General features: G+C 38.5%; 4 protein-coding genes, 1 long non-coding RNA gene and 1 pseudogene across 9 annotated transcripts; 3 read left to right on the top strand and 3 right to left on the bottom strand.

The window, feature by feature from the left end:
* Positions 1 to 3: 3 nt before the first annotated feature.
* On the top strand, positions 4 to 13473 carry LOC121601841 (annotated as a pseudogene).
* A 2228-nt stretch (positions 13474 to 15701) lies between these two features.
* On the bottom strand, positions 15702 to 17474 carry LOC121601840 (telomere-associated protein RIF1-like). Its single transcript, XM_041930642.1, has one exon. The coding sequence runs from the start codon at positions 17443 to 17445 to the stop codon at positions 15757 to 15759; it is 1689 nt and encodes a 562-aa protein (XP_041786576.1). The 5' UTR covers positions 17446 to 17474; the 3' UTR covers positions 15702 to 15756.
* Positions 17475 to 20026: 2552 nt separating this feature from the next.
* Positions 20027 to 21034, bottom strand: LOC121601835. The gene is made up of 3 exons (XM_041930634.1): positions 20839 to 21034; positions 20569 to 20747; positions 20027 to 20405 (listed from the first exon to the last, which is right to left on the bottom strand). Exons 1-3 carry the CDS (start codon positions 20974 to 20976, stop codon positions 20027 to 20029), a joined length of 696 nt encoding a protein of 231 aa, XP_041786568.1. The 5' UTR covers positions 20977 to 21034.
* Positions 21035 to 30886: 9852 nt separating this feature from the next.
* Positions 30887 to 34252, top strand: LOC121601838 (calumenin-like). Of its 4 annotated transcripts, XM_041930640.1 has the most exons (6): positions 30900 to 30992; positions 31149 to 31158; positions 31237 to 31341; positions 32525 to 32819; positions 32961 to 33482; positions 33545 to 34252. In XM_041930640.1, the coding sequence occupies exons 4-6, from the start codon at positions 32590 to 32592 to the stop codon at positions 33768 to 33770; spliced, it is 978 nt and encodes a 325-aa protein (XP_041786574.1). In that variant the 5' UTR covers positions 30900 to 30992; positions 31149 to 31158; positions 31237 to 31341; positions 32525 to 32589; the 3' UTR covers positions 33771 to 34252. The 4 variants fall into 4 exon arrangements, with proteins under 4 accessions (XP_041786571.1, XP_041786574.1, XP_041786575.1 ...); XM_041930637.1 differs by lacking the exon at positions 31237 to 31341 and having other exon boundaries at positions 30887 to 30992; positions 31149 to 31182; XM_041930641.1 differs by lacking the exons at positions 31149 to 31158; positions 31237 to 31341 and having other exon boundaries at positions 30938 to 30992.
* A 1628-nt stretch (positions 34253 to 35880) lies between these two features.
* LOC121601837 (LIM domain transcription factor LMO4-A-like) lies at positions 35881 to 45447 on the bottom strand. 2 transcript variants are annotated; one of them, XM_041930635.1, is made up of 3 exons: positions 44978 to 45447; positions 44742 to 44883; positions 35881 to 36908 (listed from the first exon to the last, which is right to left on the bottom strand). In XM_041930635.1, the coding sequence occupies exons 1-3, from the start codon at positions 45373 to 45375 to the stop codon at positions 36465 to 36467; spliced, it is 984 nt and encodes a 327-aa protein (XP_041786569.1). In that variant the 5' UTR covers positions 45376 to 45447; the 3' UTR covers positions 35881 to 36464. The 2 variants fall into 2 exon arrangements, with proteins under 2 accessions (XP_041786569.1, XP_041786570.1); XM_041930636.1 differs by having other exon boundaries at positions 44757 to 44883.
* On the top strand, positions 45322 to 46235 carry LOC121601839. Its single transcript, XR_006006206.1, has 3 exons — positions 45322 to 45402; positions 45778 to 45924; positions 46007 to 46235. It is a non-coding gene; the product is annotated as an uncharacterized LOC121601839 (long non-coding RNA).
* The last annotated feature ends 18680 nt before the right edge of the window (positions 46236 to 64915 follow it).

Below are 64915 nucleotides of genomic sequence, written 5' to 3'. Positions count from 1 at the left end.
TATGTGGCCGCCTGGCGACGTACGTCCGTAAAGTTATCTGTCCAGAACGCATGGGTCACATGATGTCGGAAGCAGCCGTCTCTATCACTATCACATCGTTGACCGACATGATCTCCTTCTGGATTGGCATCCTCAGCCCCTTTCCATCGGTTCAAATTTTCTGTGCGTATAGCGGATTTGCCGTGTGCTTTACCTACCTTTGGCATGTTACGTTCTTCGCCGGCTGTATGGCCGTATCGGGACACTGCGAGTTCAAAAATCTGCATGCCATCTTCGGATACAAGGTTCTGCCGGAATCGGTTGCTATAAAAGGTAGGTAGACCCTTTGCCGTAAACGTATCGTAAACGTTTCATCATAGCCGTTATCTACTGCATACCGTACTACTCATTTACCGGTAAACGTTGAATGAGGTGTAAATAATGCCAACATACGTGTTGAATCAAACTCAATGAAAGTTGTTGTAGCATAAATCAATGTGTAATATCCCTCCTTTCCTCTTAAATAATGATCTTTACGTGGTTTTTCGTCGAGCAGTTCGGACGATAACACTCACGTCGGAGGATCATGGTATACGATAGTCTGACTTACATTTTTCTCTACCATCTACGCACTTACGCTTATCTTTTTACTACACTATCACTGTTAACACCAATACTAATAACAATACCAATACTGTTACCTGTAAACAATTATGTAGCAAATAGTTTGCTATCTATACACTTTGTTGGAAATGATACGTAACACTTAATATGGCAGAATTCATTCTCTAGCGCTATTAGCCAATGCTTTGCGAGAATCGTTAACCAATTGACGCCTGATGCATTATCAGAGAGAAATAACCCTCTCCGAAACCATTTCCTTAGGTCAACTCTATACGACCTGGCTGGTAAAATTCAGCGGTGTGTACATCCCACGTTCCTCGTTGAGAAATTACTTGCCATTATTCCAAGTTTTATCGTTGGCACACAAATATACACGCGACCGCGGAGATCGACAGATTAGCCTGCAATACGCTGTGCCGATTAAAACCTCGAGAACGTGCCTTCTGATCTGATTGTGAAGTTACTCTTTTGCAGTACTTTTTTCAATCTCGTATTACAGCAATGCTTACAGTGTTCATATTTCATTTCAATAATTTCAGAACATTCAGCATTGAATTTCTTATACATAGCATGTACCCTGCTGTACGTATATGTACGTATTTCAATAATATATTTGGCTGCCTTTTACGATTTAAATCCTTCCAATATATTAGCCTGACCTGACGATCACGAACCTTCCTAAGAATTAGAGCACAATTTCTTGAAGCCCTGCATCACTTCCGTATGTGTGTACGTGCACCAGCCAAGAAATGAAATGTGTGCATTCGATATCGATTGAACCATGAGACGACCATGTTAGTTTTCTCACACGTGCTGTTCACTTTACTGCTAGAAAGTTTATCCAGCTTCGCGTTGCTGTATTGACCGCACCGTGCACATGCACTGGCCGCCAGTGCACCAGATTTCTAACGGTAAATAACCGGCACGGGACCGGTCGAGTCTTTCATCGAATAGAACCGACACAGCGAGTGCCTGCTACCTTCAACGGTACAGCGAACGGTGGACAAGAACAGTTTTTCGAAAAATCTGCTAAGCCCACGCAAAATTTCTTTTTATCAATCTATTCCATAACAATTTATGGTCTACCGGGGCCGACTTGTTTTTTTTTTCTCTTTTATTTCTATCGACCTTCACTGTTTGGACCAAATGCATTCCAAAACAATGAATCAATCCTCAATGGCCATTTATGCTCTTCGGTCGTGCCTACCGGTGCCGGAGGCAGTTTTAAACGATCGCCTTGAAAGACAGCCAGCACCTACGAGCTGCTACCCGGGTTCTGGATATTAAGTGGGGAGTTATTGAGGAGTACCAGCAAAGCATTAGAATTAACGAGAGGCATAACGAAGCGTCGACGTCGTACGGGAGGCGGTAACGATCGCGCGACGAGTTCTATTAGACAACCGTGTCTAGATCAAAGATGACTGGTTAATGATCCGATCTGGGTACGGACTGGATAACGAGCGCCGGGAAGTGACGGTTGAAAGCGTGATAAGCATCTCGTGGAAGAAAGCGTCCCACATATTTTCTAAACACCACCTAAGGAGCTGCTCGGTTTCTTTTGAAGCCAAGATTTGACTGCAACTGCCACTGTACCTCGGTTGGTTGATGCTTTCGGTGGATGCAAACCGCTTTTATTTAGGTATGCTGAAGCTGGATTAATCTAGAAACTATCATGGTGGTTCCATGCATTGCCTAACCTTCTTCAGAAAGCCTAGTAGCGTTGTATGTGGTTGACGCAATGCACTACTTTGAAGTGAAGCGTCTGATAACATGCAACCATTTACCGTTTGACCATCGATGGGCGTGGTTTTTATTATGTATGTACAATCGTCGGATTCGATAAAAGGTATTGCTTGTTGATGAGAGCATTTAGTATTAAGTGTGTTACTGTTTCGTTTTTCTATGTTACAAAGATGGTATGCAGTTTTTCTCTTTTCCTGCTGCTTAGTAATAGACGGGATAACAGTTACATAGTGAATAACTATATCAGCGCAATCTAAAATTTCAACTGATTTATGTCCACAAAATTAGATTAGGTGTTCAAAGAAAAATTTTGATGTACATTCTTCATAAACTTTTCATGTTCAACTTTTCAATCATATCTATAGGCTGTGGTAGACACTCAACATATCCTCAAGCACTGACCAGCAGATTATCGACATTACCAATCGCAGTATACCCCGTTTTCCCAAGGAAAAAACCCGAATGTAATTGTAAAAGTGAAGAAAGTTGAATAGTACGTCATAGTTTTGCTCTCCCTGCTTCAAGTTAAGGTCCGAAAAACAATTTGATCTTTTGACTGTAGTGCGCAGTTTTTGAGGTCGCGGTTATGCAACAGCTTTCAGCTCAATTCATTTTTGACAGCAAAGGAGAGGCAGGCTGGTCGATTCCTTTCGTACGATGCATATCGAACTGATTGCCCAATAGGAAATTCCCAAGAAACGACCGCCAAATCATCACCGGCCTCGGAACAAACTTCATCAAGTGAGTCTGTATGTGAGGAGCATTCAATTAAGTCCTACCATACTCTGACCGAATCAAGGTTCGCCTAAGAATTGCTTTACTTCAAGAAAGACCTTGTACGTGAGAAGGGAAAAATAAAATTGAAAATTGTCTGTAACTAATTTGCTGATCTATTAACAAAAAACGTCATCAATTCACAGCAAAGGTATCTTAATGCTAACGAGAGCATCATAATTTACATGTAAGTTTTATTGCATTTTGCATCTTTTTAAAATGTTGATTAATAAACCAAAAAAGCCTTTGCAAAACATTTTCTTTATACGAGATTTTTATACGATATATATACTTCAAAAATGAAATATCGATTGATTGATTTTATCAGTACTGATACGAGCAAGTGTATGCAACAAATAGAACGTGAAAATCCATACTCATACATGCGCAATGAAAGATCAACATCCTTGTTTACAAGTTTTCCTCGAACGTCGATCAAAAGTAAGCTATAAGAGAAATCCAATAAATTGAATTGTTTATAACACCACACGATAGGGATCCTTCACCTTCATAAGCCCACGTTCCGTTAGGTGGACAGGAGGAAGGGATGTTCGTGTAGGTTACGAGCTTGAAAAATGTGAAAATATTGTGGCGATGCTCGTGCACTCCACTGCCCTCGTTTTCACGCCACAGTTCGCATCCGCTCGCCACGGATCGATGATCGAATCGTAGTTGAAGAGCCCAGCAGCTGACTACCTCGAACCTACATGGTGTGAGTGTACCAATTTGGGGTCAGTAAACTGTCTGGCTCCTTCGATTCATCTTTAGTTGCGTGGTGCAACATGCAATCTGTCGCAAGCGTATGCCGTCCTTGTGTTTGAAACGAAAATAGCAGGTGCGGTGTGGAAACACACGATATGTCCAGCGTGAAACTGGTGGCTAACATTCAGTTCCGTTCATCGATGCATACTAACATCGATTTGTTGCTAAAAGGTCGCGATCAAGGAAGCGGCCCTATGAAGGAAATCAGCTTGGAGAAAAGCTTCAGTGAAGGCACCGTGTATTGTCTACGCATGTATGTTTCGCGAGCTTTATATTGCTACTGACTGCCGGTTGCTTTGTACGATCCGGAAGCGAATTTAAGCAAGCCATACGACACTTTGAACACCTGAGTCCATATATAAAAGTTGCTGGTAGTACGTTCACTAGTTTAATCGAACAAGGTTCCATACGCTGTGGGATTGAGCGGAGCCGAGCGATAGCAAAGTGTTACCCGTACAGCCAATCACCCAGCCCAGCGCGACCCCAACGTTAATCCCATATCACAAACCGTTGATATCAAGCTTACGGGATGAAATGTACACATTCGAGAAGAAGATTACTTTACTTGATCGCACGACCGCGAGATCAACCACGCCTTGCGAGAACAACCATCACTTGCCGGTGATCAGTGGCCGGTCAGTAAAGCAGCATACTCGAGCTAACGGAAGCGAATCATTTAGCTGAATAAATCAGATTATTTACGATACGTCGCGGCGACATTGCGGCTAACTCAGTCTAGCACTTTTCCATTGCTTCATTCGTCCAGAAACCGCTCCAAACAAACAAGATCTGGTATCACGTAGCGAGACAACAATTTATGTAAATGTGTATATGTACCTACAAATGCAGGCTTTAGATACGGTTGATTCATCGGCGTCCGAATCGGAGTCAGTACCGTTACAAGGGCACGCGGCATAAAACAGTGTCTTCAAACTAAACAATCCGCTTCGTCGCTTCGATGTGCAACATGTAATAATCCAATAAAAGATGATAATTAATTTAAACGAGTAATTGCCGACACATGATCTGCATTGTGATAACCACACCCGCTGTCGTGGCATAAATGATAGGACACTCATCTGCCTTCCGTTGGCCATCATCACGAGATATACTGTCACAGAGCTTTAAGATACGATTCTTTAATTTCGTTGAGAGACGAGAAAGTAGCAAGCAATCTACTTCCTAGTCATTACGGAGTCGTTTTTATAATTCAAGAACAAACCTTTAAACCCTTAGCATCGCAATTAAAAAAATGCTTAAATGAACATGAAACGTACATGAATGTTTTTGAAAGTAAGTGCTACGTAGGGTTTTTCTTAAATACATGAGACTTTACTGTATGAGACTCACATTGCTATTGCACTTACCTATGTACTCGATTTATCATGGTTTTATGTCATCTTCCTGGCAACGTAGGTTTTTGTAGGCCATCAACGGGAATCCCCATATATTATCGAGGAAAATCTCAAACAAAGTATTGATTGCACACCTGAACACTCCTTTGAGAGCTTTCACGTTGCATACAAAAATAATAACAGCAAGAAACTGAAATTTCAATAAAGACGGGTGATGAAGTTTGGCATTGCTTTGCGTCTGACCTGAACTTTTCAGACCTGCTCAACGAGACGAGGGGTTTTTGCCTTTCCCATTCGCCTCTAACCAAACGATCCAGCTGTGTTTGTGCGTGAATCGCTACGGGACTGCTCGATGCCGCTGATGAAACAACGTGCTGTTATGTCACACTATTTGACACTACGTGAAGATGTAACCACGATGGTCGGATCCCAGTTTCAACAATGGGACGGCTTCATCAGGATCTTACTTGATTTCGTTACTCGACCAGTGGGTCAAGTATAATCATTTGGGTGTATACCTACCTACAGCGGTGGATGAGGATGAGGATATGCGAAGAGATAACTCTTGGGTTTTGTCCAGGCAGCAATATGGTTCGGTAGTATGTATGCTTCAAACCGCAGTACCTGGATCACAGCCCATTATTCCTTTTCTACGTCTGCATGTGTTCATTTGCTCTGAATCTTTGTGCGATGCACGTTATTCAACATGGCGATTCAGTGCACTTGTATAAACAGAAATTGTAAATTAATCGAATCGTTCACTAAATTCACTGGAACAAACTTACTCAATGCAATTACCACACCGAGGCGGCATGATTACGCGTCTCATGGCCACGCGCGTTCAGGGGCTGGTCTGAAAAAAAACAGTGCACCTCAGATCATCAACTGCCGCAGGGCGGTGCGAAATGCAATCGGTTTAACGCTAGATTTAGCGGTTATTCATTATTGTCGCAAACGAAAACTCACTGTATGCAGAATTGGTATGTTCGATTGCTACTTATTCAGTATTTCTAATCAATTGGCATGGTATGGTAGATAGTTCACAAACAAAGCTTACCAATCAGGTTTGGACGAATCAAACGCCAAAATATTGTAAATTTTATATTAAAATATCAAAATTTGCTATGTTGTCCAAATTAGACAAAATAATAAATATCTTACCACCTTTCTAATATACATACATACATATATGGCGTTAAAAAATGACGCTTTGAATTCGAGAAAACTAAAGCTAATTTGAGCATAATCTCCTCTCGGAGGACGGTGACAAGCCGCTAGCAGTACATAATGCCTCAAGAATTCAGTAGCTCATTACATCATTATGTGATCATTCTGCTCACGCTAGATTCACCTTGTTTCGATCAGCAAACAACCAGTCATTTAATGTACGGTCATTTCCACCCGTTAGCGAACCAGTCTTCAGCAACTTTGACCGTAAGCGTAGTAAAAGGATCCAAATGGCTGAAATTGACGCAGAGACACTGGAAACGCCTAGGCCATAAACAGAACAGGTGCGCAATGTACAACTGCACGTTGTCATAAGCAACGAGCGCAGGCGCTGTGTCCCTCAGATATCGTGGTCGACCGTTTACGGTTTATGACATAGCGCGGTGGCCAACCGTAAGCCACGCGTTGCATGATACCAAGAGGCCCCGAGCACTAGAACACGCTTGTTTTGCGAACGGATGAACATTATTCGGATGGTCGATAACCTTTGCAGCATAAGAGAACCTCCGGTGTGGAAGTCAGTGGCCAACACGTGCTATTTCAACATCGGATCATGCTCGCAGTGCAACGTTGTGCAGCTTGGTGAATTCATGCTTTCGCAAATAAACTGTCACCGCTGGCAACATCAGCCGAGGCCAAATGGTCAGGTTTTTTATTGCAGCACTCCCTCACGGTCAGTACACGTTGTGAAGCGACATATGTTCTACCATCCTTACGGTGATGTACTATTATGAATAGATCTGCCGCATGTGTGACTGTTTCGAATTTGGCTCTCCTTTCCGATCTGAAAATTGTTTCCCTTTTCGTAAATTGATTGACTATGTTATTATTAATTTGGCGATTCTCGGGTATTTTACTTATACCATATCGTAAGCTTTATCAAGTTCGTACCACGTTATCAGATCAATATTTGCTGGGGTAATTTATCATCAAATAGGGCATTGTTGCCAATTGTTACTAAATAACGCCCGTATTAAAGAAAACGCAAACATTTCACGATGCGCACTGCTCTTCCATTTCTTCTACTTTTCATGCAAGTCAGGCCAGCCTCTAAAACTCTAAACTTTGCGTTTATTTGAGGTCAATAAAAGAGATAACCTGATAGTGTCGGTCCTATCAGCACGGTAGCGTGAAAGTTTTGTGCACAACTGTGACCAGACGCATAAAATATTAATGAACGACTTTCTACGGCAGAGGATGTGGGTGACCTTTCACGGCTGAAAGCAGCCGACGCCGACACTTATCAGCCTAAGCAAGATAGTGCCTAAACTAATAAGCCGGTCAATAACCGCACGAAAGCGTAGATTGAGTGAGCCCGTGATCAATTGCAAAGTGTACACGCTTAGCTGCATATACCACCGGTCTTCTGCAAAAGTGGTCCGACGAGCCAAACCGGAATCGGTACTCCCCGGATGCCATAGTATTGCCATTTTTCCTATATCCGGTCCAGTAAATGGTCAGCCATACAACAAACCAGACCAGTTTCATTGTGCTCACGCCTTGCTTTCGTGACGACAGAACATAAAACTGAAGATTGACCATATTTCATTGACGAAACAACCAACACGCTCATTCATTCATGCGCAATCACAGCCACAGTTTTGCTCACTTTTTCCCTTCCTGATCCGGCCAGAGCTGGTGGTCCGTGCGATCCAATACGCGCTAAATACCGTTTCATTACAGATGGCTGCACTGCAGTTCATGATGCAGCAAACCATGCAGGAAATTGTCATATGCTTTCAAAATGGTACCGGTAGTCCGAGTGCAATTGTAGACTATCGCCGCATGCGCTTTTGCGAACTAAACAGTCCAGCAACATCGTTGATGAGTTATGGATCGTTGCTATTGGTATTAATGATGGCGACAACGATGGCGGTGATGATGATAGGATGTGGATAGGATTTCATATTTGGTACGACATCGATGTGACTTCTTCAAGCGTGCTAGGTAGGCTTTGGTTGCCATGATTCGTTAAGTTGTACACGGTTTGATTTTCGAAAACGTGAGAAGCACCAAAGCAACATATTTTCCACGATGTTCCACTTCCGGGGTGTTGCAGCAGATGGCGAACACCATAGGTGCATTGACCTGATCATTTTAAGTATATTATTACCGCAAAAGAAATGCCACCGGCTCATCAAAAGCAAGTTCCAATTCAGTTCACAACAAGTCACAACAAATGGCATGCACTTTTGTTGCAACCATTATTTCGTGAATATGCTACTCTTATTTTTTGGAATCAATGAAGCTTAAAATAGTAAAATATTGAAATGAAAACATCAGCCATACTTTCGTTTTTGTTGTTGTTAGGTTTCCATCTAAAGTGACCGGAAAAACTATAAGTTGCTTCGAGCAGTCTCTAAATTCATATATGTGAATCAGCACGCGATCATTGACGCTGACGCTTACAATTCGTCAAAAGCATTAAGCTAGCATTTTATATGGTAGAGGCATTTCTGGAACATCTTCATGGCCGAGGCCATCGGCACCAAAGAAAGAAAAGAGTTACTGAAACCCTTTAGTACAGTAAAACCCCAAAAACTCACTGGAGAGAGATTCGTGAAATGCCCCAGGCGATGGTATCGTTGGATTTTCAGCCAAATTTCAACCATTTGACTTTACTGTCCAGAAACCACTTTTACCTCACGTTACACGCACAGACACTGTTTACGACACACATACAGCGCCCAATACACCATTGCACTGGTCAACGAAAGTGTGTCATTTGCCATCGGAGGCCCACGGCGCGTCGGAGACACGTTACGTGCACCGGACGAGACGAGCTGCCCAACGGGCGATGGTGTGTGGTGGATGCGGAATGATTTTCGCTTTTCAAAACACGCGCCAACTCGTCTCTATCCACTCTCTCCTTCCAGCTCTATACTTTTCAGCAGGTTCCAACGTGCATGTTTCTTTTGAACATATTCGCAATGAAGGGGTACGAAAGCAAGATAGTGAGGGGAAAAAATGGAAACCATCGGGGATGTATTGGCCCACTGTGGAATGGCATACGCGACATTCCGATGGTAGGGTAAAAAGGGAACACTTCTAAGTCGATTTAATTTCGTAAAAATTTTATTTTCTCAATATCTTACAACTAAGACAGTTTATCTGAGAAAGAAGTTTATTTAAAGGCTACTTATTATCCTTCCCAAACTGGCAGCCTACAAGACATCAGACTCGAACAGACGTATATAGTTATATGGAGGACAACCAAAAGACATCTCGAACGAACAAGTTCCGCCAAATTCTATATACTTTTTTCTTACTCTTATACTTTATCTTTTACTCTTATTCGATGTCTTGTTTGATTGGTGCTAGAGCGAGACAACGACTTAAACGGGTGACAATAAATAGGCATTTTCGAGTAACTTTCCAATGTTAACAGCATTACTGATTGCATACGAGACGTTGTTGAACAAATGTCACATATTTGAACGCAGTTACGATAAATGTTTAAAATTTACGGTCTCGTGATGTTCCACATGTGAACAGCACAATCCGGATTCAATGTAACAATGCTTTGTAGCGGGTTGCAAATCATGCGGAAGAACTCTCAAGGGTGATTAAAAATGCTGTTTCCATTTTTAATGCTGTTCCTCAAGGGTGTTCCGAGGGGGGTATCTCGGAATATTCTTGTAATGTCGACATGGCCTTTGGTATATTACGCCTAGAAGTAGAAAACAGTGGCAGAGCATCATTTTAGAATCATTAAAATAATTCGTCTCAATGTTTATATTCTTTCAGAAAACGATCGTGGCTGTATCGAAAATGAACACAGGTGGAATCAACCGCGACGATCCGGATAATCCTATCGATAATCGGGAACATGTACTGATGGCATTTTTCCGCGAAACGATGGCACGGATACTGAACAAAGGCTGGACAAAAACCATAATTTTGGTTATATTTGCCGCATATTTAGGAGGCGCCTGCTTTGGATTGACCAAGATCAAGGAAGGACTGGAACGTAGAAAACTGTCCAAGGCGGACTCGTACTCGGTCAAGTTTTTCGACCTGGAGGATGAATACTATCGAGAGTTTCCCTACCGCATACAGGTAATCGTGACAGGCGATCTCAACTATTCCGATCCACATACGCAGATGCAGATTGAAGATTTGATGCAATCGCTCGAAAACACCTCTTATGTCACCTCACCGCTCTACAGTGAATCCTGGCTGCGATCGTTCATCTCGTATGTCGATCGCAATAATGACTATCTTAATCTTACTTTGGACAGTGAGCAAGCTTTTATCGATGCTTTGCGAGAGGTAAGCTATGCCAAGGGTAGCAATCAATTGCATGTTTCAAACGGTAATAATGTTTTATCTTTTCCTAGATTTGGCTGTTCCCGGCGAATCCCTTCTCGCTAGATGTCAAGTTCAACGAGGCTGGTACAAAAATACTTGCCTCCCGGTTTATGATACAGGCAGTGAACATAACTGATACAAATCACGAAAAGGTTATGGTAAAAGATTTACGGCAAATATGCAAAAATTCCCCCCTGAACGCCACTGTATTCCATCCGTACTTCGTGTTCTTCGATCAGTTTGAGCTAGTGCGACCCACGTCAATACAGTCAATGATTGTCGGTGCACTGATAATGATGCTGATCTCATTTATCTTCATCCCGAATTTCCTCTGCTCATTGTGGGTGGCCTTCTCTATTATATCGATCGAGCTGGGAGTTGCTGGTTATATGGCGCTGTGGGACGTGAATCTCGATTCGATCTCGATGATAAATCTGATCATGTGCATCGGGTTTTCGGTGGACTTCACAGCACACATCTGCTACACCTACATGTCCTCGAAGGCACGCACACCCCGATAGCGCGTGCGCGAAGCACTGTACAGCTTGGGCATGCCTATCGTACAGGGCAGCTTGAGTACGATTCTGGGTGTGGTGGCTTTACTATTAGCCGATAGTTACATCTTTCTGGTGTTCTTCAAAATGGTATTTTTGGTGATATTTTTCGGCGCAATGCATGGTCTGTTTTGCTACCTGTTCTGTTATCCCTGTTTGGACCGGGATCGTGTACATCGGGCTACCAACCGGACGACGACCACAAACTATCACCGGTAGAAAAGACCTACCCGCACCCATATTGCATCTCTCATCCCCAGCTAGCATTGACGGGTGCGTTCGGTAGTAAAAACTTCCTCGGTGCACCCTATAAAGCGTACGGCGAAGATAAGGACCTAGGCATTGGAACGTCTGGTGAAGATTCGAGCGAGAGCTCTAGCAGCAAATCTCAGCGTCGGCAGGCAATCGAGGATGAGAACACACGACGTCGTTACGAAGAAGGGTGGAGACGCTCGACGCACAATTTGACTGGCCAGAGCCAGTTTCAACCTATGCTCGATCTTTACGGACAGGAGGCCCTGTGGACAAAGACTACCGGCAAGGCACCGCTGAAAATTGCCAACGGGCGTTACGGGTACGAAGACATGCTGCTAAACGTTGCACAAGGGCAAACTACAGTCAAACAGCCACGGTCTGCTGACTTTGAGCTGGACCGAACGGAGGACCGCCGCGATCGCAGAAAGTCGGATGACGAACGGTACAAGTCGCGGTACGAAGATAATCGAACGTTTGTCGATGATGAAATGCTGGACGACACCGACTATCAGCATACCAATCGCTACTATGTTTACGACACCAGCCACGTCAAGCGCCTCTCTAATGACAGTGGAGCAGCCGGTAGCAGCACCAACAATAATCCTGCCGGCACGAGCCTTCAGCATATGAGCCAAGCGTGCAGCAGTAGCAGCACGGCAGTAGACCTCCAACAGGGTGCAAACACTAATCGTAGAAAATTTTCCGACGAAAGCGATAAACGTCGGCGACACAGTGACGAAAGACGCCCAAGGAAGTTCTCCCCGCCCGAAGGCATCTACAAGCAGAACCCCACCGCTCTTCGTCCCAGCATAATCTCTACTACCCGCGGCAACCGCCCCAGCGAACGGCCTCCCAAAGCAGCCTGCATCAGCTGCGCCATATGGGTGACATGAGATTTCCTTAACTCATCCTTACACACCCCACAACTGCGAGGGGATAAAGGATGAACTACTGATTCATTGTAAACTGTGTACGTAAGAGTCAATCGAATTGTCCATGTTTGAGTGTTTGCGTATGTGTGTGCGAATGCGTGTAAGTGTGACTCAATGATAGAAAGCATTAAATAGAAAAACAAATACCATGGAATGAATGTTCTTAACCGCAGCCTAATTGTAAGTAAAGGAAATTCCAAGCACTTCATGATTAGTTTTACATGGCTCACACCTCACCGTTTAAACGGATGCCACCATAGTTAGATAAGCCACGAAACTACGAAGCTCATGACGCTCACCATTTCATTAACGTGTACTGTTAAATTAACATTAATACTATCTACGGTCGCTTTCTGTACAAGGCAGATGCTTTGCAGGTTTAGCTAAAAAGGGTGCGTTGGCGAATAGAATCGGTCAGTCTTATTCATTTTTTAATGAAGCAGACTTGTGGATAGGGCTTATTTGCGGTACTGGTTGGGGTTTGATACAGAACTAGTTGTTTCGTGTTAGTAGATTATAAAATGTCTTCATCCATACAAAACAAACAAAAAAACACCTAAGCAAGAAAGATTAAATTTGGAATCCTCATCAAACAACAATGCATCCCAATCTTAGTATGTAGCGCGATAGAATTATATGCATATGCTTATGACAGAGCGGATACGAGTTGTCCTGTATAGAGGAGTTCAGACGAAATGACGTGGCTATTATTATGGCTGCTGAAGGACTATTTAGCTCAGACTGGTACTGTTTAGTGATGGCTTTCTACTCTGTGCATGGCTCCGATGATTGACTTGATGCTAACAGATGATTGTGTATAGTTTGCTAGTAATAATATCTTCCTATTCCTGAATGAGCATATGTACGCTTCATTATTCAAATTATGTTACTCGTGATTTTTTTTTACCATTCTCATACTTTGTTTTTTCCCCCACGGGTGTGATTCTTCCACTAGGCTTAAAGACGCTGTTGACTACTAAAAGTCATAGGAAAAGAAATAAATAAAATGATAAACAAAGCAACGAGCAATTACATTGGGCAAAGGATATTAAGATAAGCTATACGAACGATAGCCTGACTTCGATGATGGCTATATTTAAGAAACGATTTGGTAAATAAAATCCAACACTGAAAAACATTAATCGTCCGTTGCATCGTTTGAAATGAATTAAAAATTTGAGAAAGTGAATCGCTCTCTGGTTGGCCTGTTCACTAAATAGCACATCGTCGTGATATGGCCCAGTCAACAATAATTTCCCTGGATGCTCGGTCCTTGGCTGCAGCTTCTCATCCATGTAGAGATCCAATCTCCGACAGGTTTTGCATCCAGCTATCTTGCTGTGTTCTTGTGCCCCTCTTCAGGAACTGGCGATCGCTGTCGTACACCTTCTTGGTGGGGCATGAGTCCGACATCCTATAACATACCCCAGCCATCGTATTCTGCCAGTCTTCGCTTCCATCACCTCTCCTAAAAGCTTCCCTCTGCTGTAAATTAAACCCTCTCCTCCACGCTCCATGCTCGAACACACCGCCAAAGATGGTCACGTTGGACAAGTAACACAATTGCACATTCTAACACCAAAGTACTTCAAATTTACAATAAAAAATATCATGTATTGGCACATTTAACATATCCCCATCATTGTACCAATTACCAATCTATGCTGAAACTGAGCCTGAACCTACACCGGTTAGGAACTGATAGCTATACGATATGGACGGCGATCTGACTGTCGTACGGACACTAATGCAGCAACTGCCGAAAAGCGGTTGTAGCGTCGGATGAGTAGGTAACTTCTTATATGATTTAACGTCATTCAGTTCTATGCGCACAATAAGATGACAATAAGAGATGCGGAAATAAATTCTTAATATTAAACATTCAATATTACTAGGCATGAGGAATTAGGTACTACTAGGAAGAGAGATTGTACTCTGGCTATGGGACGGTTGACTAACGATTGTTGAATGTCGTGAATATTTCATCAATTTTTTTTGTTGGAAAATTATACTACTGTTCAATTTACTTAGCTACTGATCTGACGCTACAAACGCTTCGGAGTCTTGACCTGTTGCTGAACTAACCAAAATCGCTCACATTCTTCACCTAATACCTTGGGTTACCATGCTCTCCTCATGCTCATGATCTTGTGAGTGGGGAATGAAATCCTACATGGGAGGAAAAGCTACAAAAAGGTTGTAAACCACTGGGATAGAGGAATTTTGTTTTGAAGATGGAACAGTTTTTATCCTCTTAACTCAGCTGTTCCACCTATGTTACAATTATTCAATGATGAAAGAATTACAGTTTGATAGTAATGAAACAATCTCATTACCCATGTCACACATTGATACATATGTCTTCAAATAGCCCAGCGTACTGTTATAAAGATAGCTTTTTTGAAATAAAATTGAAGGTAAACAAATCATTTAATTTCGGGGTCTTCATTCATAACAGTGAATATATGTGAGCCGCAGCAAATGTATTTCCAAAGCCAAGTGAGTGGTTCGTGTTCCAAAAAAGTTTGGAGAGCACTGTCTTACAAAACACGTTTGTGTAAAGCAAATATGTTTCGGAATGGGCACGAGCTTTAAGGCGATTAAAGAAGCTTCTAGAAAATTACTGTTGTTAGTTTTTATATAACTTAATTTTATTTACTATTATAAATGTGCAAATTATCAGGATAAGGTTTGATTTGTTGTTCCCTCGTTAGTGTTTTGTCCTTTCTTTCCTTCGTTCTAGTCTGTTTTTTTTTACTTTTTTTCGTTCTTAAGCTTGCTATAACACTTACATAATTCTTATGGACAAAAGAATGAAGAATATAAGTTAAAGTGCGTACGCGTCAAATTACCTATGAAAGAGAGCCTAAGTTACTAGCTAGAAGCTATATGTTACAGGGTATCAATGCAAAATGTTATTCGTATTTGTTGTACTGATTACATAAACAGAATTCAGATTTCGTTACATTTAATTACTACCATAGAATCAAGAAGGTTTTTTGTACAGTATTCTTATGGAGTTGCATATTTTATCGTTTAGAGAAATTCAGTGAAATACCAGAAAAAAACAACAGTACAATAAAAAGTTAATTATATTACAATAAATACTTAGTGTCATCTGAAAGGACATAGTAAAATAATATTTTCTTCTAGCAGATATTGAAGGACTTTTCGCAAATTAATTCTTCAACACGCACAGCAGCGATTGTTGTCAAAATACTTAAATGAAGGCTGCAACGATCACTCTAAAGAGGAAGATTTGAAGTAATTTTCTAACAATGCCATGATCTCCAAACGACTTTTACGCGCAAGTCCTTGTTTCAACAACTGCTCCCGAAGATCAATTAACTTTGGGCTATCTGTTTCAATGATGGGCAAGCTTAATAGATTTTCGTAAATGTTCTCTATTAACCGAATTGTTTCTTCTTTTTCGTTCTGTGGACCAGCGGGAGTTTTATCACCCGACGGTGCGTTGAACGCAGTATGCAACTGCTTGAATACATGATCCATCATCGCCAAGGTTGATAAACGTTCACAAACTTTCGCGTTGGAATTTTCCTGTATGGCATGGTCCAGGAATTCTACCGAATGTCGCTCGGATAGCTCATCCAGCACTATGTCACGGGTTTTTGAATCATCCGACATTTTTGACGAAAGTTCCTTCGTTAAGCTTCGAATTGTCTTTGTTTTTTCCAACGTTTTTCCAGCCGCAATGTAGCGCTCAAACATATCATCCAGTGAGTAACGGTTCATCACATGCTCCAAAACGGCATCCTCAGAAAGGAAAATGTGTTTACTCTGTGTTTCATTAGATTTTTCTAAAATTTCCGAGAATCCTTGCTGCTTGTTTAATGGATCTAATGTTTTCTGTTCTTTTCCATCGTCTATTTTTGATTTCGAATTAGATTTGTTTTCATTTCCATCCACATCCATACAGTCAGAGGAGACCTGCAGCGCGGTCATATTATTCGTACCATCGTGCATCATGAACTCGTGCTCATCCAACGATTCCGGTGAAGATGTTAGCTCCTCTTCCTCACCTTCCATATTCTCGTCATTCGGTGCATTCTCTGAGATCGCGGCATCCATTTTCTTTGCTGCATTTGTCTGCTCGTTGGTAAAGTTTTGCAGTTCTGAAATGCTATCTGATTTGCTTTTACGTCTCATCAGAAACTTTGCCCTATCAGCTGACGACATAATGTTGCTGTTTAGTTGCAGACTGCGACTCACTGATGCTGGACGACACTCTTCCACTTGTCGAATGTATTCCTTGGTAAGAGATACAGGAGGATCGTGAAAGCTTACGCGTTTTCGCTTGTTAATCGGTGAATCAATATCATCACCACTCTCATCTTGGTTGTGCCTACGTTTCAGTATGCTACCTGCTGGCGATGCTTGTGGTGAAGGAAGTACTTTCGAGAAAACCAAGTACTGAGATGGATTATTATGACTCATTTCCTCTCTTTCTTTCAACGTTTCTAAGGCTGGGCTGTCATCAACAGGTGCTGAAGAAGCGGCACTCCCTACAATGGCTCTCTTGCGCATCATGAGACGGTTTGCAGTTGCTGATGATTGGCCTCCCTTCGGTGTCGATGCATTTTGGGGAGGAGTGTTCGGTTTTGGAGATTGATCGGTTTGTTGGTTGCGGATCAAATTGATCAGCTGTGCACCACGCCCACCCATACCGATCATACTTGTCCTTGGACTTCGTGGAATAGAGGGCTGCTGCTGACGGCGAGCTTTAAGTCCACTACTCGACCCTGAAGGAGTCTGCGGTGTTGGGTCGGGCTTAGTGCGACGGGACATAAGAGGTGTTTGAACGGATGTGTTGCTGGTTGGAATTATTTCCCGTTCTCTGCCAACAATACGTCCAGATGAACGTCTATCAGCGCTACCGGCCAACTCTCCACTATCCACGCATTTAGTCATGGTACCTTTCTCTTCCGATATTGGAGAAATATTCATGTACTATTCAACAAATCGGCATTCCTATCTTCCACACCGGCAAGATCTGGCGATGATACTATGCTACGATTGAGTGACTTATTCAGCGGCTCCATCTCCTCGTCCAAATTCTTAATAGGAGAAAGTTGTTCCATGCCAAGTTCTGATTGTTCACGGGTGGATTGCTCTACAGATATCATCGGTTGTTCTGGGCACACCTTAGGGGTGCAATCTGCATTCGTATCTACATGCGTGGCAGGATTAAGGTGTGATGCACGATGTTCTTCGGATGGCTGTGATTGCTGTGCATTGCAGCTAGAAAGTTTCTCGTCGTTTTGCGTTACCATCGCTGAGCTGATGGGATGAGAGATGTCTTTTGGTTCACTTCCATCGACGTCCTGCAATGGCTTTCCGAGGTTTACAATCGGTTCCAACACAACTAATGGACTGAACCGTGCAACCTTGGGGCTAGACAAACCGCTCCGATTCTCAACTAGTTTACATTCATCTTTGTCATTAGTGTTGCTGTTCGACGTGCTACCGATCTGTAGCGCTTCTCTCATTGCGTTATTGCAGGCATCATTAGTGTTTTTCGACGGCGTACCTTTGCACATTATTTCTTGCTTATGCATTGATCTGGAGGGACTGTATAATAATGTTGCCACATTCTTGTTTTCCAACATTTTCTTTGGCGAAAAAGCAACCAACTTGCCAATGTTCTGCTTGTTATCTTCCAGAGACAGCCGAGAGGAGCGTCTGTTTGGAGACAGCATAACAGTTTGACTTGTTACTACAGCATTTTGTTGTTCACAAGCAGAACTCGTTGAAGAACTTTGGTGGTGTGTTTCAGGTTTCCTAGTGCTTTCATCGCAGCTAATCCCTTTTTTAGGTGATTCTTTTGTTTCTGCCGGTACAGTTACCCCAGTTTCTTTCTTTTGATTCGTAAGTACAGAATTGTCTGAATCATTATTTTGTACGTCTTTAGTGCCTGAGCTAGTGTCAGAAGCATTCAATTCTTTGATGGGCGATAGAAGAGGGGTTTCGTCTTGCAGCGTGATCTCTTCAGTTTGCTTCATTTCTGTGCTTGGCGCCGATGGGGCGATTGTTTTTTCTTTCGGTTCTTGAGCATTAGGCTTAGCAAAGGAAGTTCTTCTGTTAGTCGTTTCTGATGAGTCGGATTGAGAAGATTCGATTACATCATCCGATACATCAGCTTTGGATTGATGTTGACTCGACGAAGACGGCGTTGAGTTGGTAGCTTGTTCGTCGTTTTCAAACTTTAACAGTTTTCTAGACATTCGCCTTTGTCGTTGTTGTGATCCTTTCGATTTAACTGCCTTTGACGCAGAAGCACTCTTAGTGTCTCGGTTTATAATTTCACCATTATTTCTTTTTTTCTCGTTCCCCATTTTTTGACTCGACATACTTTTCCGTCTTGTGGTTCTCGTTTCCAATGATTCCGAATGCCGCGTGCGCGACAAATTCATCACATTAAGATTTTTACCTTCCACTGTGTCGATGCGCAGTTGATCTAAAATGGATTTTCTTCTGTTTTGTTGCTTTTCGGCCGCCTTATCTTCTTCTGATTCGGTTTGCCCCTCCTTTTCTAAGGATGTTACTGATTGGTCACGCAGAACATTCCCATTGTTGTTTTCTTTATCTAAACGGTGCGTGTTGGAATCACATGCACTGTCCGTTGTCGTCGATATAAGTGGATCGCTTTCTACTATCGATACAGTTTCTATGATTTCTGTTGCTGGAATACTGCTTTCTACCGGGTTTGGAGGCGCGTTGTCAACAGTGGTGACAGCAACGGTAGCTTTAGTACGTTCCTGTTTTAACGAAGCAACACCCTTACTTGGTGTCCACGGTTTTATAACGAAACTGTCTTGCGATTGGCTCATATCGTTGTACAATGCAGGAATATCTGTTCGCTTCTCCATCATTTTTTCCCGTTGATGTTCGGTTAGCATTTCCGGTTGGAACTTCCATACCTTTTCTATCACCACGAATTCATCGTCAGGTGTTTTACGTGTTGGAGTTTTGGTGTTGCTAATGTTACCTTCACAGGCCATCATACGCTTTTTCATTTCCGCAGTTTTCCAACCCTTTTTTAAATCCTCTGGTAAATCTAATAAGGTCTTGAGTAACATTTTATAATTCCATTTCACATCATTGGACTGAGAGATCAAATCGGTAGCCATTTCCTTCAAAAGCATTTTGTTGGTTACAACTTTAAGTGTTTTTTTCACTTCGTTCATAGCCAACCCATTTTCATTCGAAACCAGCTCGTTAATTGCATTCCTTATCGGTAAAACCAAGATCAATATGTCTCTGGCGTCAAATTTCTCCAAAAGTTCCCGGAAGCAACGTACCATTACCTCCACGCGATCCAGATTCGATTTGTAGGCGAGCCCTTTTCTAGAAACATCTTTAAAAAGCTCCAACACTTTTACGGGTGGACTTGTAGATTCAAAGTGCGCTGGCAGTGACTGTATTATGTAACAGAAGAAATCTGCCAGAACTGCGAGATTGTAACCATGCTTTGCGACCGTCATGGCTTTTATCATTTCGCAGAATGTATTTTTAATTCACAACATGTTGAGTCATGCTTTACCACTTCATCATACAGCTTAGTCCAGAGTTCCTTCACGTTCTCAACTAAAAGTAGCTGGTCATATTCCAATGGGTACAGTAAAAAGGACATCACTGTGGTTTGATGAGCTAAAAATCCTTCCGAATCGTCACTCATTTGATCAACAAGATGATTTCCCAACAGTATGTAAATGCGAGTTCGTATCGTGCGAAACTGAATGCTGTTATTGGTACTGTTTTTGTCTTGATGGGAAATGTATTGGATAGTTTTCTGAAGCATGTCCCAATATGCGTTTTTAACGGAGTATCCTTTCAGATCAAATAAGCAGTTTGTTATTTCTTCACTTTTCCTGTAAGACAATAAGTGGATTTGTTTGGTGAGTTAGATAAAAAAAATAAAAATATGTAGAACAAATTTAACTTTTTACATTAAAAAAATTAATACGGAGAACAGCATCACAGAACTAATCAAGACGATTTTTTCAAACTTTTTTAAAATAAAAATATACTCACGAATCAGGAATCGGAAGCTGAGAGTTCAACACAAATGGCATAATCATTTGATAATTAAACATCAACTGCTCTGGTGAATCGTATCCAATTTTGACGTGAAGTAAATCACTCTCCGCAATAGTTAGCAATGTATCATACAGTAGATCACGAAGGGCAGTGTCGTGCTTGGAGTTAAGACACTGTAATAACAACAACAAAAACAGTCCCATGTGAAATTAAAATCTCCATTCGGGTATATAACACCGCAACGGGATGGGTGGATTTTCATACCAGTTTTAAAAGCGCGTTCATGTCCTCTTTGATCCACTGCAACATATCATTTTTGGGAATCGTTTTTTCATTTTGAATGCGTCTTATCAAATTATTCCAAACACATCTGTTAACTGCCCTATAATCAAGATGCTGCATTTCTGAGAGCAGCACAGTACACTCAATACAGGAATCAATTATTAACTTTGCTTTTGTCGAAAAAGCATATCAGAAATGGCCATTTCAGTTTGAGGGAATTCAAAAGAAAGTGTTGAACCACTATTGTCCGGACAGGTAAGTAGCGTTTTACAAATGTCCGTGGCTGGTCCTAGAAGATGAATTAACGCAATGCCTGATAGCTGTTTGATAGACTGATACCTGCAATAAATTAATTTAAAAAAAAAAGTTAAACTCGAGTGCAATTTTGCAAACATCTTGATTTACTTACATTTTACCCGGAGCACCGAGCTCTTTATATGATTCATCAAATAGTAGCATAAGGGCGTCTTAAATGAAGGTCCAAAACAGAAGTAAATAAAAGGTTCAAAAATCGTTTCGGCCATAGTATCCAATTGCGAACGTAGTTGGCATAGCAGGTACCACCAGATGTCAAATTTTTTCAATGCAATTGTTTCCGTTTTGGATTTGGAGCTTTTCAGCGGAATGCATATCAACTTCACCCGTTTAGGTATGTTGATCTGTTTGTTATTGGCAAAGATTTCAACCAGTAACCTCCAGCAATCAAATGATTGTTCCCGGATTGATAACTCTGGAGAACGAAATCCAGCTTCAACGATCGATAAGAACATGTTTATGATTGTCGAACCCTGGCAAAGATCTCGATTCATAATTCGCACCAGAACCGACCATACCCGATGCCAGTTAGGATCCTTCTCGCTGCGGGCTATATCCAGCAAGGATGTGTATTCCTTGCTGACTATCTCTCGTAATTCACTCCATGATGAATGATCTTGATAGTCCGTGGCACGGATGTGGACCACAGCAGACTCAAATGCATCCAGAGCTAGCTCTCTCGTTTTAGCAGACTTTTCTTCGAACATCAGGCGCCCAACATCGATGAGCCAAAATTTAAGTTCATCCTTTTCGATGCTGCGCTTTTTGTCGCATTCTTTCTTGCCGGATTCTTCCGCTGCGGTACAACATACTGTTTTAAGCTCGTTCAAGATGCTATCAAGTTCATCATAGGATGCCAAACGTAGAGCTTCTCGTAGACGATCATAAAGCTCATGGCCAGGTAGGGAGTGGTGGTGGCTTGGAGTCATCTTTTCACACGTTTACAGTTCCCGGCCTCTCTGGAAAAGTGGAATTAGCAACTGCGAATGAAAGCAATCTGCGAGTGTTGTAAGATTCATTTGCACAGTAAAGGATTGCTTCAAAGATTGAAAACATTAGATAGCTAAAATCTAATTCGACCATTCGGTCTTAACATTGCTTCAGTCATGTATGATGAAAAGAAAACAAAGGATGGAACCTTCTCTTTCACACTACCACCGTACCCAGTCCTACAACCATCTTCAAGGCACCTTTTAAAAACACCTCTTGCAAGCTAATAAAACCGATACCTTCGACATTGTTTCAATTACCTATGCTTCGGGAAATAGAAGAACTATTACAATCCAGAGAATTCGTTGTTTTAACCACGTAAAAACAAATTATTTCCACTGCTATTACAATCCGCACTATCAGGCAGTAAACAATTATTGGCGCGCATCAGCTGCAATAAACACAAGGTTTACTGAAGTTAGAAGTTAGAACAGATATCTTTACCTTTCTGCTATGCAGTTTTCGAACATTCCCAAGTAACACTGTTTCTACACGACACCTTTTTTGCGATAGGCGCTAGTAAAACGTCAATTTAAAAAAGACCGCAAGCGCAGTTGCATTTTGGATCTATGACAGTGGTCGGCAAAGTCCGGCCCGCGGGCCAAATGCGGCCCGCTGCAACTTTCAATCCGGCCCGCGAAAGGATTTGACTGATTTTGAAAGATGGGAAGAAACGATTCGTACACAAATTACTGAAGATCTGATAGAATAACATTTTATACCATCGTACTTTTTCAACTTAAATTAAAGAACTATGGAATGACGGACCGTGCATTATGTTCGATCCCGAGGTCAATATCCCCATAACTTTTGCATGAAAAAATATGCTATTTTCTGGCTGGCTGTAGAAAAAAAACTAGGAAAAATAATTTCTTTACATTTACATCTATTAACCGTCTTGTGTACGACCAAAAAACTTTACGTAATCGGACAACCGCCTACCCGGGTAGGCCATACATTTTGTATGAAACAATGATGTTTTTTGTGGTTAAAAGAGTATATCTTTTGAATTTCTAGTAAGATTTGAATGAAAACTGTCTTAAAGGTTCATAATAATGTTTTATAACACATCGTAGTAAAATTAGAATTTTGAAAATCCTATCGAAATTTTTTTCTATCAAAAATATGTTCTAACTCCACCACCATACTGGCCAGGCCGCATGTTTTATGTGGATGATTAGTCTTTTCTAAGTTTTACTTACGTTTCTTTCAAAAGTTCTCAGAAAAAGTTCAAAAGTTCAGTTCAAAAGTTAAAATATGCTCATTATGTTTATTAAAAACCGGCTCCGACCGGCTTCAGACAACTTCGGAACCTCCTCCACTCCAATCCAATGGAGTCGGCTCCGTACCGTACGGCTCGGAAGCTGACTCCACTCCAGCTGCTTTGGAACCGGCTCCGCACCAACGACTCCGCACTCATGGCTCTGAAGCCGGTTTTTACAGATTGCACCAAAAAAATCATTTTGAATAAAGTATCAATCGGGAAGATCCATAAATAGGTGAGTAAATAATGTTGAAAGGAATCTATAAAAAAATTGATAAGTGTTGAACATTGTTCAACAATCACACAATCACATCGGGTGTTAGCTTCTACACTTGCGAGAAGATAGATTCGTTTTTTAGGCTATCATACAATGAACGTTAGTCCAGAGCCGTTGATCCGGAGCCTTTGATTCGTCGCCGGCTCCGGGGCTGTTTGTACGGAGCCAGCTCCGGAACTGTGGTGCGCTTCAAAACACCCATCCCTATTCGGCAGTAACATTATGCCAAAAGTATGAATGTGTTGCGCAGCGACCACATCGAAGGTGGCTGTTTGAATTTATAATTAAATAATTTATATTTTGTTCTTAGTAGGCTATGATAGCTTGTAATTTAGATTATAAAAGGAGGAAATAATTATAATAAATCAGTCTTACACCAGCATTTGATGAGTGCGTTTCTCTGTTTGGTGTTAAGATTCTCCCGCGTGAAGCTTTGGGCGAATACGATTGCCTTCTCGACAACGCTTAACGAAATCAGTAGCGGCGCTACCACGGAATATACCTCCCAATTTACATTGGAAAAGAGGTAACATTTTTGATTGAAACAAATATTGATAGGATTTTTAAAATTCTTATTTTACAACGATATGTTATAAAACATTATTGTGACCTTATGAGACAATTTTTATTCAAATTTGACAAGTAATTCAAAAGATATACGCTTTTAACTATGAAAAACATAATTCTTCCATACAAAATGTATGGCCTACCCGGGTAGGCGGTTGTACATGTGAAGGGTATATAAACTTAAATAACTTAAAAAAATATTTGAACATATTTGATATTTTTTATATTTTGCACATGGGTAGAAAACATCTTTTCTGAGGCATTTTTAAAATTTGAAATCGATACGATTTTTTAATTCAAAGTAATTTTGGAATAAAGATGCAAGACTTACCCGGGTAAGCGGTTGTACACATGACGGTTAAATCATGCATGTCTTCGTCCACCATGGTAAAAATTCCTAATAACTGACGAAATGCAATTCGCAAAGTCTTGATCTTATTTGTACAAGTAAGCTTAAATAATTCCCTTTTAACCGTCATGTGTACAACCGCTTACCCGGGTAAGTCTTGCATCTTTATTCCAAAATTACTTTGAATTAAAAAATCGTATCGATTTCAAATTTTAAAAATGCCTCAGAAAAGATGTTTTCTACCCATGTGCAAAATATAAAAAATATCAAATATGTTCAAATATTTTTTTAAGTTATTTAAGTTTATATACCCTTCACATGTACAACCGCCTACCCGGGTAGGCCATACATTTTGTATGGAAGAATTATGTTTTTCATAGTTAAAAGCGTATATCTTTTGAATTACTTGTCAAATTTGAATAAAAATTGTCTCATAAGGTCACAATAATGTTTTATAACATATCGTTGTAAAATAAGAATTTTAAAAATCCTATCAATATTTGTTTCAATCAAAAATGTTACCTCTTTTCCAATGTAAATTGGGAGGTATATTCCGTGGTAGCGCCGCTACTGATTTCGTTAAGCGTTGTCGAGAAGGCAATCGTATTCGCCCAAAGCTTCACGCGGGAGAATCTTAACACCAAACAGAGAAACGCACTCATCAAATGCTGGTGTAAGACTGATTTATTATAATTATTTCCTCCTTTTATAATCTAAATTACAAGCTATCATAGCCTACTAAGAACAAAATATAAATTATTTAATTATAAATTCAAACAGCCACCTTCGATGTGGTCGCTGCGCAACACATTCATACTTTTGGCATAATGTTACTGCCGAATAGGGATGGGTGTTTTGAAGCGCACCACAGTTCCGGAGCTGGCTCCGTACAAACAGCCCCGGAGCCGGCGACGAATCAAAGGCTCCGGATCAACGGCTCTGGACTAACGTTCATTGTATGATAGCCTAAAAAACGAATCTATCTTCTCGCAAGTGTAGAAGCTAACACCCGATGTGATTGTGTGATTGTTGAACAATGTTCAACACTTATCAATTTTTTTATAGATTCCTTTCAACATTATTTACTCACCTATTTATGGATCTTCCCGATTGATACTTTATTCAAAATGATTTTTTTGGTGCAATCTGTAAAAACCGGCTTCAGAGCCATGAGTGCGGAGTCGTTGGTGCGGAGCCGGTTCCAAAGCAGCTGGAGTGGAGTCAGCTTCCGAGCCGTACGGTACGGAGCCGACTCCATTGGATTGGAGTGGAGGAGGTTCCGAAGTTGTCTGAAGCCGGTCGGAGCCGGTTTTTAATAAACATAATGAGCATATTTTAACTTTTGAACTGAACTTTTGAACTTTTTCTGAGAACTTTTGAAAGAAACGTAAGTAAAACTTAGAAAAGACTAATCATCCACATAAAACATGCGGCCTGGCCAGTATGGTGGTGGAGTTAGAACATATTTTTGATAGAAAAAAATTTCGATAGGATTTTCAAAATTCTAATTTTACTACGATGTGTTATAAAACATTATTATGAACCTTTAAGACAGTTTTCATTCAAATCTTACTAGAAATTCAAAAGATATACTCTTTTAACCACAAAAAACATCATTGTTTCATACAAAATGTATGGCCTACCCGGGTAGGCGGTTGTCCGATTACGTAAAGTTTTTTGGTCGTACACAAGACGGTTAAGTAATACCTTCGATTTTCGTCAATTCCTCCTAAGTTTTCGCTACAAAATTGTTAGAGTAGAGTTTTTGCATCACTTTGCTGCAGAAAAAAAAATCAATGGGACACAGGTGACGGATGTTGGACCAGTTTGCGGACTATGGTATTATATAGAAAATTCTGTCGAAATTCACAGAAATGATTGCATTGAGTTTTCGAGTAATTGTTTGCCACTGCGAAGCTAGTGGATGCGATTTCTAATTCCTGATGAGTTTATTCATGTTTCCCAGGTATTATTTTACTGTTTGGTGGGTTGCATCGATCTCCCGATTCAGCTAACGCAGTAATGTAGCCACTTGTCCCTCTGTCTTCATTTCAGCTTCATTTGGAACCTCAAAAATGAATATGGGATTTCTTTCGATGCTTTGATTGTTGTCTAATAGTGCCAAGATATTGGCGACCAAAATGCCGAAACTGGTATACACGACGTCCACAAACTTCACAAGGCCCGAATAGAAATCACAGTGCCCAATTGAAGGTTTACGTCGCCCGAAAAAGTATTTACGGCGACCGATAACCCAAGCGCCACAGATTAAGCTTAAACGACTGGAAGATTGAATATCCATAGAAAAAAAATGAAAGCTCCACAGCTTCATTGGTTTGATCTATAGATGGCGTATTAAAACTGATTATTATATTGCTATCCTTTTCTTGCAATGTGTTTCGGCAAGTTTCATCTTATCATGACCTATATAGCCTTCTAACTTTCCGAGCAAAATCTATATGAATGGTCGTGTGGTCAAATACGTGGGTATCAACACCAACGACCATTACTCAAATCTCACTTGTTTCAGTGCTGATGGTTTCCATTGGAGTTTAGTATTTAAACAATTGTATCGCCGTTCTAGTTCTAGCGATGCATAACTACAATGTGAAACCATACAACAGTACAGAGGAAATGAGAAAGCTCTCCTCCAAGCGATGAAGCTCAACTGGTTGGGATATCCCACCAACAGAGAGCGCCACCAGCTTTTTCGCTATTTTTAGAATGCATGAGTCGTTTGCCGTCTGCTAAACGAAGTCTTTTTATATTCCGTTTAGGTAGAGAACTTGAGTCGTTTAGAAGCCGTTTAGTGGTCGTTTAGTGGATTTGTGGCACTTGGGAACGCTTTGACGACGCTCGATTGGCTAGGTAAACCCTGTATTACCTATCGCATTGCTTGATATCATTAACCAATTATTTTGTTTCTAAAATTTTATATTGTAATAATTAAATCACAATAACAGAAAAACCACATTCTCCTGGCCCGCGGCTTTAGATCATTTACTAAAGTTGGCCCTTTGTCTCAAAAGTTGCCGACCGCTGATCTATGAGACTACTGCTTCTATGATCCTCCCTTCGGCGAGTGAAATCCAAACTAGTGATGGGTAAAGTTGGCAAAAATCCGAAGTCGACTCCGATCCGACTCCGATAAATTCGGAATTGACTCCGGAAGGTAGGTTCGCGCTGCAATATCCGGAGTCCGTACGACTCCGGACGATTCCGAACGACTCCGACTCCGGGCGGATCTAGTGGTTCCATTTTGCCGGAGTCGGAATCGAACATACAATAGTCGAAGTCGGATCGGAGTCGTGGGTGCGCTCCATACAGCACATCACTAATCCAAACGAAATTGATGTAAGCAAACTTCTGGTGCGCCAAACATCAATTTACACATTAAATTAAAAGTCGGGGGAGATTGACCGTACTCACTAGCGTAATTTCTATGTTCACTAGCGCATGTGGTGGCAGCTGGTGCAAGCTTTTTATGGTAATCGATGTGAATCGATCATTCGAGCCGGATCTCAAAATCAAATACAGTAGAACGTCGATTTTCCGGAGACGGATTAACCGGTGGGCGCCTTAACCGTGCACATAAATTTGACAGTTGGTCTATAGTCACCGACAAACCGACGTGACACTGGCGTTACAAAAGAGTCCCACACGAAAGTACTGTCATTTGCATGTGAGGCGAACACTCCTGTCAAAGTAAGCTCTGTTCACTGCTGCTTCGATGTAAACAACTTTTCAAAGTACAAATTGCGAAGGAATTGTGAGGCAAAATTTTGTGAAAATTTTTGGACAAAACACCCAGGAAAATCGTTTTATAAGTTTCCAAATCAATGCAAAAGATGTAACCGCAGGACTCCACACAGCATAACACGGAGCGCAACATAACATAGTGCGTGGCCACGGAGCTGAAAAAATGTTGAAAATTTTTTCAACTTTGTCAAAATTGCTTGTCAACTGCAAAAAAGAGCTTTTCTCGTGGCCGCACCAAAAACATACACAAGAGCGACAAAAAGCTCCAACATCTGAATATCATCGATATTTTGTTTAAGAAGCACTAACTAGGTACATAAATCAATTAGAATCATGCATTTTAGCATTATTATCATAACAATGGGTCACAACTGCGCCAAATAGCTGATTGTTTACGCTTTTTCACGAACGTCAAATTTTGTCAACTTTTGTCAACTTTTTTTCCTGGCTGCTCCAGGTCACAAAATTTTGACAAAAGCTCAAAAAAGTGACAAAAGCTCACATTTTGAAAAATTTGTCAGCATTTTGTCACTCCCGTGGCCTTTCGCTTACAACTGACAACTGCCAAACGCCTCAGAAAACGCTTTATAGCCGGTACCATGTTTTGAATATCCTTAGTAGGCCGCTCATTTCTCGTTGAAATGCTACCAACCTACTGCCATGACCCACAGTTAATGAAACGCTTTACCTCCTTTCCCAAACGTTTTTTGAAGCGTTTGGCAGCTGTCAGTTGTTATGTTGCGCTCCGTGTTATGCTGTGTGGAGTCCTGCGGTAAGAAGTAATTAAAACAATGCGCATTGGAATTTGCGGAGAAAAACAAAAAGGGGATTTAGCAGTTCTTCCTTTGTGTCAGTGTAGTAGGCGAATCATTACCCAAGTGCCACAAATCCACTAAACGACCACTAAACGGCTTCTAAACGACTCAAGTTCTCTACCTAAACGGAATATAGAAAGACTTCGTTTAGCAGACGCCAAACGACTCATGCATTCTAAAAATAGCAAAAAAGCTGGTGGCGCTATCTGTTGGTGGGATACCCCAACCAGTTGAGCTTCATCGCTTGGAGGAGAGCTTTCTCATTTCCTCTGTACTGTTGTATGGTTTTGCATTGAAGTTATGCATCGCTAGAGCTAGAACGGCGATACGATTGTTTAAATACTAAACTCCAACGGAAACCACCAGCACTGAAGCAACCCAAGCGCCACAGATTAAGCTTAAACGACTGGAAAATTGAATATCCATAGGAAAAAATGAAAGCTTCACAGCTTCATTGGTTTGATCAATAGATGGCGTATTACAACTAATCATTATATTGCTATCCTGTTCTTGCAATGTGTTTCGACAAGTTTCATCTTATCATAACCTATATAGCCTTATAACTTTCTGAGCAAAAATCTATGTGAATGGTCGTGTGGTCAGATACGTGGGTATCAACACCAACGACCATAACTCAATTCTCACTTGCTTCAGTACTGGTGGTTTCCGTTGGAGTTTAGTAATTAAACAATTGTATCGCCGTTCTAGTTCTAGCGATGCATAACTTCAATGCGAAACCATACAACAGTACAGAGGAAATGAGAAAGCTCTCCTCCAAGCGATGAAACTCAACTGGTTGGGGTATCCCACCAACAGATAGCGCCACCAGCTTTTTTGCTATTTTTAGAATGAATGAGTCGTTTGCCGTCTGCTAAACGAAGTCTTTCTATATTCCGTTTAGGTAGAGAACTTGAGTCGTTTAGAAGCCGTTTAGTGGTCGTTTAGTGGATTTGTGGCACTTGGGAAGGCGCTAGTGTATTTTCATTTGAAATAAGGAGACAACTTTTGAAGCTCATTTTTTTCGAAGTGTCACGTCGGTTTGTCGGTGCTATAGTGGCGAACATTTTCTGCGATGATCCGGTTAGCAAAAACATTTGTTGTGCAGCAATCTAGTGTCTAGTGACATTTTTAACTTCATTTTTGACAAAAGACAATAGTTAAATATATTGTTATTGATTCAAAAAATATTCTACTAGTGATTTATCGATTAGTTTAATATTAATTTCTAGTAAAACTAGTGAATTTTATATCTTTTGTATGAATTTGACATTTCTCGGACCATTATTCGTGTAAATCGTTCAACCGGCTTTCGCCCGGTCTCAAGCTGCCCGGATAATCGCTGTTCTACTGTCGATACTTTTTTCATCGTTTTTTTTGTCACGAAAATGGCTGAAATGCATGAAGAACATATGCATCTACCTTTTACAAAACTTGTCTCGTCCGAATTAAGTAATAAACATAGAAAAATAACTTTCTAAGAATATTAGAATTCCACGTTAAATTGAAAAATATTTGATCATTTTATTTCTCCGGTTGCCTTGTGCCCTGCCGTTGTATGGCAACAGCGATATTTGCTCATCGCCAAGATGTGTAGTCTTTATATTCGAAAATGCAGCTTATTTTATTGCAGTTTATTTATCTCGGTCGCGGTTTTGACGCAATCTGTCATTCATCATCAGCACATGTCATTTCATCAATCGTAAGAGACCTCTACCTATTCATTATTCTTGTGTTTACAAATATGAAAGTGTCGTGATTGGTGAATAGAAAATTATTTCAATGTAAATTGCCGGTAGAATTGTAAGTATTTACCTATTTACCTTTTTTTATTTAATTATTCACTTGGATATCGGCAAACAAATTTGAATATCATAATATCAAATTGAATATTAGATTTGTTAGGCTCAATTATTAATCAAATAAATTCTCTTTTACTATGTTGTACATTTCTTACAGTGAAAAAGTGGTGCGTTATTAGTGCTATTCATACGTAAGTGATATTGCAAATCTTTGAATAAAACATTTCCTTGTTAATTTTGTATAGTGGTTCCTGGAAATGCACAAGATAGCTTGGTATTGCACGTAGCGCTTGTTGTGCCGAATCGGCTGTTATTTTTATGCCACTAACACCATCTGGAATCGTGGAATTGTGAGTGAACTATTTTTCGTTTTATTTGCCTACACGGATACCGTCGCCTCCCTAGCGTTGTATTCATCGTGCGCTACACATGGTTTTTCCATCATCCGGCACCACATGCAACAGATTCCCCCAGCATGCAGATGACTGGCACTGTGAGCAAAATGAATCGCTCCCCCTCCCCCCCCCCCCCCCTACTCTCGTGTTCTCAGTCGAAAATAATGAAAGAATTTGTGTTGGGTTATTTTTTACCAATTTCCTTCTTTTATCTAGAAAATATGGCTTAAAATGCCGTGTTGCTTTGTAGCATTTTCTAAACAAACATTAACCTACAGTAACATAAAGAAAGCAAGAATTTACAGCAAAAGTACTTTCAAAATGTTAGCGATTTAATGAAAGGAAAGTGCAAGTTTTTCCCGTTACAGTGTATAGCAAGATACGCTTATCGCTCCAAGAGCCGGCAGTAATAACACCAATACAAACGGGTCGCATTACATCAGCATAGGCGTTCATGCGGTGAAGAGTCATATTCTGCTGCATGTCGCTTTGGCCATTGGCCGACCGATGTTTGAATCGACGAAGTTTTCTTCTCGTCTTGGTTTACTTCCGCATATGCTCATTTAACCCGTCTATCGTCTCCCGTGGACCGCCGACGCAACGTGGTTTATGTTTATTTGAAGAAGCAGTACAGAATTTAGTTTTAGTTCAGCATCCACACAAGGCACATCAGAACGGTGTTAATTCTGTTACACGTCCAGGCCTCGCCATTGTCGTTATTGTAATGTGATTATGAATAGATTTAACCTATAAAAGGAGTTCTATTCTGTGGTAAACCCTAAGTTCGTGTGACTCAATATAGAGACTTAATATAGTAAGTTCTATTCCACATTATTTGCATCCTTCTGGTTATTGGACAGTCTGATTTACGGGATATGACGTGGCCTAATTTGACACACTGTTTTAACGTTTATGGCGCTCTTTACTAAATGGTCGAGGCTTAGTGATGTTTAGAATTGACATTGGTTTTTTTCTGAAGCTGGTACCAATTGTTACTTTAAAATATACTTTTTTTGTGAAACAACAATGATCATATGGTTATTTTCGTTATCGATTGCTACACATGTAATAAAAATGAAGTTAACACATTTCTAGTTCTAATGCTAGGAGATCATCCATTTTCTTTGGCCGTTTCCAGCATTCTAAGGCGAATTGCACGCAAACGGAAACTACACCCGAAAAAGTCCATCCTAAACAATAACTATGAAAACGATGTTCGTATTCGCAATGAGCATCTGCTTGTTGTTTAACTACGCCGTGTCTGCTATCCCAAAGCCGGAGGAAAAACGAGTGCTGGATCATGATCCCCTAAGTCATGCGCAACATTATCAAAACGATGAGCATAACAAACAGTACGATCACGAAGCATTTCTCGGCGAAGATGCTAAAACGTTTGATCAACTCGAAGCGGACGAAAGCAGAAGACGCTTGGGGTAAGTAAACGCGAGCCGACGGACAATGGTAAGCTCGGATAGATGTGAATTAATCGCGTAATCACGTCGCGCCGCGTAGCATGCATTAAAGTGCAGCAATTGTGTCGCTAATTGGTTAAAATGATTTCACTATTTCGCCAGACTCATCGTAGATAAAATAGACAGAGACAATGATGGCTTCGTTAATATGTCTGAGCTGAAAGCGTGGATTCAGTACACGCAGAGGCGCTACATCGACGATGATGTCAACCGTCAGTGGAAGACGCATAATCCGAACAACACGGAGAAGGTGCACTGGGACACATACCGCAAGAATGTGTATGGATTTCTGGACGAGCTTGCGGCGCAGGAACCGGACCATCCGAGCGATGAACATTTTTCCTATCGCACTATGATGAAGCGCGACCGACGCCGCTGGAGCATTGCGGATCGTGACGGAGATGATGAACTCACGAGGGAAGAGTTTACCGATTTTCTACATCCCGAGGAAAGCAGTCACATGCGCGACGTTGTAGTAACGGAGACCATCGAGGACATTGATAAGGATAGTGACGGAAAGGTGTCAGTCGAAGAGTACATTGGTGATATGTATCGGCAAGGTGAACAGAATGAAGAAGAACCGGATTGGGTGAAACACGAACGCGAAACCTTTACCAACTTCCGGTACGTATGGTTACAGAAATAAAGGTACGAAACCATCTTACCCTGTTGTTATTGCATTGCAGTGACAAAAATAAGGATGGCTTCATGGACAACCAGGAGGTGAAAGATTGGATCACTCCGGCGGACTTTGACCATGCGGAAGCCGAAGCCCGTCATTTGATCTACGAGGCAGACTCTGACGCAGATGAAAAGCTAACAAAGGACGAAATTATAGAAAAGTACGATCTGTTTGTCGGTTCACAGGCGACTGATTTTGGCGAGGCTTTAACGCGGCACGACGAATTTTAGGCAAAACAAAAAAAGAAATTATGATTCAAGTGTTCCATTCATTCGTGACGAGATGGAATATTTTCGTATACGAATACATATTTCTTTGAATTGATATTTAACAGCGCCATGTCTTAGTGCGATTACGGAAGGCATTCGATTGCGACTGACAAATTTAACATACTCTTTTGTTTGCCATTCAAAAATAGCAAAAGCACTGCTGGTAAAGAAATGTAGTGAATAGGTTTAATAATTATTTCTTCGAAGAATGAGATCTGATCATCGATATGAATATATCGTTCTATGGTGTTCTAACATTTAGTTTAACTATTAATATCTTCTTTACATAGGTTTAACAAATCGTACCATTTATGTTCGCCTTACCTAAAAGCCTTGGGCAAGCTACTAAGATCAACTAAATGTGAAATATATTCAATTTGTAAACAAAATCTAAAAAAATCATGTTTATAATTGAATAAACAACATTGGACCGAATTAAGCGTTTATATCAAATTATTGCCATTAGCTGATCGCTCCTTTGCTGGCTACAATTTGACAAGTGGGTCGAACGACCATCAATCAACAATCACTTGTGTATATTTCAAACCAGAAAGTTGATACCTATAATGTTGTGACTTATAATGTGTTCTTTCCGTGGTTCTTATTGTTCGCATTAAATGAACCGCCATTTCACCATTAGTATGCTGTAAAGAATCGCATACGATTGGAGTCAATATAAGCGAGTTTCTTCATAGATGACAATTTTATTGTTACTTTTAGATTGCAGTTATTATTGAAATCGTATTTACATTGGCTTTCATTACTACATAAGTGTGCGAATTATTGTTAGGTGTAGTTCTCAGGTCAAACTTGTTTTTACATCCGAGTGCAATGTTCTTCTTATAATATTCGATTTGTTAAAAAAAACCTTTTACACATCACCTATACTTGGAACATGTCATTGCTACTGTGCCTTCCTTTTCATCGTATAGTAACACATACTGGCGCGACTATCCGCATAGCATGTTTACATGTTCTGTGTAAATCGTAATGTATTTACGGGCTGCTACAGCAACTGCAAGTCTCCGAGTTTGTGTTTATTTAGTATTTTATATTAGTCTGCCTAAAATAGTTCTTAGAGTAGCTCTTCGCTTAGTTGTGATTTGAATTACGTGTAAAGCAAGCAAACTGTACATAGTCTGGTCATTTTATTTTCTAATCGTTTGCCTTTGCCAAAGCAAATAGTAAACTGACGTTGCTTAAAACAAATACTTGGCGCCGTACTTCTGCTACTACGAGCATAGCATGAAGTACTTTTATTACACCCCTGTACCTAGACAATAATTTAACAGTTTTTACATTACTGTACATGGAACAAAAACCTGAATCTGGGATATGTTTAAAAAGAAGATATAGCAGAACAAAATGTGCAAATGATGGTATTACGATCGAACAATTAAAGCAGTTAAAGAAAAGAAGAAAACAATCAACATTGAAGACCAGTTGTGTCGTTAGAGTAGGTCGCGAGATCTATTAGATAGACGCGTCGGTTTCTATAAGGTCGGGCGTGTTCGATTCCCGTCCGGACATTATTCCCATAGGCAGAACCAACTATCCAGTTACACGGTACTTTTTAAAGGAAAAGTTTATACACTTCTGTATTTGAACGTTACGGAGCGGTGAAGAGGTCTATTGAGGAGTCTGGCGAAATGAAACTGGCGTTGGCTCTTGTAAAACCGGACGCAGCTTGGTTCTCATTCATGCACTACCTTCCGGATACATGGACTCACTGACGATTCCGTTATGGTGTATAATTATGTCAAGTAAGTCTACATTAATCTGGCATCTCTGCGTAGATCATTTGCGCCAAAAAGGAGATACACGTATCTGGAATGTTAACGTGCGTGAAATTGTGGAAAAGAACACGTTGTTCTTTGAACTATTTATTCAACAATTTTTTACTGCGAAAAGCTAAATATGAATTTTTTGAAAACAGTGTAAAGTATTGGACATAGTTATCACTATGCAATGAACTTTTTGTCGACAGTTTTACAAAAATAATGATAAACTAAGGAATGTAATGGGACTCAAAATAATGGGCCATTGGAAAGTTTTCAACGGTACAAAAAATTTAAAAAATAATCAGCACGTACTTTATAATGCAGGACAGTCTTTGGAAGACCGAGATTATAATAGTTATTGGTGATAGTGAGGGCGAAAGTCTTTTCGAATAATTATTTCCTTGCGTATGGACATGTGAAGTCCGTTGATAAACCTTTGATATTTATTATATGCCACCGGATTTGTATTATCTGCGGTACCGTACTTTCCTATTATTTCGCCGTTACGCTGTCATTCGCCAGTGTATTGTGATAAGGCGTTCGCTATCATATTATATAGATAATAAATTGGAGCAAGGAAAGAAGATTGCATTCCTTTTCTCTATAATAAAAAGCATAGGAACGAAATTGAGCCTATGTTCAACCAAGAGAAACTCTTATTTAGTTGCTGTATTCCCTGCTATGAAAACTGTTGGCTCATCTAATTTGACTAGAATTTTCAGTACATAGAGTGCATAGAGTCGCCCTTCAATAATTAATTAGTTTGCAACGTAAAAATGCACCAAACTTAACTTTTCCGTTACCGCATTACTGTCGAAACAAAACATTATATTGTGCATCATCAGCACATTTTGGTAATGCCCGAAATCAAACGTCATTGATTGTTGGACATTTCGAACGTTTCTGAATCGGGACTTCCATAGCCACTGGAACCATCGTCTCGATGTGGACCCGGGTTACTTGGATGATGATGATGATGCTGTTGTTGTTGTTGTTGCTGCTGCTGTTGCTGTGGGTGTTGCGGCTGTTGTGTGGAATGTTGCTGCTGAAGATTGGTACTTCCGGGCTGGATTTGATGCATTGAGGACGAAGTAGCTGGTAAGCAGGATGGATGTGATTCGCACGTTGTTGGTGCTATCGACGTTGCCGATGATGTAGTCGCTACCGCAACTGTTGCAGAGGGTTGTTGTTGAGATGGTGATTGTTGGTGCTGCTGTTGTTGTTGGACCAATCCGGCCTTTTCTGTTACGTATGGAGATCGATTAATATTGGTTGGTGGCAAACGTCCGGCACTCGCGAGATGGTTTTCTCCAGTGGGCTAAAGATTTGCATGGATTTCGATTCATTTTAAACAACAGGCAGAGCGCAAAGAAAGGAAAAGAACAAAACATGGACATATTTAATTACGCGAAACATCGTTTAACATTTTTACATTATTTATGATTTTATATAGGGAATGCATGGATTGCACAAGAAATGGTTATAATAAAGGGAGAAAGAGAGAGAGAGAGAGAGAGAGAGAGAGAGAGAGAGAGAGAGAGAGAGAGAGAGAGAGAGAGAGAGAGAGAGAGAGAGAGAGAGAGAGAGGGGGGGGGGGGGGAGGAGACTGCGGGACAATGCTATATATTACGAAGCAGTGCGAAAAGGGGGAGATGAATATTAAAGAATGGAAACGAACGAAAATGAGTAAATGTGGGACTCGTTTTAATTGTGATTGTAAAATGTAAGGAGAGAATGTAGAAAGATGTCAGAATATTTAAAAAAGAACACTAATAAAAAAATAGAAATCCTGTTTTAAACTAACTACCCAAATACGTGCATAACCTGCTAAAAATGCATTACTAGTTTTTCTTTTCTTTTTGGAATTGGGTCAAGGTAAAAGACGTACTCGACATTAATCAATACTTCACAGCTTACACTATTTTCCTCCAAACATTCAATTATTTTCGTAACACGAATCCTTTTTTTGCGCTTCTGCACGTAAATATGAAGAAAGAGTACTAATTATTTAGCGAAATGGTTTTCCAGTGTTTTATTTGTCGTACGTTGCCGTGTACAGGTCCTTTCTTGTAGCTAAAAACACACCGAGTTCCATTGCACTCCATTCCACTTTATCGCTAGATCTGTTCTCTGTGTATTCTAATTATAAATTTTTAATTATCTGCAAAAGATTAAAGATGCACGAGAAAAGTTATTATCCTGTTTATAATTAATTTTCTTTTGTGCTCTCAAAATGAAGGCGTATGCGCGCTAATTTGCGTTGAGCTTTTTAGCTTATGTTCACAATAAATGAGTATCCGTTTTGTTGACCACTGCCATTTTATTCTTTTGCTAGTTGCTATTTTACCCCGTTTTACTTTACGCCACGCGTATCATTGTGCATTTATTATTCTAAATTAGCTCTCTCGTACACATCTGTAATAATTCGTAAAATAATTTGTAGCCATGACTTAAAAAGAAATCGGTCACTTGAGCTTAATTGGTCGGCTTTATTTTTTTCATGAGGACATTTTTTTCTCGGTTGAAATAATTAGTTTAAAGTACTGCTACACAAGCTACTAAATTACCAGTTGTTGGAAAAAAATACCTTTCAGACCGGCTTATGGACCGAGCAGCAACAAAGCGCTATGGAGACCGAACTCTACCACAAATATGTAAAGTAAATTCATATATTATAACATTTATGTTTACCATATCCTTTAACGAGTACATTCACTCGCTGAATTTGTTATTATTTAAGAGCGCCGGTTCCTGCAAAACTGATTTATTCGTTTTAATTAATGATAAAAGTGCAACAAAAACAGTCACAGCGTTGACAAGCGTTGCATGCCATTTTGGCAAACGTTTTGGTTGGTCGTCTGTGGATTTGTTTCGTAAAAATAAAAGAATGGTACTGCTTTTTTGCTCTCAGTCAATCTCAGAAATGGCTTCGACTTCATTGGCACAAAAAAAGAGCTGGTTATTTAGGAGTATATAGGAATGGGAGACAAAGGATCTGTGATAGGACTGCATATGGTGCGGTCCTGCTCTGTTACAAAATTTTAATTAAATTAATTAAACATATTTGTTGATTTCTCTTGCCCCATTCGTCCTTAATTTACACATTTTCAAATGCCTCCAACCACGACCATTGTGTGATTTTATCCGTCCATTAGTGTGTGTGTATTCCATTTACGACAGTCTTTGTGGATGGTGTACGTCATGAATTTATACATACATTATTGAAAAACTGTTTGAAAGGGTTTCGCTTGAACAAAATGTAGAATGTTATATTTTGTCATTTGTTCTTATTTTGCATTAGTGTATATTTGCCTGATTTGATCAATATCCAGTTTTTTAATTTTAGGTAAATAAGATCTAAAAGAACACGCTAATGCAAAATGCATACAATGTTGATCTGTGCATTTAAGTCATGCATATCTGCTATCAAACTCACTAAAGCACATGTGCCATAATTTGTTACTGGATAACTAATCAAAAGTCGTGTTGTTTGCATATGCCTAATTATAAAGTAAAAACGAACTTCAAACAGACACGTAATGCTAGTTTGATGTTTGACCTCATCGTACAGTGAATGTCTTGTTTATGAAAGTGCGGTTTAGCACATCACCGAAAACCAAGTCATAAACTACTTCAGGTTTAAATTGCTTGAGATTCGCCACAGAATTTACGAAGCGGCAAAGACGAGCAAACTAAAAAAGCAAACAAACCAAACAACATGACCCAAGGGCATGTATGGTTGTTCTGCGTCATATTTTGCAGTGCTCGTGACACTGCTTTGTGTTGAAAGCCATAACACGATCTCAATCATAGATAACAATGCAGTTACACATTTTAAAATAGTTCATACTTTGAAGCTTCTACACTTTTTGCCTTGTCTATTCTCTTTCGGCGCTAAGGATATTCTTCAGCCATAAGCGACGTATCGTTTTCGCGTGCCGGCATCAATACAATGGTTGAGCTGATGATTCAACCGCTCCGTACGCAAAAGTGTAAGTCGGATGGTGTTAGCAAGTATGATGGTGGTGCCACATGACAGTTTTCACAAATGACCCATCTCTCTAAGTTTACTGAGAAACGGTCCAAATAAAATCTAATTATAGTAAATTGTATAATTTTCATCTACATATGTCAATAGAGTTCTTGTCGTTTACCCAATAGAGAGAATGTGTGTGTGTTTGGTGGTTGTTTTACAACGAGTTCACAAATACGTTGCGTTGCTTATGGCGAAATAGAGCCGTATCAAGCGTATATCTGCTATCCATAACATGCTAGCTATGTTACATACGAGCTCTGGTAGATCACATGTAACCTATGGCTTGTCTTATCGGTAAGCACGAAAGCAAATTGTATTAGCTGCTGGGTGCTTCTTCTTCTTCTTTGCCACAACAACCGCTGTCGGTCAAGGCCTGCCAGTACCCACTAATGAAGTGAGCTTGGCTTTCAGTGACTTATTGTTACCATAGCAGGATAGTCAGTCCTACGTATGGGGGCACGGTCTATTCGGGACTTGAACCCATGACGGGCATGTTGTTACGTCGTACGAGTTGACGACTGTACCACCAGACCGGCAGCTGGTGGGTGCATCAATACGATTATCAACCACTGTGGTATCTAGGCAAAACGTTAGTAAGCCATATTGTACTGAATTTATAATTTTAGTCTTAAGGTTAGAAACTCTAGATCACTTTGCTGCTTTGGCTACGTTTACTTTATGTGGCGGTCCGTGGTACAGTCGTCAACTCGTACGACTCAGTAACATGCCCGTCATGGGTTCAAGCCTATAATAAATCGTTCCCCCGTAGCAAGGATTGACTATCCGGCTGTGTGGTAATGAACTAAGTCTCGACTTTATGTGGCCTTGTTTGTTGGTACCCACAGTTGTTTTTTGGTTTTTGAAATCATCCTGTTAGTACAACAATCATATTAATGATTGAAGGTGTACAACAAAAATGAATTTCATAATGAAATGAAATGAAATTAGGGTTTGTATTTGTTTTGAGAATGAAAACTACAAGCTTAGACACACTCCAGCTTTGACATATGTGTTATTTTACTAGTAAAATATTTCAAAGTCGTTCGATGAAGTATTGTTGAACAAGTTGTTCAAGCAATATGTATATAGCACTCTTTAAATTGACAACAGCGATGAACTATAAATTTTGCAAAATAAATCTAATGGGCTAATTTTCTTGTAAAATTATTGTTTGTATGTTATTTTCAAATTTTTTCATTTTGTGATGATATAAATAGCGTCTATTTATTTAATTGTTTTTGCATGTCAAATAATCTTCTAAAGTCATAGCGATTGAAATGTTTGTCCCGGTAGTCATGATAACATGGGGGACAATTAGTTTCAGTTTAACTATTTGATACAATTTAAATGTATGTAACTGAATGTCCGAAATCATTAATTTATAACATTTTTCTTTTTCTTCTCCTTCTTATTCTTCTTTTTCTTCCTCTCCTTGTTCATGTTCTTGTTCTTCTTTTTCTTCTATTTTGTAATCAACATATGGAGTCTTGTAAACTAAATATAAATTTATTACTTTTCTCAACTAAAAGAAGAATGCTATTGCATATGTTTCATATGTTATTGCAGAAAATAATGTAAATAGTTTAGGAATTGAATACTACTTCGTTTTGTATCTATGGAATTAGCATAGTTACGTTCTTGTGTAATTTGCATGCTAAATGTTATCCAACAACAATATTTTGTATTCTTTTCACTCAATATCATTTTTAATTTTAATTTTAATTTATAATTTTGATTAGCTTCATAACAATCAATTAGAAAATATTAAATCATTTCTTTTTTTGGAAATATCCGATTTTATTCAAATAATACTAATTTATAATACCAATTTTAATACCAATCATACAAATACAGTACAGAACGTGGAATACCGGGCAGCTCGGGATCGGACGGTTTCCGGTTAATCTATATTCACGGATAATAGTTCAATGAATGTCAAATTCATATAAAAGTTATAAAATTCACTGGTATTACCAACAATTTATTATGATTCATTCGATTAATCAATATTACAATATAATTTTCATCGTCAACTAACTGGTTTAAGTAGGTTTAACAACTATTCATGAACAAAAATGAAGTTCGAAAATAGCACAAGACACTAGGTAGCTGCACAAAAATAATGTGTACGAACTTGACTATCGTTTTAAATGTTCGCCACGATTGCAAAGCTGTCAGATTTATGCGCACGGTTAAGCCGCCTGCCGGTTAAGCCGTCCCGGATAATCGACGTTCTACTGTAATACCAAATTACAAATATTGTACCCAATTGACATTTTTGAGCACGAATAATCGGGAATTCGAGCAAATTCCATTAAACTGGAGCCTTAAACTGCACCAGCTTAAGGGAATTTAGAAAAAGGCCTTTAAAATCAACTGTGATGCGGCTTTTTCGTTGTTTTCTTCTAGATTCGCTCTAGATTCGGAAATGATGTTTCAAATCGTTATAGTTGGTCATGTAGCCATTTTATACTTAAATAATAACGGTTTTTTTTATAGAATAACGTCACACAAAATTAACTTTTGTTTTTCATCAACAATCAAAGCTACGAATGTAAAATGAGCTCGACGGCATCGTCCATCGATAGAAGAAAGATAATTTACAAACTCACCAAATCTTAGCGCTTTCAAAACACTTGATCACACACATATCCACAATTTCAGGCGTATCGAGTACTAATCGAGCAGGTATCGAAAAACAATTTCGAGCAAATGTAACTTGGGTATACATACGAAGGTACGTCAAACTGGTGTCTCACTGAGGACCTCTGTATGCGGCCCTCGACGCTACGAAGTTATGATTAATCTAGTCTATGTGGCCCTATCCGTTTGAAGTTCGTAGGCTGAAATTTCAGCCTGTCAGCTGTTTGCATTGTATAGCAGTTTTCGAGCAGCTATCTTTGTGAGCATAATATACAGGTGGGCTTATCCCAAGGTGTATGAATTTCGATGGCTGATTTTTATCGCTTCTGCCTCTGAATGAAGATTTTAAGAGTGTTTTGTGTATTCGTCAAGCCTCCAGAAAGCTCGATGGAGCAAAAGTTTTTACTCGTTCTGTCAAAAAGTGATGTTCAAAATTGGTTATTAAAAAATGCTATGAGACCACCTGGACTACATACTCTTTGATTCCAGATTCCACCACCTGATCTCTTTAATGCACCTTGGGATAAATGTAAACAACACCGTGTTTTCGACCAGGTACTCGAATCTAATTCTAGCTTTGTGGCTAGAATAATCTAGACCAAGGTAGATTTAAAAATATCAGGTGGTGGACTCTAGTGCATTTTGACAATTTGTCACTTGACGTAAGATCCCCAGGATTCAAACTTTGTTTACACTTATTAAATTTGTTCATATAATTGATCCATCCCATTTTTTTCGATTGAACATTCTTCAAAAATATATTTTGGACTTCGCGAGTTCTTATTTCACATTAAACATGGATTAAAGTGTGTTATTTTGTGTTATTCCGTGAATTTATTCTATAATTCATTGTGTTTTCGACATTTTTGATGATAAAAATTAAGTAAGGATTATTTTTTTCAATTTTCACATTAATTCCTCATTATCTACGATCCGCATGGACAATTTACGTGAGATTAGAACTCTTACTCACATGATTTTAAATTTCGTGCATAAACAAATCATCAAACCAATGGTTAACGGTTCTAAAATGACGTAAAGTCCCTTAACTATGGCGACCCCCCAAAGGCCCTAATCCATCGCCTAATATTTTTAATCCACCTTGATCTAGACTGAAAATTGCTGGCTAGTTTTTTGTGTGGTTTTGTATGGAGTGTTTACATGATTTCAGCCTCCAACTGTCAAACTCCATACAAAAACTAACTAGAATCGTGAAGGCCCCCTATATTTGAAATTGGAATACCTTTGTTATTGACACTCAAAATGGACGTTGGAATATTTTCTGCCCACGAAAGGATTTTCTAGTTAACATGTGGCCCATGAGCATGAGACCATGAATAAATGAGTTTGATACATCTGATTTAAAGGGTCGGTTTGTGGGTTCATTCAGAAATCATAGCGTTGCGTTGTTGTTTTTTGTTATACGAATACTAACGATATTATTACGTTAAGTTATTTGCGTTCTATTCTATTCTCGGTCGTTGGTTTCTAATATTTTGAAATATTTGAAGGTATTTTGGAATTATACAATCATAGTTTTTTTTTGTTACACAATTTGAGTTGATACACTAGCATTTTAAAACAAATGGTACGTAGATTTTAAAGTTGCAGTAATTGGCCAAAGATGGAGCAGAATCAAAATTTGCGTCCCTATGCCATACTCGTTACACATAGGCTGAAAGACGCAACTGCAGTAGGCCGTAAAGAATCCAGTTTATTTTGAAACCACGTGTTGATGGAATATTAACGGGGTAACGTTCAATCACGTTTTATAGACGTTTTGGGTGTTGCTGTTACAATCTTTTGAAAGCAGGCTCAATAAACGTGCTTCTAGATGTCAGTTATATTTTCTTGATGACACAAATCGGGTAACCAACAATACCTTCGGTTGTTTGTAATGCTCCATTTATTGTCACAGGCGTGATATTAAACTCGTAACCCGTAAGCTTTACGGTGTCTTGCCGATGCCGTGCGTAAATTATTTCCAACCATTACACAATCACCCTAAAAAGCTACTATTCGTTTGTCATATTTGGGTTCCCTTGCACACCGTCATTGTAATATTGGGCTTCGTGTATCACCAGTACTGATCGGGAAGCGATTAACGATAAACTAAATCTAAATAATAACCTGTTTATAACAGTAATGCCGGTAATGTTTAAAACTCTTATGATCATAATGCCTAAAGGTAGTCATCTCGCTGGTTACCGGCTCAGCGAATATGAGGCTATTAAATCAAGAAATTCAGTTACTGTCCATTTTATAGCTACACTTATACCACCGTATGATAATATAAAGTAAAAAAAGGAAATAACACTGAAAACAAAAAAATGAATATGGTATGTCGGATTAAAAAAAATCGGTAGAGGTAACAAACGCAATGTGAAAATATAACATGGAAAATGTATGCCGTGATGTATGCGGGAGCATTCAAGCCGGGGAGGGATTCATCTAAGGGTATTTTGATTTTACCTGTAAATTACTAACTTGCCTCCGAATATGCGCCAAGCTAGACGGATTACAGGCCATACTAGCAAACACCAATCGCTCTTCGTAGTCATATTCGCATAGAATTTTATTATCACATAAATAGAAACGATCGCCAACACAGAATCTGGTATGAATGAAAAGAAGAAAAGGTTAATATATAAATAGGGTAAATTGCTTGTTAGTATCGATGTTGCAAAAATGATACCTCTCTTCCGTACCTATGATTGCACTGTTGGCATGCGAAGCATTCTAGATGATAGACATTGTTTTTGGCACGCATTACCATTTCGAATGCCGGTATCACCTTGTTGCAAGCGGCACAATATCCAGTCGTGCCGAATAGTCTAAGGTAGTCTCGCTTACATAGGATAAGATTCGCTTTAGTATACAATGTTGAGCCGACCTCTCCCAGGCGGCAATCACAGCAACCACACTTGAGGCAATCTTCGTGCCAGAAGATATCTAGTGCTTTCAATAGAAAGCGCTCGGTTATACGCTTCCCGCACCCGGCACAGTCCTTGGCTAAGCCGGTCGCGGCAACCAGGTTTGCAGTGGCTGAGATCGACGATTGGATCGTAGTGGCGGGTGTATTAGGTGTAACTGTCGTGTGTCCCATTGTTGTTGCTGACACGCTGCCGGAATGGTGAGTTCGAATCGGCTGTACATTGATTGTGTGGTCGTTGATTGATTCCACTACAAGAGAATAAGTGGAGTTTTATAAATATAAAACTTTTAATCAAGCAGTACGAGAGTCATTAATTAAGTGATTGTTATTAATGTATTTTTTGATAATTTATGTACTGAAATTGAATATTATATTCGCTAATTATAGTATAATGGCAATTTCCACAATCACTCTGTTTAAAAAAATATAAACGGCTCCATTTTATTTTATTTGTAAACGGAACAATCACTTATGAAAAATGAAACAATGGTTTTATACGGCATTTGTTAAACTCTAACAACTTATATTTCTACTTATTTATGTGCATTTGTTCAATACTCGAAACGTTCGAAGACTATCGAAAACGTTCTGTTTAAGCACACACAAACCATTTCGTTTAAACGCGAATTACCTAAACTGAATATCTTGAATCCCCGGTTGACTAAAATGCTTACAAGCGAATAATTGCAACCAACCAGTTTCCAATCTTCTGGACGTTACGTACGTATCCGGTTCCGGCTGTTGTTGCAGGATATGGAGGTTAAGTGCGTGTGTCACATCTCTTCCATCCTTCTTCTTTTAGCAAATACAATCAGCATTTCACTTTGAGACGACCATCACAGCACAATTGCGACATCCTTTCCGTTCATCCGGTTCAGTATCGGACCGAAAATCAATTTCTACTATCCTGAATTCGATTCGGCCACGGTGCACCCTTCCCTTCCAAGTGGTGTCTCTGTGCACAAATTCATAAATGTAGATAAACTTTTTCAATCAGCAGAAATATGATTGCAATTTTTATTACGACCTGATCCGTTTTCTGGTCTTTCTTTGTAACGTGTGTTTGGGTTTTATTCCGTGTTACTTGTTTATACTGATCCGAGTGTGTTTAAGGATGAGATGATTGTAAATTGCCGGCAAAACAGGAATTTTGAATCAAAGGAAATGGTCAATCATATATAGATTTCACATAATAGAAAGATTTCAGATCGCTTGAGAAATAGTTTGCCTGAATTGTATTATATGATTGATTGATTGTATTTTAAAAATTACAGCTATTTTGAAACAAGAAAAATGTTTCCGGTTTTAGATTATGGAAAAAAAATTAAAGACAATTTTTTTGTTTATTTATGTTTCGACACAATGCTTATTTTTCTTTTTCTTTGGTACAACAACTGTTAACGGCCAAGGCCTGCTTGGGGTCTGTAACCACCACTATTGGGGTTGGCTTTCAGAGACTTATTGATTACCATTAGCAAGATAGTCAGTCCTGTGCATGAGGGCACGGTCTTTTCGGGGCTTGAAGCTATCACGGGCATGTTGTTAAGTCGTGCGAGTTGACGACTGTACCACAAGACCGGCTCGAACTATACAATGCGTATAGTTTACAAATGTGTTAAAAATATAAGAAAAAATAAAAGTAGTGTTTCATGGCAATGTGAATTTCAGCTTCCAAAGATTTTTTTATCCTTTCTGTATAAAATTAAGAGATATAGTTTTCCTGTGTTGTTGTATTGAAAAACCATCAAAAAAGTAATTGTTATTGGCTCCCTGTCCAAAGTCTATCGAAATGAAACAAAATGCCTTCTGTCATAATCTCATGCCAGTAGAAACGTGGTGATTGAACGAAAAGGAATGAATAACATTTATTAATAATCCAATCATATCTTGTGTAAAACGCAAAACCAGCTCAATGCTGCATTCGGCATCGGTTTGATAAGAGAAAATCGGTCATAGCATAACATTAATGCTACAAGCTAAACAGAGTTATCAACTCACATGTGTGCTTCTCATGTTCATATGTTCGAGCATTTGTATTGTATGCGATGTGAAGGAAAATTTCAGATGAGATGGATTGTTAATTGGAAAAAATAAAATAATACTGGTAGATAAAGAGTTGAAGATAAAAGATTACCATATCGACATGGACATTTGATTTATTTCGATAAAAAGCACATTTGTGAAATAATTTATTAATAATAATCAAACCATCTGCACAGAATATTTTAACTTCGCAAATAAAATGGAAGAAACAGAAGTATTTTTCTAGGGTACCAGTATTTTTGTTCATTTTTAAGTTCAGTTGGAATACAGATGGGATGCATTTTCTTCCTTTATTTGATTCCGTATGGGATGAAATTATTTAATTAAAATCCCGTCAAGTGCACGGTGCTGGTGTCAAAACGTCGCGATTTTGTAATGATTAAAGAGAAAAGTAATTAGCATTAATTGCATCCTGGCCAATGAATATGTAATTAGATAGAGGATGTTTTGTATTCATTAATTAGCATCTTATATGTAGCTGCAAAAGTTTGTTCTCTTATGCGTACAGACTTCGAAGTTAGATGGGAATACGTTTTTGATACTTCACCCCTTGCTTCGCAGGCATTTTTTTCACTGTATTTCATTTAGTATTCTTATTGCCACTTCTTTAGGTGCGAATAAAGGAAGGTTCCTTGTATTTTGTTAACTAAACAAAAACTACATCTTAAATTGTTTTTCTTCAATAGTGCTTTTTCCTGCACATGCACTAGATAAGTTTGGAAAACATGGAAAGTATAGTATGTCCAACAACACAGATTTTGCAGTAACTGGTACACCATTTTCAAACGCCCGATAAGCGTGCTCTCTATTGCACGTATTGGTGTTTATAACGTAAGGAATTAATTAGCCGTGGGAGTTATGCCCATCTTTTCACTGCCACAGGCACAAAAGGTCCTTTGAATGGTATGTGTTCTGCAAATATGTCCAATGCTATGATATAGAGGGGCGTTTATGTTTGTTGGAATGTGGCAAAACTTGCCTTTCCCGTTTCTTCGTGCAATGAACTGATGTTTGTTTTGTGTTTCTTCGCATACTTTATGTATATTTCTGAAATATTTTCAGCACCGGAGCACAGCTGGCTTGTTGGTATTTCTTCCCTATAATCATCTGTAAGCTGGTAGGAATGGTTGGTAAGGTTCTATAAATTTTAATTAGGCTAACGTTAGCAATTATTGGGATAACTTTGGCCATAGTGGGGATTATTGTTGCTGACACTGTCCAACGCAAGACTCAAGAAATGGTTTCGCCTCGGTTTGTTTGCATTGGCCGTGCATAGTGCTTGCTAATTGACTACAAAATGTTTGCTAAAGTGATGACGTAGCAAATTTACTTTCGGGGAAATACAACAGATCGCTACTTTCAGCTCTTAATCTAATGGCGGCTAACAATAGCATTTCTAGCATTATTTTTACATGATAGCTTTAATAGTGAGTGCTTTGTACTCATTTTGTGACATGGCGTAGTTAAATATTTTCATCTATTTTGAAATTAATTTGAGGAAAAAATCGCTTAAATTGTAACTTTCTAGCTGAAACTAAAATAATTATGTCGTGGCGGCTTATACAGACTACATAGACTTCTTAGTACCATGCAATCGAAAAGTCGATTCTTGCCATGAGATGATCCAGTATTGCAGCAGCGGCGCGTGTTTCGATTACCCGGGTGTCTTAATAAGCGTTTAAATATTTTTGTTAAAATAAAGCAATCAAGCAAATGGTATGAAAAACAACAACATCAATTTGTCACTAATGATGCAGGTTCGACACAGTACTTTGTGAGTTTACACTCAGCATAAAAAAGTGCGGCGCAAGCTTCCCTAAAAAATTAGGTTCCTTCGAAAATAGACCGATTCTCTGCATGTTTGTGTTTCGACGAAGGATGAAATCTCGTATGAAATGAAAAGTGCGACAACAGAAAAACTTTATCAGAACTTATTTTCAATCAAATGGCTGCACCGCAGTAGCGTGCCAAGTTTGCAAACGCTCGTTCTGTTGCAATTTGCTGAGCAAACGTGGTACAAACGATCTATTTCATTGGAATAGTAAATGCTTCATATTTTGCACTATATGTGTCTCCTGTATCCTCTGAATATCTCTCCACAATCGAAAAGGATATGCTGCAAAACGACATTCAGAGTATCTTGTGACAAAATGCATGAAGGATAAATGTCACTGTTTAAGGACGCATACTGCAGGATAAAGACAATGGGAAGAAACAAGTAGAACCCATTTGAAGTATCATTTTATTATATGTTCGCTTGTATCTGGATACTTTATGTTCACAGTAACATAGAGCAGAATGTAAGTAACATATAGCTGAGAAACTAAAGAAAATGAATTGATTCATGTTACATGAAAAAGTTTTACAATATACAGCCGAATACAGGATACCCTTAATTTACCACCCAGTTGAGTTACGACGATTCCCAATTACGACGATTTTAATTATGACAGTTTATATTTGTCATTTTGCTAAAAGCGAGTTTTTTTTTATTTTTTCATTGATATCCGTTACATTCAAATTTATCAGTATTCTCAAACTACTCAAACTTTAATATTTATATCAAGATATTCGACTTATATCTTGCTTTGAAACGCACGGTCGATGGTCTGATGTATTTACAAAGATATCAAATCATACACCGATGTGATCTTCACTTAGAAAGGTTCTGTAATCAGGTGATTTCTATAAAATATAGATGCAGGAGCAAATTGGCTCACATATTTGCCGGTCGCATGAATAAAAATCATCATCTCGTACGACTTAACATTCCCGTCATGGGTTTAAGCCCCATACAGACCGTGGATAGGTAATATGGCCCATTCGAGGAAAAGCAGGTAAATGTAGACCCAAAACAGTTTTTGCGCCAATCATTCTTCTTAAAAAAAAAATTATAATAAGAAGAAGAAGAAGGAAATACAAATGCTGTTATACTGTTTAAAAAGTATAAAGTGTTTCAATTAGCAGAAGCTACCAAACAAGTCTCGTGAATTGATTGTTATTCTATTGTTGTTCTATTTAGTAGGAACGCTCCAAATTAGCCGTATTGCTTAAGTGAATTAGTTTAAAATAACAAATATTGATATATTTGATGTATTTTTTTTTCAATGATCAATATCTAAAACGACAATATAAATTTAGTCCTTTCTCCGCTGATTGGTGTGAGCGCGCCTGTGATGCAGCTCGTTTTCTAATCAATTTTTGATAGTTTCGGATTGCGATCGGCGTCTGGTTACCTTTGTATCCTTCTTGTTAATTACAGGTCATTTGGTACTTTCATAACAGCAGTCCAACAACTTGGGAACAGTTTGAAGCCCGGTCAGTAGCAATTATGCTGCTCATTCCATTTATAAACCGCTGTTACTTTTCTTTAATTTGCATCAAACAAACGCGCAACACAAATGGATTCCTCCAACTAATCGTATAACTAGTTATGTTGTTTATTATAGTTATATTGAGGCCCTAAATCCGTTTTTTTGTAATAGGTTGTGTAATAATAGTTTAAAAAATTGGAAATAAACTTGCAAATTCGTAAAATACCAGTGCATACAAAACATACATTAACATGTTTTTATTTATCTCTTCTCAATTTTAAATAAATTGCCAAAAATAGTTGTCTTAGTTATGGTAACTGCTGAATTAAAATAATTAGAATTAAGTACTACGAATAACGTTCGAAGCGTTTTATAGCAGCTAAGCACATTGTATTGTGTGTATGGATAGAATCCAGCTTGACGTAAAATATCTTGAACATAATAAATTACATGATATTTATTAAGTAGATGTATGTGTGCTATTCAATTTAAATATTTTATTTATTTATTTAGGTATCATTTATCAGATATTAGTTTTCAATAACAAGTGGTGGTCCAGTGTTACAGTCGTCAGGTCGAACGACTTAACAACATGCCGGTCGTGGGTTCAAGTCTAGAATGGTCCGTCCCCTCGTAGCAAGGACTGATTATCCGGCTGGGTGTTACGGAATTAGTATTGAAAGCCTGTATAGGTTGGTATGACCGCAGAGCACGTTTGAACACAATATGCTAGATATAACAAAAACACGTCGTGCTATGATCGTGAGCAATCGCGTAATAAAATAAATTATTCACAGGGAAATGTTTTTTAACTCTGATCATATTGAAAACTTGTACTCCAAAGAAAATATAAATTAAAACAAATAAGAGGTCTTGTGTAATTTCGATTTTCACTAGCGCATCTGGCGGCGGCTAACCGAAGCATTTTGCTAAACAATTTGGAGCCGCTCCAGAAAATATGTTATTTTTCCATGTTTTTTACTTTAACTGGACTGGAAAAGCTTTGTAATTGATAGATAAATATATTGTGCAAGTATTTCAGCCATTTTCGCATTAAAAACGATGAAAAAACTACTTAATTTTGAGATCCGGTGCGACCATTCCCTTGATGACCAAAAAAAGCTTCCACCAGCCGCCGCCAGATGCGCTAGTGAAAATCAAAATTACACTACGGAGTACGATCAATGTAGCCCGGCATTTAGGCTTTTTCACTCAAGGTAAATTGATAAATGGTCAATGATTTGCTAGTGATTGTTGATTTTATTTATTAATTTGGTTCTTTTGCATGCAGTTTAGTCAACTGGTAATGAATGGCAACTATAGCAAAACTCCTTTTTGTTTATTGACTAATTGATGCATTTTGCGTTAATCTACCGGCTGCAGATTTTAACGTTCATAGTGGAGGTGTGCCCCAACAACCAGAACCGTAAGATTCTTTCGGTTCAGTTCTAATCAAGGTTCATCGGTTCTTTAAAAATCAAATTGTAATGAGGTGTTCATAAAAATAACGTGCTACCCGTCGCAATAAAGAACCAAGGCGTTTACATAAACCAGGTCCATTCATTCCAGGTCGTTCATTCGTTCGTTCGTTCGTTCGTTCGTTCGAGAGAGAGAGAGAGAGAGAGAGAGAGAGAGAGAAGAAAGGAGAAAAAGAGAGACAAGGAAGAATAAAGAGTCTATTGAGTTCCGCGTCGTCTGATTCGAAATGCAGATTGCTATGTTTGACAGATACAGGGTGTTCGAGACAAATTTGACACCTGGCCTTTGGGTTTATATCTCAGGGTCTCAGGGTATGTCATTCGATTGCTAAAAGTTGTGCGAACAAGTGAAAAAAATGTCTTCTTCTTCTTCTTTGGCACAACAACCGCTGTCGGTCAAGGCCTGCCTGTACCCACTAGTGAAGTGAGCTTGGCTTTCAGTGACTTATTATTACCATAGCAGGATAGTCGGTCCTACATATGGAGGCACGGTTTATTCAGGGCTTGAACCCATGATGGGCATGTTGTTACATCGTACGAGTTGACGACTGTACCACCAGACCGGCCCAAAAAAATGTCTAGTTCCCTAAATATGTGGAACCCGTCTGAATTGTACAAGCGCGTAACGTGTGTTATGATGGTTCGTGCCGGTCATACGAATGCCACCCAGCTCCCCTGACCTTAATCCTATGGATTACTTTGTGTGGGGCACAGTTGAGCGGGACACCAACTGGGCGTCCTGCAATACCAAAGCGGAGCTGGTGGCCAGAATAAAGGCCGTGTTTGCGGCCATAAAAAAATGCGGCAAACATGGTAAGCTAAACTTTGTAGATTTGTTTTAATATTTAACATAAATTTGATAAAAAATCCTTTCCTATTCCCTCAGAAACTGTCAAATTTATCTCGAAAACCCTGTATGTGCGAAATCGGTGAAATTAGCTACAAAAAGTGTCACACGAGGAATAAACCGCTATTTGCAAAAGTTTAAAAGTCCTTCCTATAACGCGGGGTTACGCGGATGTATTTGGAGCTTAAAAATAACGTACCTCGGTAAAATACTGAATGTTGAACTGAACATCACTGAAACAAATGTTATCTGAAACACACATACACACATACATACATACATACATACATACATACATACATCATACATACATACATACATACATACATACATACACACATACATAATATATACAGGCGGTCCCCGAGAGACACGGTACCTCTTATACGCGGATTCGGAGATACGCGGTTTTCCAAATCTGACAGATCTTTGAGCAAATTGTACTGATTTGACATATCCATTGTGAAATACCAAATAATTTCCGTATTGATCGAATGTTAAATACCATTTCAAAAGGTTTAAAACTGTTAAATTCATTAGAAACATATCAAATAATTAATTTGGTGGCTAAAACCACCCCTACTTGCAAAATTGCACGAAAATTAGTGATATTTTGGCTGGAAATCACAAGATTCGACTTACGCGGAAATTCGAGATACGCGGTATTTTGCGGCCGGTCCCCATTAACCGTGTATCTCGGGGACCGCCTGTACATCTTGCAAAAATACACAGATACACATTTTTTTGTTCCCACATAGTTTCCATACTTGGTAAATACAGATATGTCGGAGAAGCACCTCTTCATAATCTTCATCGTCGGCTAAAGAGTTTGGCCACTTTTCCACTGCAATGCGAAGCAATCACTGCACATCTTCGTGCGAAGTTGATGCTTAAAATGGGCTCTTATTTTTATGCTTCGTTAAAGGATAGCTCAGGGCGCGTCTTTTGCGTGACTCTTCAACTGTCTCTCTATCTTCTACTCGTAGCTGTTCGTTAGAATGGTATACATTTTCGCAAACAGCAAAAGAAGAAGAATGGACGGTGTACCCGAGGGTATTTTGTTTTAATGAGTTTGACCCTTTGGGAAGAGTTTTCAAAGTTAACTAGCCCCATTAGTAAGTTACCAGTTTGTTATTCATATGAGCATTATTCAGCTTCTCATTACTGTTATTTACTTCAATTATGGCCATTTTTATTTTTAAAGTGTTCAAACGTAAACAAATGCAATGCAAATATCGTTACAAGATGTATGATAAATTCACGTTCTATCCAAATTACTGTGTTTTCTTAAAAAAGAGTGATATTCAGTGTGCGTTGTTCATATTAGCCATTTCCTGAATGATTGCAATGAACATGATTATTTATAGAAACTTTAAGATTCTACATTCAATGATTATCACGGCTGTTGCACACTGCAACATGATTTTTTCTTTCAGCCGAAGTAAATTGTTTTTATTAAAACAAGCGTTTTTTATGCATCGATATTTTTAGTTGCGAAGCTAAAAATCCATCGTTTGTCTCGGGCTTAGGAGAAAGAATGAACTTTGTTCTCTCCTGTAGCTTCGATCGTAAGCGTTCGGGAATACTCGGCCCGATCAGTGTTGAACGTTAACCACACTAAACGCGGGCCGTGTAGCCCTCTATCGATAATTACTGGGAACAACACCTTGCGAGCGAATAGGTCGTTAATAATAATTAACAACGGCTATTATGTGACTCGATTGTGAGAGAAGAAGTAACAAATCTCATATCGGGTATTACAGGGGTTCCGAGTCAATTTCCAATGTAAATGAAATTTTTCATTGCTTACGACATGTTTTTCAAAAGTTATCTAATAAAGGGTTTTCCAAGTCACTTTCGAATGTAAACATTGTTATACACCGCTAGCAAGATGTTAATCCACATCAATCTGATATTTAATTACCATCACAATAATTTTTAATTTCTCCCGTATGCATTTCAACACGAGCCAAGCTGGATTGAATTTGTCAGTTCTTTATTATGTGTTCGAAATAATGTGTTGAAACTGAAATTTCATTTTGAAACAAATAAACCATTTGACAGCTGTTGAAAAACATCTTGGATGCCGTGAATAATTATGTGCACATTCGAAAGTGACTTGGGAAAGCCTGTATTGCATTAGCATCACAATAGTTCAGTTTCAGTTCTTCCACATTATTTTCAACACGTCTCAAGCTGGATTGAGTTTGATAGTTCTGATGTATTGAAAGTTATGTAGAAGAACTGAAACATTATAGTGATGCCAATACAATGTATGAAAGCTGTTGAAAAACATCTGTGAGGCGGTGAATACAGGGTTTTCCTGGTCACTTGAAGACCAAGTGCAAAAAGATATTTCACATCACTCTGATGTATCGTTTTCATCTTAATAATTTGTAATTTCACCAGCATTTTCAACACTTCAACTGTCAACGGGTGATGCGATCCGACTTCAAACTTCGGTGAAAAACGATGGCAGGCCCGTTAAAGTGTTGAAAATCATGCTCAAGAAAATAAAATTATCATGATGCAAATGACAAATCAAATCAGTGTGCAATAACATTTTACACGCGGTGAATAACAATATTTACATTCAAAACTGACTTGGAAACCCTGTAATAATGTGCACATACGGAAGAGACCTGGAAACCCCAATATGATGCGTGTTTGACATCTCGATTTGTCTCTTGTTTGACATTTATAACTGAACAAAGGGGGTTTTCAAACATTTGCATTACCTGACTCAAACGGAGGCCAAGCTTTATCAAGCTTTGTCAAATAGCCTGCCGTCAGATCAGAATTACGGAAAGTGTTATATTTTCTATGACACTCAATGCAAATATTTACATTCCGGAATGAATAATAATCAATTATTGCAGTAAAAAGTGTGGGAATTACAAAATGCATAGGAGCTATAGAAACATTATAAATTAGTTTCACTTCAGGATAGTTTTGGAAAAGCTAGGGCTCTTATAGAAAAGGCCTTCCTAATAAAATGCAGTGGAACTCCACACAACGAGTTTAAACCATTACAGCGCTGTTGCACACTGCAACAGGACTCGTCTGCTGTAAATTATTGTTTCAGTAAAAACAATAATCTCTTGTCATTTTTTTTAATTTAGAAACACTACAAAATCCGTCACTTGTCGTGGGATTTGACTATAGAGTAACCTTGTATCTTTCGCTTAGCTTAGATCGAGACCCTTCGGAATGCTCATCCTGATCAGTGGTAAACGCTGACCACACTAAACACATTCTGTGTCGGCCTCTTTTGGAATCACAAGAAACAACACTGTGTCAGAAAATCGATAGTTAATAATTATTACAACTGGCTCACTCGTTATGCGAGTGATTATTTTCTGTATTATTTGTTTTAAAAGTGAAATAATTGTTTTCAATATCATAAATGTTTTGGAAAAAAAATTATACAAGTCGCTGAAAAAGTAAAATGTTTTCATAATTTTAGAAAATAATTGACGCTCAGCTACTAATTATTTCCTGCTAGACTTTTTTATTCCAAAATAAACCATGTTCATTACAATTGGTATTCTATTATTAGTATTCTATTCTATTATTGGTGTGTGGTATTCTATTCTTTAGCACGAATTATTTCCAGTACGAATTATTATAGAACTGTGATGATTTCAGTCAAAAACGTATGCCATCGAAACAAAACTGGATGCATAATGTCAACAATTGATGCTATAGAGCAGGGAGTCCAACTTTCAGCTCTTGGCCGTATTGCTTCAAAATAACTATGTTGAGGGCCATTTGACGCTACCTTTAACTGATGAGTGAACTTTAAATCTCGTTGTTATAACAAAATACCTACAATAATTGTACAGCTTCGTGTTACTAAAGCTTGGTTTTTGTCTAAGAAAAGTAAAAATACAATTTTATTAAAAAAATCAAAATAACGTAATATTTATTTTAACTCTGGCAAAGTCATCGTGGGCCGCATTATAAGCTATTGGGGCCGCATGCGGCCCGCGGGCCGTAGTTTGAAAACCCCTGCTATAGAGCACCGGTCGGCAAGCTTTTGAAATAGAGGGCCAAATTTTGTACATGATACAGATCTGCGGGTCAGTAAATTTTGCACTTAAATTATTCCATTATCAAAAATAAAAAACAAAACAATTGTAAACGATATCAAGTATTACGATTGGTGATATTGTTTTTAAATAATATATCATCTAAGCAAAGTAAAAGATGGTAATTCTTATTACTAAAACTAATTGTAATAAAGTTTGGGAAGTTAGATCTCAGTTGCTTCTGATCTCTCAGATTCTCAGATCTCAGATTCTCACTGATCACAACTATTTTTTTTCGAACGTAAAAATAATTTCTCAGGAGGTAACTTTGAACAAGCAAAAACTAATTATGGACGTCTTTATACATCAGCATTTAATGGCTTTATGATATACAAGCAGCCAAACGATATCATAATTCATAATCTGAGATGGTTTGGGAGCTGTACCGACAAAAGGGAAATTGCCATAGTTTCCCATTACCAAAGCCATTTGAAGCATAACGCTACAATTGTTTGCTTCAACAGGTTGATCAGTTGGATAATCAGCTCGCACAAGGCCCGTCCAGGTTTTCGAGGATTATGTAACATGTTCACGAGTTGTAGTTTTGTTCAGGCATATAATAACTCTTTCAGCGAAATATAAATTTGTTCGGAAGTAGGCTTTGACAAGTTCAGCGATTATGTAGTGCTGACATTTGTTTGTTTACATCCTGTGCGGGGACGTATAATTTTCATTCTTAAATGTCCTAAAAGTTAAATGTATAAGTTTAATAGATACAGGGTTTCTCAGCCAGCTCATCATCGTAACATTATTTTTCGAACACGTGAAACGATTGTCAACAACGTACATACAATTCGAATCCGTAAACTCTTTTCAATTTTAAAACTAGGTTTGGACCCGTAAAATCCCAACTAAAATCTGGAAAATGTATGTTGGCTGTCTTGCCCCCTTATACATTTTGCAGATTCAAGTTGGGATTTTACGCGTTCAAACCTAGTGTTACCAAATCGAAAAGAGTTTACGGATTTGAATTGTACGTACGATGTTGACAATCGTTGAACCTGTTCGAAAAATAGTGTTACCCACGTTACTGGGTGGCACGATTTGTACTTTTATTGCATTTGCATTTTGTACTTTACTCAATTTTGGGTTTACTACCTGTGAAAGAACATAGTTTCGGTGGGTATCTCTGGTATCAAACTGAAAATACGAATAATTTTGTAAAATTTTACGTTTTGTTTAGGATAACGCTCGTATCGTGTGGATGCAAAAATAACGATTGTTTTTAGCAGTGAAAGGGAAAGATTGGCCGCAAACAATCAAAGAAACATTATGGTAGATTACAGTTCAATCGTGTATTGATTGAATGCAAACGACGAAAATACGTGTCAGACTATGTATTGTGGCAAAGTAACATCAAAGAGGGTCAGTAAACCCCTTAACCTCAATATTCAATGGTTCATTCAAATGAAGGAACAGCTGCATTAAATGTATAATAAAGCGTGTGACTATTTATGTTATATTCCTATTGTACCCTTACATATATCGAGAGGGCTTATGAGGTCCGTCGATCATTTAATAAATATACAAATATACAAATATAATATAAAGCAATGGCTAACTAAATTGATGATAATCTCAACTTTTTCACAGTGTTTTCCAAATATTGTGGGCAGATCTCAAGCCAGGGTTAAAATGTTGACGCTGGGATTGGATAGTTAACTTTCTGAGCACCGAAAAGTGTTTCAACTAAAAAATTATCATAGTTGGTCTGTCATATTCAGTTCAAAATGGTCAAAAACTCTATAATTTGAAGTCAAACAATTGGTACATTTATGATCGGATGGACAAAAATGCCATTTTTTTTTTAAACAACAATTTTTTTTTTGGAAAATTAAGCTTGAAGACACGGGTGGAACAGCATACATTATTTTAAACCCTGCTCTAATCTACCATTTTTGCTTCTATGTTATGTGTTGTAATTAAATTCACATACTAAATGTTCATTTTTGATTGAGTAAATCTACAGATCAATACCCAAAGCAATCTTAACCTAATTGGCTCAAAAACGACATACATAACTGTTACCATAAATGAAGCGTTGCAGACTGAACAAGTTACTTGACAATACAAATGCATAGAGCTGCATAGGATCTATTATATTTTTGTATTTGTGAGGATTTCTTACATTATTTTTATTTATTTGCTATGTTTATCAGTAGTAACCATACAATTGAATTCCTTTTCTATATCTGTTTTTTTTTTTAATTTGTTTTGCTATGAATTTCATCTTATTATTGATGACAATTTTGAAACTGTATTAGCAAAGGCGAATGCAAAAGTATGGGAAAAAAACAAGGATTTTTTAATCCTTTTTCATTCTCTAAATGAGAAACCGAATGAGTGACAGCACACTTCAAACTGTATTCAACTCCTTAGAAACTGCTTTTGGAGCTGACTAAAACTGTGAAGTGAAATTGCTTTTTCTCACTTCTTGATAACACGAGCGTGTCACGTTCGGTAGGGTACCAATAGATTGCCATTTTTGGAACCTAGATGACGCAGTGTGCGTGCAAGACGTTGAAACCCCAATATGATGCGTGTTTGACATCTCGATTTGTCTCTTTTACATTTATAACTGAACAAGGGGGTTTTCAAACATTTGCATTACCTGACAAACGGAGGCCAAGCTTTATCAAGCTTTGTCAAATAGCCTGCCGTCAGATCAGAATTACGGAAAGTGTTATATTTTCTATGACACAATGCAAATATTTACATTCCGGAATGAATAATAATCAATTATTGCAGTAAAAAGTGTGGGAATTACAAAATGCATAGGAGCTATAGAAACATTATAAATTAGTTTCACTTCAGGATAGTTTTGGAAAAGCTAGGGCTCTTATAGAAAAGGCCTTCCTAATAAAATGCAGTGGAACTCCACACAACGAGTTTAAACCATTACAGCGCTGTTGCACACTGCAACAGGACTCGTCTGCTGTAAATTATTGTTTCAGTAAAACAATAATCTCTTGTCATTTTTTTTAATTTAGACACTACAAAATCCGTCACTTGTCGTGGGATTTGACTATAGAGTAACCTTGTATCTTTCGCTTAGCTTAGATCGAGACCCTTCGGAATGCTCATCCTGATCAGTGGTAAACGCTGACCACACTAAACACATTCTGTGTCGGCCTCTTTTGGAATCACAAGAAACAACACTGTGTCAGAAAATCGATAGTTAATAATTATTAACAACTGGCTCACTCGTTATGCGAGTGATTATTTTCTGTATTATTTGTTTTAAAAGTGAAATAATTGTTTTCAATATCATAAATGTTTTGGAAAAAAATTATACAAGTCGCTGAAAAAGTAAAATTTTTCATAATTTTAGAAAATAATTGACGCTCAGCTACTAATTATTTCCTGCTAGACTTTTTTATTCCAAAATAAACCATGTTCATTACAATGGTATTCTATTATTAGTATTCTATTCTATTATTGGTGTGTGGTATTCTATTCTTTAGCACGAATTATTTCCAGTACGAATTATTATAGAACTGTGATGATTTCAGTCAAAACGTATGCCATCGAAACAAAACTGGATGCATAATGTCAACAATTGATGCTATAGAGCAGGGGAGTCCAACTTTTCAGCTCTTGGGCCGTGCTTCAAAATAACTATGTTGAGGGCCATTTGACGCTACCTTTAACTGATGAGTGAACGTTTAAATCTCGTTGTTATAACAAAATACCTACAATAATTGTACAGCTTCGTGTTACTAAAGCTTGGTTTTTGTCTAAGAAAAGTAAAAAAACAATTTTATTTAAAAAAATCAAAATAACGTAATATTTATTTTAACTCTGGCAAAGTCATCGTGGGCCGCATTATAAGCTATTGGGGCCGCATGCGGCCCGCGGGCCGTAGTTTGAAAACCCCTGCTATAGAGCACCGGTCGGCAAGCTTTTGAAATAGAGGGCCAAATTTTGTACATGATACAGATCTGCGGGTCAGTAAATTTTGCACTTAAATTATTCCATTATCAAAAATTAAAAAACAAAACAATTGGTAAACGATATCAAGTATTACGATTGGTGATATTGTTTTTTATGTAATAATATCATCCAAGCAAAGTAAAAGATAGGTAATTCTTATTACTAAAACTAATTGTAATAAAGTTTGGGAAGTTAGATCTCAGTTGCTTCTGATCTCTCAGATTCTCAGATCTCAGATTCTCACTGATCACAACATATTTTTTCGAACGTAAAATAATTTCTCAGGAGGTAACTTTGAACAAGCAAAAACTATAATTATGGACGTCTTTATACATCAGCATTTAATGGCTTTATGATATACAAGCAGCCAAACGATATCATAATTCATAATCTGAGATGGTTTGGGAGCTGTACCGACAAAAGGGAATTGCCATAGTTTCCCATTACCAAAAGCCATTTGAAGCATAACGCTACAATTGTTTGCTTCAACAGGTTGATCAGTTGGATAATCAGCTCGCACAAGGCCCGTCCAGGTTTTCGAGGATTATGTAGACATGTTCAGCGAGTTGTAGTTTTGTTCAGGCATATAATAAACTCTTTCAGCGAAATATAAATTTGTTCGGAAGTAGGCTTTGACAAGTTCAGCGATTATGTAGTGCTGACATTTGTTTGTTTACATCCTGTGCGGGGACGTATAATTTTTCATTCTTAAATGTCCTAAAAGTTAAATGTATAAGTTTAATAGATACAGGGTTTCAAGCCAGCTCATCATCGTAACATTATTTTTCGAACACGTGAAACGATTGTCAACAACGTACATACAATTCGAATCCGTAAACTCTTTTCAATTTTGTAAAACTAGGTTTTGGACCCGTAAAATCCCAACTAAAATCTGGAAAATGTATGTTGGCTGTCTTGCCACCCATTATACATTTTGCAGATTCAAGTTGGGATTTTACGCGTTCAAACCTAGTGTTACCAAATCGAAAAGAGTTTACGGATTTGAATTGTACGTACGATGTTGACAATCGTTGAACCTGTTCGAAAAATAGTGTTACCCACGTTACTGGGTGGCACGATTTGTACTTTTATTGCATTTGCATTTTGTACTTTTACTCAATTTTGGGTTTACTACCTGTGAAAGAACATAGTTTCGGTGGTATCTCTTGGTATCAAACTGAAAATACGAATAATTTTGTAAAATTTTTACGTTTTGTTTAGGATAACGCTCGTATCGTGTGGATGCAAAAATAACGATATGTTTTTAGCAGTGAAAGGGAAAGATTGGCCGGCAAACAATCAAAGAAACATTATGGTAGATTACAGTTCAATCGTGTATTGATTGAATGCAACGACGAAAAAATACGTGTCAGACTATGTATTGTGGCAAAGTAACATCAAAGAGGGTCAGTAAACACCTTAACCTCAATATCAATGGTTCATTCAAATAAGGAACAGCTGCATTAAATGTATAATAAAGCGTGTGACTATTTATGTTATATTCCTATTGTACCCTTACATATATCGAGAGGGCTTATGAGGTCCGTCGATCATTTAATAAATATACAAATATACAAATATAATATAAGAAGCAATGGCTAACTAAATTGATGATAATCTCAACTTTTTCACAGTGTTTTCCAAATATTGTGGGCAGATCTCAAGCCAGGGTTAAAATGTTGACGCTGGATTGAGTTAATCTTTCTGAGCACCGAAAAAGTGTTTCAACTAAAAATTATCATAGTTGGTCTGTCATATTCAGTTCAAAATGGTCAAAAACTCTATAATTTGAAGTCAAACAATTGGTACATTTATGATCGATGGACAAAAATGCCATTTTTTTTTTTAAACAAACAATTTTTTTTTGGAAAAAATTAAGCTTGAAGACACGGGTGGAACAGCATACATTATTTTAAACCCTGCTCTAATCTACCATTTTTGCTTCTATTTATGTGTTGTTTAATTAAATTCACATACTAAATGTTCATTTTTGATTGAGTAAATCTACAGATCAATTAACCAAAGCAATCTTAACCTAATTGGCTCAAAAACGACATACATAACTGTTACCATAAATGAAGCGTTGCAGACTGAACAAGTTACTTGACAATACAAATGCATAGAGCTGCATAGGATCTATTATATTTTTGTATTTGTGAGGATTTCTTACATTATTTTTATTTTATTTGCTATGTTTATCAGTAGTAACCATACAATTGAATTCCTTTTCTATATCTGTTTTTTTTTTAATTTGTTTTGCTATGAATTTCATCTTTATTATTGATGACAATTTGAAACTGTATTAGCAAAGGCGAATGCAAAAGTATGGGAAAAAAAAAAAAGGATTTTTTAATCCTTTTTCATTCTCTAAATGAGAAACCGAATGAGTGACAGCACACTTCAAACTGTATTCAACTCCTTAGAACTGCTTTTGGAGCTGACTAAACTGTGAAGTGAAATTGCTTTTTCTCACTTCTTGATAACACGAGCGTGTCACGTTCGGTAGGGTACCAATAGATTTGCCATTTTTGGAACCTAGATGACGCAGTGTGCGTGCAGACGTTGTTCGTTGTTCTTCGGTCAAACTAAACCAACATCGGATGACCAACACATCAACCAACAAGGACCAGGAAAACAAGTGTGGACGACAGTAAGAGAGAACAAGAGAGATTGATTGAACTGGAGGAGGAAAGTGAAGGCAAAACTGTCAGGACGCCAAAACAAAGTATGCACATAAATTAAGTTAGATTTCTGGGGCTTGTCGGTAGCAATGGGTATGCGGGTGGATGAGGTGCGTATAGACGCTTTATGTACGTGTGAGGTGGGAAAGGACGGGATTTTTCCAGCAGTCCACACGAAGGCACCGCAAAGAACAGTGGCAAAGGAAGCGTACCGGAGAAAGGAGTATGTAAGAAATTAATTAAGAAAATTTTCTTGATTACGGTACTCCAACCCATCGCAACTGCGTCCTCCTTCTGTTTGACCGGGTCTGAAATTACGCGCGCACACTCTCTCAACACACACATACACACGCATAGATGCAAGGCGTGTGCGTGTAGGAAAGAAGGCTGCTTTAGTCTGCGGTCCAGCACGAAACCGCCGCTAGAATAATTCGAAAATGTATGACCGATGGAGGGACGGCTGTCTGGAAGTAGAAACATAAAACCTACAGTTTTCGTCGCTTCTTTTGCCACCTTGCTCGGGACGAGCTCGATAAGAATAGGATGAATCAAAACTGTTGCTACTTTTCGCCCAGAGAGCGTTTTTTCCAGAGAACCGAATACATTTTGGTTGAAGTTTAACATATTCACTGAAATCAAATAAATTTATAAATACGCCCTTTAATTGATGAAAGATTAAACCAATTTAACAAACGTTTGATAATAACTAAAACGGTTATATGCGCATTACAGTCGTCAATTAGTTTTGCGCGCCAATTCATGAAAAGTAGTTGTAAAAAATGCAGGGACTTCAAAATTCAGCTCATAACTCATAATACATAACTTTTATAGTTTCCGCTCAGATGAACCACGAATATATTGATAAATAGTAGCATACACGTATTAGCTATAAGACTAATGATTTCCTATTGATTCGACTAGTAGTTGTTTCATTTAAGCCTATACATTGGCAGTGCAGGATAAGGTAAAGCGGTAAAAAAAAACAAAAAAAACTTTAACCGAAATAAAACTGTGTCTAGGCAAACGGAACACAATAAGTTTTTCTTCGACTTTCGTAATAAGCAAATGTTCGTAGAAGAAGTTAAAAGAACGTAAATAAATCAGAGAGCGTCTGTAAGAAACGGGATTAGAGAGACTGATAAGGCATACTATTTCTTATGGTTGTTTGTACTCTCACTAATGTAAAGCCAATCAAATCAGTCCACAACAGGGCAGACTATTGTATGATTAAATAAGGGAATTTTCTTGTTCTGTACTAGTTCACAGGATAAATTAATACAATATATCCTACCTATCAATACATTTCATGAACAGACAGTCATTC

This window comes from Anopheles merus, unplaced genomic scaffold (genome assembly GCF_017562075.2).
Source record: "Anopheles merus strain MAF unplaced genomic scaffold, AmerM5.1 LNR4000200, whole genome shotgun sequence".
Lineage (NCBI taxonomy): Eukaryota > Metazoa > Arthropoda > Insecta > Diptera > Culicidae > Anopheles > Anopheles merus.
The sequence above is the reverse complement of the archived record's forward strand: the minus strand, read 5'-3'. Positions and strand labels throughout refer to the sequence as shown.

What these genes read in the sequence shown, in the direction of transcription:
- LOC121601838 (XM_041930637.1), top strand. Translation starts at nt 32,590, where the DNA reads ATGAAAACGATGTTCGTATTCGCAATGAGCATCTGCTTGTTGTTTAAC. An exon ending in GAAAGCAGAAGACGCTTGGG is followed by an intron (nt 32,820 to 32,960) that starts GTAAGTAAACGC and finishes CTATTTCGCCAG; the next exon opens with ACTCATCGTAGATAAAATAG. An exon ending in GAAACCTTTACCAACTTCCG is followed by an intron (nt 33,483 to 33,544) that starts GTACGTATGGTT and finishes ATTGCATTGCAG; the next exon opens with TGACAAAAATAAGGATGGCT.
- LOC121601835 (XM_041930634.1), bottom strand. Translation starts at nt 20,976, where the DNA reads ATGCAGCATCTTGATTATAGGGCAGTTAACAGATGTGTTTGGAATAAT. An exon ending in TGAACGCGCTTTTAAAACTG is followed by an intron (nt 20,748 to 20,838) that starts GTATGAAAATCC and finishes TTGTTATTACAG; the next exon opens with TGTCTTAACTCCAAGCACGA. An exon ending in CAGCTTCCGATTCCTGATTC is followed by an intron (nt 20,406 to 20,568) that starts GTGAGTATATTT and finishes ATTGTCTTACAG; the next exon opens with GAAAAGTGAAGAAATAACAA.
- LOC121601840 (XM_041930642.1), bottom strand. Translation starts at nt 17,445, where the DNA reads ATGACTAAATGCGTGGATAGTGGAGAGTTGGCCGGTAGCGCTGATAGA.
- LOC121601837 (XM_041930635.1), bottom strand. Translation starts at nt 45,375, where the DNA reads ATGGGACACACGACAGTTACACCTAATACACCCGCCACTACGATCCAA. An exon ending in TGCCAACAGTGCAATCATAG is followed by an intron (nt 44,884 to 44,977) that starts GTACGGAAGAGA and finishes CATTCATACCAG; the next exon opens with ATTCTGTGTTGGCGATCGTT. An exon ending in GGCAAGTTAGTAATTTACAG is followed by an intron (nt 36,909 to 44,741) that starts GTAAAATCAAAA and finishes GCAAATCTTTAG; the next exon opens with CCCACTGGAGAAAACCATCT.